Source organism: Dermochelys coriacea, chromosome 9, assembly GCF_009764565.3.
Source record: "Dermochelys coriacea isolate rDerCor1 chromosome 9, rDerCor1.pri.v4, whole genome shotgun sequence".
In the NCBI taxonomy this organism is placed as follows: domain Eukaryota; kingdom Metazoa; phylum Chordata; order Testudines; family Dermochelyidae; genus Dermochelys; species Dermochelys coriacea.
In genome coordinates, this window is record NC_050076.1 from 19,389,947 (window position 1) to 19,450,894 (window position 60,948).

Below are 60,948 nucleotides of genomic sequence, written 5' to 3' on the forward strand. Positions count from 1 at the left end.
ATAAGTGTCTGATGTCAGTGGTTCAGAACATGAATGTAATTTTTCCCTATTGTAGAAACGGGACAAAGAACAAATCAGCTCAGAGTAATCTCGTTTTTACAAAATGAAATCAATTTAATAAAATTTGGTGGAGGACAAGAGCTAAATCAGTTTGAATGATAAGAACTAAATAAAAAGAGACTATGGATTGAAGAACAGTTTTTAGTTTTGTCCTAGTGCAGACAGTGTTCAAGAAACCTGTACTTGATGCTAACAATTAAATGTCATTGTGGCCTCCTATCTCTTGAGCAAGTTTACTGAGGAAATAGCAGAACTAAGATGCTGTTGAAGATAGCTAGTCACTAAGACCTTTTCTTGTTCAAGCTTCTGACTTGGTTGTACCAATAAGATGGTATCGGTTGATCTGATAATAGACCTCATGACTAGGAACAAACATCTGAACTAATGTTATTAGTAGTTTTCAGCATCATCACAAGGTAATGCTGCCCTGTTCACTGGACCTTACAGGAGTGGACTAAGTTGGATTGAACTGGTGTTACTTATTCCTCGAGAGAGATCCCAGAGGATCTTGATTCTATTCTGCAAGCATTTAAATTTCAATTATTTTGAAAAATTTACTCTTATCACCCTTCTTTCTAAAAGCCTGTGTCCAACCTTTGGGGGAGATGGGAAGACGCTATAAAAATGCAATGTCATTTATTCTGAGGTCATCTAGCTGCACATCTCTTTCCAACCAGATCTGAAAATTGCTGTTTCTCCACTGTTCCAGTGTCAGAATGTGGATAAAATATTGGATTCAACTGATTCAAGGTAGATAGAGGTGACTTATTTACATAGTGCTTTATATTTCAAAGTGCTGTACAAAAATTTACTACTTCAATCTTACAACAATCCTATGAAATAGGTCATTAAAAATTGTTAGATCTCTTTTACTGTAAGAGAAACTGAAATATGGAGAGGTTAGTTGAAAAATTGGCTAAAACCACACAGAAAGAAGCAGAATTAGGTCTCAGGATTTCCTGGCTTCCAGCCCCATGCTCACCCTACTAGATCCAAATATACTCACTTGTCTGTATCCCTGTCAGGGTCTTACCATTGACCACAGAGTCTGTTCAAGAGTCTCTGTTTGCTTGTAGTACTTACAAATTGTCAGAAAATTGAAAGAATTTGGGACATCAATTATTTTCACAAGTGATCTTTGAACAAACACCTGGATCTACTTTTGTGCCAAGTCAGAAAAGCTTGGATACCTACCCAGTGGAGTGGTTGCTACCTGTTAGACACAAATCTATTTCCCAGATGGACAAAAATCTAACTAGTAGAAGTGGAAAACAGCACAGCTATAACATCTATGCAAAGACTGAATCTCTTGCAGAATGCACAGGAACCTAGACTATAATTTAATTAGCCCAAACACATTAACATAACATTTCAACTATGTGCTGACACTTAATTTTGCCTGTTTTCTTATAAGCCAAAGACAGGAAATGTAAAAGTGCTTTGCAAGCCATTTTGTGTATATATTAATCTTTTTTAAAATTCTGTTTATTGAAACAGTCCCCATAAAAAGACAGAAAAGGTTAGATTATTGAATGATGCCATCGGGAACTAAGACTAAATAAACATACAAAATGAATAAAAATAATAAATGTATCTTACAATTAGCAATATTTTTTTCATTTACACTGATTTCCCCAGAATTTTTGTAAAAAAGCCACTGATAATTGTACTAACAAGGAGAAAATTATAGCAGCCTATAATTAGAGTAATAGGAAGAAAATTGTAGCACTATATAATTGTACCAATAATGAGAACAAAGAATGCAATGTTTTTTATAAAGTGCAGTGACATCCATTTTCAAGATATTCACCATAGATATCTTTTCTAATATTAGCCAATTTCTCCAAGGATAATGTGGTTCCATGTGACTTTTTAAACCATTTATTAATGGAAATATTATTGGGAAATTTCTATTTAGCAGCTCTCACTGATTAATAGCTAATAATAAATAATGTAGACAGGGCAAGAAGGATCAGTATTAAGATTGTTGTCACATTCCGAAAGTGCTAGACATGTTGTTAGGTTGATTTGAGATTCAAAAATATCTGAATAGTTCAATGGTATTTGTCTCTGGAAAATTTTCATTATGTGGTGGACACAGCCATGTGATCAATGTCACCAATACACACCACATCCTCTTCAGTATAAGGCCTCAGTTCCACATCACACTGAGAGATTTTCTGCATTCTCACCAAGCTTCACTGAAATCCATTTATAGAAATAATTCTGTAGAGAACATTTTGAGCTGTAGGTTTTGAATCCTAGATTTACAATTCAGTAAGTTACTATGGTGAGTGTCACTTTTGTGAGTGTGTTGGCTAGTCCATCTATTTTCACACTGCTGGCTGCCCTCTTACATTTCATCATTCTTGGAATTACCACCATCAAAGGAATAGCTTTGGAATTGGACTAGGAGAGCTTTGGAATAGGACAAAGGAATGAGAAAAATTATCACAGTGTTGGTCCAACCACTGGCCACCAATCACCTTTATAGCCTTAAACTCTATTCAAGGAAAACTGTATCTGCAGTGACATTGGTTTACATTCACTGCAATGTGGAAGACTTAAATTAAACATATAAGTCCTTAAATGCAATACAACATGCTGAGAATTCCAAAAAATGTATGACAGAAGAGGCAATAGAAAGGCTAGAGAATTTAAACAAGATGTTCACTTCTTCAGACCCAGGGCAACAATTCATACAAATCAGTCATAATTTACTGTGCATTTTTGTTCCTCACTGATGAAGAAAGATGAAGAGAGAGAATATAGGTTTTCTACTTTTTAACTACAGTATACATTTCTCCATAAATAAGGCACTTATTAAAATAACACTTTCTATATGTTTCAGAGTAGCAGCCGTGTTAGTCTGTATTCGCAAAAAGAAAAGGAGTACTTGTGGCACCTTAGAGACTAACAAATTTATTAGAGCATAAGCTTTCATGAGCTACAGCTCACTTCATCGGATGCATTTGGTGGAAAAAACAGAGGGGAGATTTATATACACACACAGAGAACATGAAACAATGGGTTTATCATACACACTGTAAGGAGAGTGATAACTTAAGATAAGCCATCACCAGCAGCAGGGGGGAAAGGAGGAAAACCCACCATCAACCTCAGCCTGGACCAGTCCACACAAGAGATCCACTTCCTGGACACTACGGTGCTAATAAGCGATGGTCACATAAACACCACCCTATATCGGAAACCTACTGACCGCTATTCCTACCTACATGCCTCTAGCTTTCATCCAGATCATACCACTCGATCCATTGTCTACAGCCAAGCTCTACGATATAACCGCATTTGCTCCAACCCCTCAGACAGAGACAAACACCTACAAGATCTCTATCATGCATTCCTACAACTACAATACCCACCTGCTGAAGTGAAGAAACAGATTGACAGAGCCAGAAGAGTACCCAGAAGTCACCTACTACAGGACAGGCCCAACAAAGAAAATAACAGAACGCCACTAACCGTCACCTTCAGCCCCCAACTAAAACCTCTCCAACGCATCATCAAGGATCTACAACCTATCCTGAAGGACGACCCATCACTCTCACAGATCTTGGGAGACAGGCCAGTCCTTGCTTACAGACAGCCCCCCAATCTGAAGCAAATACTCACCAGCAACCACACACCACACAACAGAACCACTAACCCAGGAACCTATCCTTGCAACAAAGCCCGTTGCCAACTCTGTCCACATATCTATTCAGGGGATACTATCATAGGGCCTAATCACATCAGCCACACTATCAGAGGCTCGTTCACCTGCACATCTACCAATGTGATATATGCCATCATGTGCCAGCAATGCCCCTCTGCCATGTACATTGGCCAAACTGGACAGTCTCTACGTAAAAGAATGAATGGACACAAATCAGACGTCAAGAATTATAACATTCAAAACCCAGTTGGAGAACACTTCAATCTCTCTGGTCACTCGATTACAGACCTTAGAGTGGCTATCCTTCAATAAAAAAGCTTCAAAAACAGACTCCAACGAGAGACTGCTGAATTGGAATTAATTTGCAAACTGGCTACAATTAACTTAGGCTTGAATAGAGACTGGGAATGGATGAGTCATTACACAAAGTAAAACTATTTCCCCATGTTATTCCTCCCCCCCACCCCACCCCCCACTGTTCCTCAGATATTCTTGTTAACTGCTGGAATTAGCCTACCTTGCTTGTCACCATGAAAGGTTTTCCTCCTACTTTCTATATGGTTCTTTAAGAGTTCTTTTGAAGGGCCTTATCAAAAGCCTTTTGAAAAAATTAAGTAAATGTTTCCACCCTGTTACCTTTATCATGTAATTTTCCACAGAGCTGCAAAAGGTTGAAGTTGAACAATTTTTGCTTAAAGCTGTGCTTTTTACACCCTATGAGGTAAGGAAATATCCTGACATGGAGGCATGTAAGTCAGATAAAATGTGTTTCCTCCTCTCTTCCACCCCCAAACACTCTCTGTGTGATATTTCCATTGATGATGCTGGTGGCTATGAGTGCAACTTGAAATAATATGACCCACATTGTTCTATAGATCAGAGCAGTCAAAAAACAGGACTGAGTCAGGGATGGGATGGGATGAAAGGAGGAGGGTGTTTAAGTCAGAGAGTATCCTTAAAGTTCAGAGCAACACCTAGTGAGTGAAATAACTTCCACTAGCATATTGGCCGTTCTGGGCTACTTCCTAATTCATCCAGGTATTCAAGCCTATGTATAATTTAAGGCTACTCACATGCTAAAAATTATACATATGCTTAGGTAATTTGCTGATCTGGGGCCTCAGTTACATATTATTTCATAATATTTTGCACTCCTGTAATATCTTCCTTTGAGGATCTCCAAGTCCTTGGAATACTTCAAGTAGTTCCTCTGAGTATTTTGGTATTTACATTAGAGATTGTCTAGATACAGAGGTAAGATCACTCAAACAACCTTAATTCTGCCCTAATAGTGCCTGAGGTAACTTACCAACACACAAGACAGGTCTTAAAATAATCTCCTTATTAGGAAGGAAACTGCACAGAAATCAGGTAAAAAACCCTTCCTAATGTTCCTAACTTCCTAATGATCTCAAGCAGCAGCCTGTGCTGTGCTCCTTCTTTATTTCTATTACTCAGCAAACAGCGCCTCACCAAAAAAACAAATCACAGCATCTAGAGTCTACAGTAGGTGTGACATCTCTACGCTTCCTGGAGGACTTACTCATAGCACCCACAGTTACTCCTACTAAGAGAGTCTGAGATAACTTGATCTGTCAGTCACACAGGGTTTACAAAGACCGTATACCTTGAGTTTAATAAATCTCTGTGTTGGACAGAATTGATAATTGTTTTCAAGCGTGGTCGCATTGGGGCACCTTAAGGGTGTTTGATTTGACCTTAGTGTTATATACTTTATTTGTAAAGTGTAAATGTTACTGTTTTTCTGTGTCAGAGCCAGTGATAGGGCAGATCCAGGGGACAGATGTTTACGGGATGGTGGTGACCCATCTTGCTGGGCCTCAGAGCTATCCATTACAAAGCAGCTGAATGTGAAGTAATGCATAAATCCATCTTCTTGTTATTTCAGCATGTTCAAAATAAAAGTCTACAATCCGCTCTCCATTACTCCAGTGTAAATCTATTGCTATATTTGGGATTTATACTTGTGTAACTGAGCTCAGAATCTAGGTTGAGAAGCTTTAATCCAAAATGAGTGTGCATCTTTGACACTTTCACACTAAAGTTCCTGGGATGTACAACAGAGATTTGGGTTCAGATTGATGATACGTTATCACAAGGGCATATCCCAAGAATATGCCTAACAGACATGTGAACCTGAACGATACGTGGTAAATCCTCACTATGAAAAATCCCATTTATCATTTTTTCTAGAATTTTCTCTGTCTTCACATTAAAGAGTATAAGCTTAATATTTTAACTTTTTATTTGTGCTTTCTATCTGTTCTGTAATTGCCAATATTGTATTTTTTTTCTAATCAAAATAGAACTCTAGTTTGATCATTTTATCCAGGGAAATGTATTGCCTTGAGCTCTGAAAGGCAACAAAGTTCTGTGCTGTCCAGGATGAAGCTGGCTGTCTTTGTAGTAGTTGACGGCATGTAAAAGTCTGAGGTTTTCCTTCAGAGCAGTGCCAGAGAAAGTTGGGTGAGATAGTAAAATGGACACAGAGCTTAAGGACGGTATTGTGGTTAAGGCACTTGAGCGGTACTCAGGAGATCTGGCTTTAATTTTTGGCCCTGCCATAGGTTTACTGTGTGACCTTAGGTAAATCCCTTAATCGCTGTGTGCCTCTGTTTCCCATCTCTAAAATGGGGTTAATAAATGTATAATCCTTCCTTCTCCCCACCCCATGTCTGTCTTATTTATTTAGACTGAGATAGGGACTGCCTCTTATTCTGTGTCTGTACAGTGCCTAGCACAAAAGGATCCTGAAACTCCTGATCTCAGTTGATGTTTCTAGGTGCTACCCATAATATAAATAATAATAAATATAAAAGTGACAAACAAGCAAACGACAGATGGCCCCACCGTAAATACCTCCCAGTCCTGTTTAATGTCTTATTTCTCCAGTTGAAACAGTGATACTGTGTAGAATAAGGCCAGGCAAGTATACATTTTTTTAAAACTAAAATTAGAATTAGAAGATACCTTATTGTACAATGGGCATTTGACAGCAGTCAATCAAAACTTAGAACTTCCATTTCACAGGAAATTCCCGCATTTCAGAATTTGCTTGTATTCCAAATCAGAATGAAACAAGTTTGTCTAATTCTATTTTTGTCAAAATAAACACAATTTTGTGAAATATTTTGGTTTTGATTAAACTGCATTTTCTGATGGAAAACTGTTTTTTGTAGAAAATGTTATGACTATCTATTAGATAATCAAATTCAGTTAATACAATTGATTGCTGTTGCTTGCTGTATATCTGTATAAAATGTTCTCATTTTCTCTCCTTCCACTATTTGTAGTTGGAAATAGCCAATTGACCTGGGCTGGAAAGATCTTTTAAATATTTTACCAGATCTCTATAGAAATCTTGAACTCTTGCAAAAGAGAAAAAAATACAAGTAGGAATAGTTCTTCACGAAAGAAAAACAAAAAAGAAGCAAGATTTATACTTCTGCTGCTGTGTTTTGTAGTCCGATTTGTTATAAAGTTTAGCCTTGTACTAAGGATAATTTTATTTTTCCCTTTCCAATACAATCTAATGCTTGATTTAATCAAAACTGGAATAATTCTGAAGCATTTCTACAACCATACCATTACCCTTTCAACAGATGTCAGATACTAAAGCACAGCTGCCTACAGATCGAGTTGCTATTGCCAACTCTCGCGAGCTTTCTGACAGAAACAGTTGATTAAGCAATTTACAGGCTTAAAGTAGCAGCCGCAAACTGCTTTTCACTGAAGTGTACAAAGATCTTGACTCTCTTAAAAACTTTGTAGTCTTTGTAATACAAACTGGGGTAAGTGATTCTCTATTTACATGTTTCTATGCCAGTTAAACTCAATTTGTATGTGGATTGTGATCTTTTAAAATGTTATGCTCTGACCATTTGTTGCTCTGTTGGAGATACTCACTTTGCTCTGCAAATGGAACTGATGGAACAAGTAAGCAGGCATGTGTATCAGACCTTGGTATTATTCAAGGGATTCTGGGCTAAGTAAATTGAACTAAGCAATAAATCTTTTATTAATTCAACCATGTTTTCTATTTAAATAGAGATTACGTAGCTTTGTGCATAGATTTCTTGGTTGGGTAAAGATTTGCAAGGAGAGAAAATAATCTTTGAAATCAATTATATTCCCTCACTGAATAAGAATACAAAAGTATATTCTTTTTAATTTTTATTGGCTAAAACAAATACAGAAGCAACTTTTTAAAATATGCAAATATAGTAAATGATACATCTCTACTTGGTTAAGGTTGGCGGGCTAAAGCAATCTTCTGACCTCTTTTATTCGTGTAGTAATAATCAAGTCATATTTATTTAGCTCAGTGTGTTTTATGTTGCTGACTTTGTTTTAATGCAGCATTAAAATTATTACAAAATGTAATATTTCACCATCAAGTGCAGTAGCATACCTTTCAATTGCTAGTTTTGTCACTATTAGCAGGAAACATTACTTGAAACTACCATGCTTTCATTTAGCAGTGTAGAAGTTTTGTACTTTTCCCAAAGTTTGACCTATTTCATTTGCTCATTAAAATGATCAGATTGTTCACTGGAGAGCTAATTATAACATGTACAGTGTTGAATTTTTTACTTTAACTGTTTCTTTAACATTTGCATTAATAGCTAAAACACTTTAGGATTGTGGATCAAAAGTTCAGGGTCTGTTTTATATTTGTGGATTTTTACTTTTGTCTCTATTAGTTTGTGTGTGTGTGTGTGTGTGTGTGTGTGTGTGTGTGTGGAGAGAGAGAGAGAGAGTCTAAAGGTTCTGCATGAACCCCATACTCCTGATGTTCACATCTCCCCCTTATGATTTATTATTATAATTTCACTTTTCTTATGCCTATAATATTACCATTGATTATTTCAATCTTTTACAGTTCCATATAGCACTTTAAATGCTACATTAAATGCTTGCTTTCAGTGTGACATATTGGATTGTTTTAAAAATTACCCTCCTTATCCAGTTTACTGTATATTGGATAATTGTTGACCTCCTATGCTGCTAGGTCCTTAGCCCAATACCGATGCAATCTCCTGATCACTTAATTCATGAATTAACTTAAAAGTAATACAACCAGGATTTGACTCATGCATAATCCTTAACCCTATAGAACATTTTTCATTTGTAGCTCTTTGAAGTGCTTTACAAAGATAGGAGCTCTCACTGTAACCTTTGAATGGGTGAGTAAACTGATGTACAAAGCAATAAGTGATTTTATTTTGCCTAAGGACTGCAGCTTGGTACACTAAATCCCTGATTCTGCAAACACTTGAAGTAATTCTGTTGGTCTGAGGCTGCTCACACCAGTAAAGTTGAGCATGGGTTTGTTTGCAGGATTCTAGGTAAGTAAATCTTAAGGTTTGGTTATTGTTGGATAAAGCACTTTAGCCCTTTATCTTTATGAATCACACTGAGAAACTTCTACATAAAAGATTCTATTGCTTTACATCTTTTTCCACAATAGATCATCTGTGTACTATAGATTTTTGTTTGCTCATGCATTTAACACAAGTGTGAAATATTATCTGTGATAATTTATTTCTCTGAGTTGCTTTGATTCTATCTCATATTTAGGAATTAGTTTAACCAGAAACTTCCCCATTTTTTCTATTCGCCCTCAACTTTCCAACAATAAACATACAAATTAAATGTTCTTAGATCAGGCATACAGCTGTACTTTCCACAGAAATTAGCCTCACTCCTTGTAAGGAGAGAAGTGCTACTCATTAACAAAGAATGAACTATTTAAAGTGGCAGTGCTGAATATGCTACTTACAACAGGACAGAAGCGGGGGGAGGAGGTAGGAAGAACAAAAGAGAAGACAAGCTTTGTTGAATATTTTCACTGAAACAGACTATAGGATTGGGCCAAATGAGGGTTTTTTTTCTTTTTTCACATTTGACTTTTGAGAGGAAGAGAGTGTTTTTATAACAGAGTTAATAAGTCCAACTTTAAAAGACTAAGATCAATGGGGCTACTCACATGCATAAGCACATGATTAAGTACTTTACCTAATCAGGTAATTAACTAGAATTAACTAACTAGAATTATCAGTACCTAAAGGCCCCAATCAAGGACTGTACCAAGCACTGCAAAAAATAAAGAAAAAATATAGTCCTTGCCCAAATAAATATACAATCTCAGCAATAACAGTAATGTTAATTGTTATGGCGAACAATGTCTAAAAAACATTTATTTGTTCATGATTTTGGCATAACTATATATGTGATTACATACAAGAACTGAAGTTATAGAGTATTACAGACATACAAATCAATTGAAGTACAGACTTATGAAAAACACCTCCAATTCCCAGGCAGTACTGTTCAGTTTATAGCAAAGTTATTTTGATGTTTTGCTATTGCATTTCAACCCACTTGGGTTCTGTATCACAAATACATGGTTCAATATCTACAGTTTCACATGATCCCTGAAACAAAAATAGAGATCTGAACACCCCCACAAGTGGGGAAAATTCTGATTCAAATGAGAGAAGCTGCTTTTTCGGGGTTAATAATGTGTCTGTTTATTTGTGAAGGAATTGGTACATGGGCTGAATTTGGTCTCATAGTTCTAGTAGAAGTTTCCTCCATATCCTTAAGATGGTGCACATTGTTACTAGCTCTCTCTATTTACGGATAGTGTGAATTAGAAAAGTAACCACTGCCAGAATAATTTCTAATCATGCATTATGTTTTGCATGATGATCTTCTCATGTATTAGCACCAATTTACAAAGGTAAATATTATGAAAAGGCCTGAAGGGCATATTTTTGTGTGCTAAACCAGATGAAATAATGTTTTTTCAGTGATTGTGTGTGGGACGAAAACAGATACTCCTTAGCAAAGCAACCTATGTATGGCTTCTTCTGGTGACTTTTACTGTGATGCCATACAAGGCACCTGCTGCATTGGGCATATGACTAATGGTTCATATAGTCACAAACTCACTGGCAATATACTTTTCTCTCTTTGGCCCACCCCTACCTAGCCCTCAACCTCCCACCTCCTTCCATGCTGTGGTGGACAGAACTGTTGTGGAGCACTTAAGGGCAGCAAAGTCCTTGTGGATCCTCTCCATGTCTGTCCCCTCTGTATATAGGGACATCTATGCCAATGTGAGGAGAGAAAACAGGATTATGATCCAAAAGCATTGCCTGACTCTAGACTATAAAATTTACCCATTGCTGGAAAACCATGTCAGAATGAGGTGAAGTGAGATTGTTACTGAATATGATTCAGCAGCAAGTGTAGCCAAGGACAAGCCATGGCTAAAATCTGCTCTGTTGCTCTGTGCAGCAGAACCACCCCAGTTTCAGTGCCTTTGGGGCCTTCCACATTCCTTTTGCAAGGAGCAAGGTTTGGCCCTTGTACTGATGCATTAAAATGCTGCTCCTAAACTTCATTTTTATTTTATTTTAGGAATGATGACATGCAGCAATGGGACAAGTGTCTGCACAAGATTTCTGATGTGGTTTCTTCTACTGTATATGTTTGTCAGGAAGGTGCTACCTGAAGACGACATTATAGTTACTACTAAGAAAGGAAAAGTAAGAGGGATTCACTTGCCTGTACTTGGGGGAACTGTGACAGCCTTTCTGGGAATTCCTTATGGAGAGCCACCACTTGGTAAACTACGATTCAAAAAACCAGAGCCCCGCAACAAGTGGACAGAGATTTGGGATGCCACAAAACATGCAAACTCTTGTTATCAGAATATAGATAAAACTTTTCCTGGATTCCCCGGGTCAGAGATGTGGAATCCGAACACTAACCTTAGTGAAGACTGCTTATATCTTAATGTATGGGTTCCTTCTCCAAAACCCAAAAATGCAACTGTCATGGTATGGATTTATGGGGGTGGATTTCAATCAGGGACATCCTCTTTACCTGTCTATGATGGCAAATTTCTGGCACGTGTTGAAAGAGTCATTGTAGTTTCAGTGAACTATAGAACAGGGGCACTAGGATTCTTGGCTTTACCAGGAAACCAGGAAGCTCCAGGAAATGCAGGTTTATTTGATCAAAGGTTAGCACTTCAGTGGGTCCAGGAGAACATAGCCGTCTTTGGTGGCAATTCTAGAAGTGTGACTTTATTTGGAGAGAGTGCCGGGGCTGCTTCCATTAGCTACCATATCCTTTCTTCTGAAAGCCATCCACTTTTCACAAGAGCCATCATGCAAAGTGGCTCTGCTAATGCCCCCTGGGCCACAATAACACATTCTGAGGCAAGGAAGAGAACTTTGACTTTAGCTAAATTACTCAGCTGCTCTAGTAGCAATGAGACAGATATAATTCTCTGTCTCCAAAACAAGGATCCCCATGATATCCTTGAGAATGAAGTTTCTGTTTTAACACACAACTCTCTTTTAAAAATGTATTTCTGTCCCATAGTTGATGGTGACTTTCTCACTGAAATGCCACAAACATTGATCCAGCATGGGCTCTTTAAACAAACCCAACTCTTAGTGGGAGTTAACAAAAATGAAGGGACAGCTTTTCTAGTGTATGGGGCACCTGGTTTCAGCAAAGATAATGATAGCCTGATCAATAAAACAGAATTTCAAGTAGGTTTAAGTCTGTCCTTTCCAGAAGCAAGTGAACTTGGGGTGGAATCAATCATTTTTCACTACACAGACTGGGAAGATGAGCAAAACCCTGACAATTATCGTGATGCTATGGATGACATTATTGGGGATTACAATATCATATGTCCTGTAATGGAGTTCACAAATTTTTTTGCTCAACTAGGAAATAATGTATTCTTCTACTTCTTTGAACATCGGTCCTCAAAACTTGCTTGGCCAGAATGGATGGGAGTAATGCATGGTTATGAGATTGAGTTTGTATTTGGATTACCTCTAGAGAGAAGAGTTAATTATACCAAAGCTGAACAAATCTTGAGTAGATCCATATTGAGATACTGGGCAAGTTTTGCGAAAACTGGGTAAGTTTAAGTTTTGCTGGTTGATTTTTATGTCAGATGCACAAACTAGAAATAATGATTCTGTTGATTGTGTTCTGGAAGCTAGTGAGGACTATGAGGAAGGATTAATTGTCCAGCTAGCTGGGACTTCTTTTATTATTGATAAAAAATAGCATCTCAGTCAAATAAACTGTTGAAATGCAGTTGACAATATCATATGAGTTTAATATCGTGTACCCTTCAAAATTGTTAATCATCTGCTGCACACTTATGGCTGCAGCTGTTGCAAATGAAGGCAAGCATTTCAGGCTTCAAAAACATAATATATACACCTCATACACACTATGGGTGACATCCTGACCTTATTGAAGTCAATGGCAAAACTCAGGTTGACTTAAGTGTGACTCACCTTAAGATTGAAATTTACCACAAAACCCAAACAACAAAATTTTATGTGCGGCACTAAGTGGGACTTGCGGGGAGGGAATCCAAAACCCTCAAGCTGCGTACCCAGCTTCTGTTCCGGCATATAGACTGGAAAAGGGGCTATAACACCTATTGTCCCCATATGGTGGGGGAAGGTATCTGTATTAGTGGATCTATGTAAGGCTTCTATAGTCGCCGTAGAAATATCCTTTAGGTTTGAAGACATTTACACTAAAGATAGCGATTAGTAGATCCATACAGAGTTAATCTTAATGTTATAACTCTAGTGCAGTGGTTTTCAAAGTTGGATATGTATACCCGTAGGGGTATTTGAGCTCTCATCAGGGGTATGCGAGAAAAATTCTGTAATGGCAGACAATGGATCACGTCATGCCTTACATACCTTTCTTTTTTTCCACCAAATGCATCCGATGAAGTGAGCTGTAGCTCACGAAAGCTTATGCTCAAATAAATTTGTTAGTCACTAAGGTGCCACAATTACTCCTTTTTCTTTTTGCGAATACAGATTAACACGGCTGCTACTCTGAAACCTTTCTTTTTTTCTGTTTTCATAGGTATATTATGACCCTATCGCAGATGGGTATATATGGTAACTACATTATTTGAAAGGGGTATGCAGCCTAAAAAGTTTGAAAACCATTGCTTTAGTGGTATGTTGAGAATTGACCCTGCCTTTATCCTTATCTACTAAGGAAAAAAAATCCATATTGTAAATAGAAAACTGTATCCATGGCAATGCACACTTCAGTATTTAACTTATCCTCACAGTAAAAAGAAATCAGTTTATCCGTATTTTTTTTATCCTCACAGTAACTGGCTTCTGAGATGCCTATTTCCTTAAACTCATTTATGCCCCGATACAAAACACGCTGAAGTCAATAAAAAGATTCCCATTGACTTCAACTTTGGATCATGCCCTAACCATTTTTCATTCATAGATTCATAGCTTACAAGCCAGAGTGGACCATTGTTGTCATCTAGTCTGATCTCATATATAACAGATGCCATAGTACTTCCATGAATTAATTTCACTTTGAACTATACCATATCATTTAGAAAAATTATCCAATCTTGTTTTAAAATTGTCAGTGATAGAGAACCCATCATAACCCTTGGTAAATTGTTCCATTGGTAAATTTAGTCTCACTTCTAAAAATGTCTGCCTTATTTTTAGTCTGAATTTGTCTAGTTTCAATTTCCAGCTATTGGGTCTTGTTTTTATCTTTTTACTATCTATTTTCTGTTCTCCATTTAAATACCTATAGACTGTAATCCCCTTAACCCCTTAACCTTCTCTTTGTTAAACTAAACAGACGGTGCTCCTGGAGTCTTTCACAATATAGCATATTTTCCCAATCCTTTAATCATGCTCATGACCCTTCTCTGACCTCTCTCCTACTTAGCAACATCCTTTGTGAATTGTTTATATACTCAAGAATTACATTAGCCCTTTTGGCCATAACATCACACTGGGAGCTCATGTTTAGTTGATTATTCACCATGACCCCGTGTCCTTTTCAGAGTCACTGCTTCCAGGCCTGCATTCTTTGTTCCAAGATGTATGTATGACTTTACATTGAATCTAGGACCTGTCTTCTTCATTATTTACCACTTCCCCAATCTTTGTCCTCTGCAAACTGTTAGGACCTTTCCTTTGGTCAAATTGCTTACTTGGAAACAAATTCATGTTCAGAAACTGCCTCACATTTCTCACCCAAATTATTCTTTTGAGTTGATTATGCTTTTATAAGGTATTTAAGAGGGAAGTATTATTTCATGAATGATAAGAATGGTAAAAATTGATTTGGTGAGGTATATTTAATAAGCCTACTTTTGTATTCATTTTACATTACACGTTGAAGGGAACTAACAGTCTGTTTAAATGCATCATTCCTTTAACAGATTTTCCGTTTAAGAGGTGTAATTATTTGGCTTCATGGATGGAAAAAATAATTCATTTAGCCAGGCTATTCCTTTAGCAGGCTTGAATAGGGGCTTTCTTGGCTGTACTTGATGAGCATTATAAAAGGAATTAAGATACTACATATTAGCCATCTCTCTGAATTCTAGCATACACCGCAGATAAATAAACCCTTCAAATGAATAGTATTTTAATCTAAGTTTTATATTACTGAAAAATTATTTTAATCTAAGAACTCTTTTCATTAGCATTGAGGCAGAACGCTACATGCATTTTAGGCAACAAAATGTGCTAGCATTGAGTACTTTTTTAACATTGGGATGCATTTTAGAAAAGGAATGCATTCAATGCTTTACTGTCATTTATGCATTATTTTTTTGCAATAAATTGCTGCTATGGAGCCTATACAGTGAGGTCAGCTAAAACTTGGTAATCCTTTCTGCTTAAGGGTTAAGGATGGATCCAATATCCATAGCACTCTGAAACCAGTGGAGATCAGACCTTTCAACAGGAATTAAGACAATGCACTGAATTAGGGATCTCCACTATATTCTACAGCTTTTACAAACCTATCCTGCAGGAAATTGCAGATAATGACAATGCTGTAGCCACCACAACTATATTTAAAAGTGTAGAAGTTTCCATTTAAATTGAAACATTATTTGTTTTAAAAATGAGCTTCTCTTTTCATAGAATTTTGCAGAGCGATATTTAGATGTGTGCTTTTGGTATTAGCATAGTTTCAGAGGTGTAATACATAGTTTCCTAAAAAGAAAAGGAGTACTTGTGGCACCTTAGAGACTAACAAATTTATTAGAGCATAAGCTTTCATGAGCTACAGCTCACTTCATCGGATGCACGAAAGCTTATGCTCTAATAAATTTGTTAGTCTCTAAGGTGCCACAAGTACTCCTTTTCTTTTTGCGAATACAGACTAACACGGCTGCTACTATGAAACCTGACATAGTTTCCTGTTTCTCAATATCTACTTGGTAAGATGAAGTTACAGAGATAAGGGCACAGTGCAAGCTAAAATTAGGCAACTTAAGGTGTGTGTGTGTGTGTGTGTGTGTGTGCAAGTTTAAATTTGTGAAAGACTGTCAGCCAATAGTCTTGTCATCTAGTCTGATTATCATTTGGACTATAATTAGATTAGCTGGTAGATAGTATTTCAAGTGGTTTCCACAGCAAACAGAAAATACTCAGTATCTGCTTCTACCACAGGTATTGAAAACATGACTATTTATGGTAGATAATACATCTATGCAATTCTAATCCCCAGCAAAACAATCACATTGGTATGTTTTCTACTGAGTTAACCTGTTAGATGCCACTCACTTCATAAACGAAGACATGGCTCTAACCAATGTACACTGCCCATAGTTTAGAATAAGTGGATCAAATTGATTCTAAAAATTATCCGGAGTAGAATATGCCTCCCCTCTTCCTGACGCATCTGAACACACACTACATATTCATAAAAATACAAATACTCCTTGCATTTGACATATTGTGCATAATAAATTCTAGTGCAATAAAAGGGTAAGTATATAGGGGGCAAAAGTGTCTTTGCCATTGAGTACCAGAGGAGAAAACTGGGCCAAAAAGATGAAAATCAGAACGATTATACAGCACAGTTATTACTGCGGGCGTTTGACCTAATATTCTAATGTGCACTAATACCAAAGCATGAGTAAGAAAACAGAAGCCTGCATATGAAAAGACATATTAAAAACTCAGCAAAAGCTGAAAGATTTTTTTTTTTTTGGTCTCAATGACTTTACACTTGGAGGTAATTTCGAGGTGGCTCAACTTACCTCAGAAAGGACAGAGTGCTTCTTTTAGCCTTTGGTGCTGTGGCTTGTAACTGCATGTTCCTCATGGGTTCTCTTTGAGCTTGCACTCTGGCCCTATATTTTTCATCCAGACATGAGTGCTGGGATTAAGGATGTTCATTATGAAACAGGCAGGTTCAATGACCCTAAAGGAGCCGTCTTCTATTCTCAAGAAATACCTGATGTCATGTAAAACCAGGGAAAAAAAGTTATTAAAAAAAAGACAAATGATTCCTTCAAAATGTACCCTAATGATATATAAATCCTTGATTCTTTTGTTTGCTAAATAAAATATGGCTGTCAACTAGCCTGAAGTTTTCCAAGACCAATGAATGTTTTACACAAGACAGTTGCTTCAGTTTTCCAAGTCTGTAGGCACTTTTATCTGGCAACCTCACTAAAAATAAAGGTGTCAATCATGACTGGCCACTTTGCTAGGAGACACTCTCAGGGATTAGGATTTTCTGGGTTTTTTTTAATCAGGATGCAAAAACAGTACTCTTGTCTATGGTAAGACATTAAGAGCCAGAAACAAACCGGTTAGATAATTTTGGCCAAAATATTCAAAGTTGGATGTCTAAAGTTACACACCAAAATTCCTATTTAGGACCCTAAGGAAATGGCCTGATTTTAGGATGCAAATTATAGGTTGAGGTACTGATCTTTAGGCACCCAGTTTTGCCTTTCATGCTTTTGAGTGGTGCAGGATTGATTGCCCGGGAGACTGAACCTCCCGTATTTATCCACAGATGCAATATGAGCAACTGTAGTGCAGACTTCTCCACACTGTATGCCAGTGTACCTCAACCTCAATCTGAAAGGACATCTCTAAGGGTGAGAAAGTAGTTCAGTCCATGGTCTCTCTTATGAGTCTGCCAAGAAGAGCAATAATTGGTGTCCAATAGGGTGAGCTCTTTGTGAACTCTCCTCCATTGAAAATTGCATCAAGACCATACATTTCCATAATTTTCAATAATTACCCAGGGATCTGTATTTTCCAGTGCTGCTTGACTCAAGGGAATAGAAATCTCATGCTATCAGCTGATTTACTTAGATTTCTTCCATTTTGGGACAAAATCTCCAGGGTATCTTGCAAGACTTCCAGGCCTGCAAATGCAATCCAAACCTACACTCTGATTTGGCCTTCAGCCTGGTACTCAAATCCTAGCCTGAGCCTAATCCAGATCTAATCCAAATGCCTCCTCTTTAGCCCTATTTTGCTAAAAATAAGAGTTATTTTAAAAATATGTATTTGCTATCTTGCTAAAAATTCAAAATAAATCCATCTTTGAATAGATTCCATGTAATCTGAGTACATTTCTGAATTATCTCACATGGTAATGAAAAAAGATTTCTCACAACTTCTGATGTCTTCACTATGGTAGTTCAAACAGAAGCCACCATTCTTTACCAAAAAGAGTTAAGTCCAAAGTCTAGCTTATAACAAAATGGCCTCTTTGCTCTTGTGTTGGTAGATTAGCTATCATTTTATATTTTCTTTTTCCTACTACTCAGCCACATCAATGATGATTGTGTGAATAGTTCGAGAGCAGGATACAGTTTGAGATTAACCCTCTCATACTAGGATAAAGAAAAGGAGTACTTGTGGCACCTTAGAGACTAACAAATTTATTTGAGCATAAGCTTATATAGCTACAGCTCTCTTCATCGGATATCGGATCCTTTTCTTTTTGCGAATACAGACTAACACGGCTGCTACTCTGAAACCTGTCATACTAGAATGCTACTGAATTTTACTGATGAAAATAATCTTTTCACAGCTGGATTTTTTTTTAATAGAACAATAGCTCTCTGTCATTTTGTTGATGCAAATATTGTTCTGTTGTTATGACCATTTCCGTAGAAATCTTTCCTAAGTGCTTTGCATGAAGATTAAGGGCAAAATTATGATTGCTCTTGTTCAGTATGCTAGGAGTAGGATGAGGATTTAAAAGGTCTTTTCCTCCAACTGGAGAATACAGGCAGTATACAATTCTGAGCAATAAGCTCATGGAGCAGGCTAGTATGCAGCACAGAGACCCCACCATCCTGGGATGTGGCCAGTTGCATTAGCAACATGGACAAGATACCAACCAATTGCATACCTACTAACATCTGATCTCTGAGAGGAGAGTGCATGATACTTATGGGGGGGAAAAACAGGGATAAGGAATGCTATTTTGTACAATCTATTCCCTCAATACTCCCTGAATTATTCTACCTGCTTCTGGTCTGTGCAAGCACATGACATCAGAGCACCTTTATCTGGCTGCTATGGCTCTCCAACCCATTGAGACCTCCAAAGCAAGAAAAGACCAGATAAATATCCTTGGAAAACATTGACTAGGGTATGAATTGGGCAAGGGTCCACAAGGAAATGTTGGTGATGAATAAAGATAACGATCTGATATATATTCTGTCTACAAGAGCCACATTCTAATATTCAGCATTTTTGTTTCCTTGGAAAACCCAGAGAGTTTTTAGGCTTTATGGTGTGACATGAGTGCTTTTATCTTTCAATAACTATGTGCCTTTTATTGTATCTCCGATGTTTTTTCATCTGAAGTTTATTGACAGGTGAACAGTTGTATTTTCCATCAACCTTTTTGCTTTCAAACTGAATTCTTTTTATTGAAGCAGAAAGTGCAGATACTTAGGAGTGGCCTCTGTTGAACAATATGTCATCAGCACCAGGCTCACAACTAATGCTCTTTAAAGGGCAGAGAAAGGTAAATATTACTAAACTGTCAATAAGATTCCAGTGAATGGAAGTCAAAGCCCTACCTATTTTCCACTTGCATTCACTGTCACCTGCAGCTTTTTGCTATTGCATTAGTCATTTCAGCTTTTAGTAGGCTGAACTGGAGCATTGGGTCAGATTCTTCCACGTTTTTCAAATGCTGTAGTTCACTCAGAGCATTTCTAGTTTCATAAACTTAATTTTAGGGAATATCTTTCTCCACAACTTTGAGCAAGGAGGAGACAACATTGTTTTTTGGTTTCCCTAAAAAAAAAAAAACCCACTCTCCTGGCTGGAGTAGAGAAAGAGGTTTTGTTTCTTCTTTGTAAAGAAATAAAGCATAAGAAAAGAACTGGATAGGGGGAAGATGGTAGCTGCAGAACAAAATCATAATTAATGTATTTTTGTTTTAAATAGTCTTTCACTTATCCGGACTCAGTTGCTATTGTTACTTGGGACCATTTGCAGCTGGACCTAGTTTAGAACAGCCCTAAGACCAGGGTCTGAACCAGGCCTCAGCCAGCCTGAGACTTGAATGACTACCCCTTTCAGGCCTGCACCTAGCAGAGCTCAGCAGAATGGATTCAGCCAGGTTGTGCTTGATGAAGATCCAATCAAGCCACCAGTGGAATAAGACTCCTTGAAAAAGGTGGGAGCTGGATATTAGGCTCTGTATATCTATCTATGTTCAGACATGAAGACATAGTCAATATGGATTGAGGTTTTTGGTGGGCTTTATCTGGGAGTTTTCCCTGTATGTTTTATTTTAAGTGAGGTCCATGATAACAGACACATTTGTTCTCATTTTTCTTTGCCACTTTTGCTGCTCTTCAGAAAGCTTTTGGAAGCAAATGAGTGACACTAACTAGTACTATTAATCATAGTCAGCACAATGTTCTGCTGCCTTCTAGTAATATGAGGCTTTATTTATCATGGAAAAAAATATATGACATCCCAAATCAGTTGTTGCTAGGTTATGTCTTTTGCATTCTTTTATTCATTATGTTTATTCAGTGTATTTTTCTAGACACGAGTGAAGGAAAATTGACAAGGAGACAGTCAAATTAGATGAGACAAAAACTTAAGAAAGTAGTAGAACATATAAATATAATATTTTAAGGCTTTGTGAAAAATGTCTCCTATAAAAAGAAACTTATAAAATTTTGTCTCACTGTTTTCACAATTGGTTAAACAAATCTTTTGAAGCTTTTTAAAAACAAAATAAAAAACCCAAGCCTTTGAAATATTCATCCCTATGTTTTAGGGGAACCTGCGTGGCTTTGATTGTTAAAGCTCTGAAGGATCTTACATGGTTATTATAGTCTTCCCCTGATGTTCCTGTGGTGGACATATGACAAATGTCAATGCTTTTCTTACCAATTTATCACACTATACTTAGAGGGAGTAGTTTTCATAACAGTGAGAACAAAAACAGAAGCCTCATCTTGAGTCTAGACAGCAGACTGAACTAAATAGCCAAGACTTAGTTGTGTAGAAAGGAACATATATCGTAGAAAACAGAAAATTTAGAAACTCAGTTTTTACCTTCCCAACACCTTGGATAAAGAGTAGGAAACTAGCTTGTGAAAACAAACTAAACATGGGCCATAGATACTACTGCAATGAGGGCTACATACATTCATAGAAAGAGATATGTGTGAATGGGCCCAAGCCACAAAACTCTGATTCAGGTATGGATTTGCACAAAATTCAGGGGTGCATGGGCCCAGGATTCAAAGCATATTTAAACGTAGCCCAGAGATTGTTGGACTGGAGCTTATGGTTTCAGCCCTTTTCAAAGAAGAAACCCACGCCTTGTCATGAAACCTTCACCTTCTGATCTAGAGCCAAATGGCATGGTCCATATTGGCTCATCGAGCCCTCATATAGCCTTTTTTTCTGCCATACAGATGACAGAAAAATGTAGGTTAGATCAAGGAGTTTGAACCAAATGCAAAATATGGTAGGAAGACAATGGAGTAATTCACATGTGTTTAGGGATGTATGGGAAGACGCATTGTTGGAGCCACGGAAGAGAAAGATGCCTTTAGCAGGTGAGTAGGGAAGCTTCTTCTGGTGTATGGCTTTTGATGGTACAAAGAATTAATTAGATATTGGGTAAGTGATGCAGCCCCTCCATCACAGCAGCAGCACCCAGAGACATAAATCACATCCATCCACCATCAAAATGATAAAGAGAGCAGTCCGTAACCAAATGGCATTCTGTTTGTTCTTGAGCTCCATAGAGGCAGAATGGGGAGATGAAGAAGCTGCAATGGTAAAGATGCAAGTTAAACCACCCATGACCAGAATGGATCCTGTTTTAATGAAGAAGGATCTTTTGGTTCATATGATTGCTCTGAAGCAGTCCCAAATGGCATGCCAAAAGTTCCATCTCTTCCATTTCTTTAATTTGGCCACTGCTATCACCATTAAAGAGGGACATTGCTGAGAGTGTGGGAGGTTAACACATGTATGCTGAGAGATGGAAAATGGAGTGTCGACAGTGGTGAAAACAAGATCTGGCAATAACTCAGTACCCCAACGGGATGACTGAAAGTATAAGACTGCTTGAGGTCATAAAGGCAGAATGGATTGGCAGCACTTGTCCAATCAAGAAGTGTTTTGCCACCAGGAGAGTCAGTGGCATGATCAACATTTATGTGAGAAGGACTGAACTCTCCTCACACTACTGCAGGAAGGGAAGCAAGGAGGCTGGAAAGGACGCAGTCACAATAATTAAGACAAAAGATGACTAAGGTATGGGCAAGACTTTTAGCAATGGGTAGAATTGTTCAAAACTAGGAAATTTCCTTTCCTCAATTTCCTCAAGAAAGTCTAATATTTCAAAATTAAGTTTTCATTCCAAATTGGAAAGAAAACCAAAAAATTCAAAATTTCCCATGAAATGAAATTTCCAAACTAATTTTGCTTCAGGTCTGTAGAAATGTTCTGAGTTTGACTATTTTATATTATTATTTATAATATAATATAAAGTAACTTCTGAAATTAGCATTTTGAAATGAAAAAATTGAAATGTTTTATTTCAATGTGTTTTAAAAGGAAATTTCATTAAAATTGACACATTTCCTTGGAAATTTTCAGTTTCAACTAAAAGAATTTTCTATCAGAAAAACATTCCATTATGAAAAAATTTCACCTGGTCTGGTAATGGGAAGAGAGACAAAAAGATAGACTGTGACAAGATTATACAAGAAGAAATATTAGATACATATCTATATCTATATATCAATTGTGGGAGCAGAAGGAGAGTGAGAGTTAAAAAGATGAGACTCTATAAGTTTGGGAGATGCAGAGCTGTCCATTTGGGTTGAGAAAAGAGGAAATGAAGAAGAGTTAGAAGGAAAGACAAGGACATATAGAAGGAGCTGTCTGACAGACTGCAGGTGTGAGATTGAACAGAAATGGAGAACAGTATTTCAACCATCTTCATAATATGGTTGAAACTCTTGGTGTCAATGAGATGATCTAAAGAGAAATTGTTCAGCAAGGAGGAGACAGAAGAAAGAACCCTTTGGGATACCAAGAGACAGAGAGGATGAAAAGACGCATTAAGTCATCAAGGAAGGATAAGTACTAGGATAGCACAATCTCACCAAAGTGTAAGGGAAAAGGAGCTGGAAGAGGAGAGTGATCAGTGGTGTTGCAAGCAGCAGACAGATTAAAGATAATAAGGACACAGAATCACCCCTATCTTTTAGCTAGTGGAAGACACTAGTCACCTTAGTCAGGTGGCTTTGGTCAAGTCAAGAGGGCAGAAGCCAGATTGGAAGAGAACATTATTTAAGGGAGAGGAATCCCTGGCAATGTGAGGCATACGGAGCCATTTTATAATTCCAGAAAGAGAATGGGAGGAGCAAGCCCTTATAAATATGTTTATTAGGTACTGAAGCACAAAGAGGAAAATCTAATTTATTCCTATCCTCTCCTCCCCATATCCTAGACCAGATGACCCAAATTTATAGGGATAGTCCCAATTTTGGGGTCTTTTTCTTATATAGGCTTCTATCACCCCCCACCCCCATCCTGATTTTTCACATTTGCTGTCTGATCACCCTACCACATCCTTGCTATGGAATATCCATAATACTGTCTCTTTTTCCCTGTGACTCATTTTAGAGCCATGAACAAATCTGTGGAAATCATGCTTTCTTCACAGATAGTTCATAAACAAAATTATGGACTACGCCTAACAAATACATTGTTTATTATAAACAGTTGGTTCCACTTTATTCAGGAGTCTTTAAAATGACTCGGCATCATTCAGCATCAGTGCTGATGTCCACACATATTGTTATATTAAAAAGCAGTAATAGGAACCACTGTTTACCTATTTGGTACATTCGAATCTAGTACATCATGCATGAAGCCAATAACTGGAGACACATATTTGGCAGTCATCTGAGGTTCTGGCTTGCAAACTGATAAGCTGTCATAGAATTTCAAAACTGGAAACAGGAATATTTGGTTTAGACATTTTATTTCAAATGGGGCAGGGTTACAAAATGTTTAGACTAGCTTAATATCATCGCTAACATAAATAAAAAATACACATATTTCCCCATATGTACAGAAAATCAGACTCAGAAAATAGAAGTTTTGTTCTTGACAAGAGATGGGTCAAATCACTGCTGAAAAAGTTTGCGCACTTCCAAATGGCAAATCAGAGCTTCATTTAAAAACTGTGTAAACATCATATGAACAATCAAATGAAGTAACAGACTAACAACTAAAAATACAATATAACGATTTGTCTTGAATTGTGCCACTCAGTGCTGTATATATGATGGTCTCATCTAACAAAATGTAAAACCCACTGCAGTAAGTAAAGAGTCTCTCCCTAATGAAGACAGTCCAAAGATGGTCTTGTGATTTAAAGCATTGCACTGAGACTCAGGAGATGTGGGTTCCATTCTTGATTATGCTGTGGGATCTTTGTGTGACTTTGTGCAAATTACTTTGTCTTTCTGTGCCTCTGTTCCCCATCTCTAAGATTATAAAAAATAGTGTTTTGTCAGGTGTTCAGATACCAAAATAAGGGGAGCTATATAAAACTTACAGGTAGATAGTAGATAGTAAATATGCTGAACCACTTTGGAAGACATCAGGATTCATCACAATTAATCTTGCCCATGTGGAAAAAGTATAGATCCATGAAAAGTCAAAGGGGGAATCAAGTTGGTGGGAGTGACTGCCCCACTTGCCCCAAAGTAAAGGACGCCCCAGGAGCAGAGGGACACGCTTTTTCACATGATTGACTTCTCCTTGCATTTGTGAAGGATGGGAATTGCATAAATACGTATTTATGTGCATGTGCAAATTGTGACCACATTAAGATCTGTGCATGTCTAAGATGGTGCACACTTAAGTTTTTCACATACACTTTTGGAGATGTATCAGGGAGTGGAAAGCATGGGTCCAACATTAGTACTTAGTTTCACTAGACCATAACTTTCTACAACAGCATTTTTAGAGAAGAACTAAATTGTGTTGCTATTTAGTGTGAACATCTACTTGTAATCAGTGTTAATCAAGGGTAAAATCCTAATTTTATAGACACTGGTCTTCTGCCATAGGCACAGCTTAAGTTCAAAAATGTTCTGCTTTCCCTTTTTGTATGACTGGACAATGCCATGTGAGTTTAGCTCATAAGAGACTGAAACTGCCAGGGGAAATTTTTTTGCAAACCATTATTTTTCTAGATAATCCGAGCATTTTTAACTGAAATCCTCATGAGAAACATGAGGAACAGAAACCTGCACATTTCAATTCACTCACAAACACAAGAGAATGGTTTCCATGGAGAGTGATCTGTGTCAGAGAAGTGGCAATGAAGAATGATAGAGAGATAGCTATGAATCTAAGGCCAAATTGTCACAGGGGCCTCAATCTGGCGTCTAATTCTGTGCCTGCAGTTTTGTTCCCATCAGCCACAGGTGCAGTCAATTAAGAGTGAAAATGGTAGCAGTTAGCAATCTAGCTGCATGATTTGTGGGAGCAGTTGTTTTTTGGGCTCACAAATCTAGAAGTTTGATGTCTAAATTCAGTCATTTCATGCTCATAGTTGATTGAACTCACAAAACTGTATTTTAGTATAGGCATAAAATTAGAAGCTGTTAGTCTTCTCTCCCAGATGCTTCACCCTCATGTTTGTTCAGCATTTGCCCCTAGGACAAAGCCTGAACCATTTAAAGACTGTCTATGGTTACACCACAGCAGTTCAAAATTCCAAGATCTGTTGTCTCCAGTTTACAACAAAGAGATCCTTTTGGGGCTGAGGCTGCTATTCAAATACTCTGATCATTGTCTTGATTACCAGAGCCTAATGAATCTGCCTGTGATGGATCTGATTTGGTAAGGTGGCAGCCTAAGGATGAACTTCCTGGAATTCCAGTACTTCAAAGGTTATTGTGGATACAACATGATATTTCTACTAAGCCAAAACATGATAAAAAACATTAGAACATTACATGGATTTTACAGAAATTAATAGATTCATAGCATATCATTTCTGCTGTCATTACAAAAGAAAGCTAAAGATGTATACAGATGATAACAACCCATTCTTCTCTAAGCTCTCATAGCATCTGGACTGTGGAAAAAGGAGACCATCACTTCATATCACATTCCCTCTGTTAGTCCTCACAAACTTGCCCCTCCCCCCTTGCTTTTTCTGGTAAGATTTCCCTTCAGCTTTTCAAATCTAAAGTATTTTATGGTGCCAAGATGTAATTTAAATTCCTAAGGGGATGTTTGTATTCTGCCTTCTTGTGGACATCTTACTTCATTGCTCCACAATGGGTTTAGCCTTGAGATCATGAAAGACTTAGATATCACTTTACTCCAGTTGAAGTGGCTTGTTCCAGCATTTTACTCAGCTTTGCTTTCCTGGGTTATGAGTACACAAGCATTTTTTCTTGAAATTTCCCATTGTTGCATTACCATCAGTGCAACTCCATATGTGGGAGTAAAGGTAGAAGCTCCAGGGTAAACCTGCCACTGGTCATCCTGCATATCTAACCCTGCTCAGAGTAGGTCTAGATTACACAGCATTTAGACACTGGTGGGCCACGCTTGCACTCCCACTATTCCTACCACTGGTGGAACTTCAAAAGTGGTAAATGTCAAGAAAAATGCTAGTGTAGACAAGGCCACAGGGGACCAACAAATTTCAACCATTTTACTCAGTTGTGAGTCTCCAGGCGAGGAAGAAATAATAACTAGGGTATTAGTATAAAACCAAATTTCAGATATCACATCCTGCCATATTTGCTGCACAGAGGCTGTTTTTTGAAAGTTTGGTCCTTGGAGATCAGGAAAGCACTGAAACCATTTATCTGACAGTTTGTGAGTGACTGGGAATGTACTCCACTAATGGTGGAGAAGCAGATAGCCAGATACAGTAATTATGTGCATATGAGTACCGTATTACTCTTCTCTCACAACCAATGGCACCAACACATTTTACCAAAGCCATTGGGGATTTGAAAGACTTTTAGTACTTCTACAGTAAACACTTTTTTCTCCCTCTTTGACCGCTATAAAGTAATCCTGATTTATAGTTTAATCTTATTTCTAATGGCAACTAAGAGTGTGAAGAGTAAGTTTGAAAGGTAGTCCTTGAAAGCTTTAATTGGCACCACATGAAAGGGCTTTCAGGTCTACAAACCACAAAGGCTCATTGATGGCCGCACATTTCATAACTAGACTAGAGTTAGACTAGAGTTTATGCACACAGCATGTGGAGACTAGACCCACAAAGAAGTTGTTTTGCCAGTACTGTAAATTCTATCTACAAGTGAAGAAGAGAGCTTTCTATACAGCTCTATACATTTATGCATTAAGGGCCTGCTCCAAAACGCAATGAAGTCAAGGGCAGTCTGATTGAGATCAGCTTCTAAGATACTCCTTGACTTCATCGGGAATTGGATCAGGCCTCAAATGCCATGTCAAACAACAGTATCAGCTCCATTTAGATTAAGACGGAGGAAGACGATACAGGATGAAAAATTGTCTGCTTCTTTATTTGCAGATACTCACAAGTATAGTCTGAGACACACATGTGATTATTCTTATATGTATTAGACAGCCTGTGTTAATTGTCCTTTATATTGGAGCACCTCAGCATAACTGTGGATTAATAACAGTGTCTGTTAAAAGAGCGGTGAGCGAACCTCAAAATGTTTGGAAATTCAATTTGCATAAATACCCCAAAGTTCAGATGTTTACTTAAAGCTGACCTAAACTGAAATTGTCTCTCCCCAAATCATCAAATGTCCCATCTATTTTTTTTAATTATTATTATTTCATTCGTTCATGTCAATCTTGATTTTCCTTACTCTTCCACAGTGCTAGGTCTTTCTTATCCAAGATACTTCAAAGTGACCCTGAGTTAGGGGCCTGTGGTAAGGGGTTGCACAGAGGGATTGGGAGGTATGAGAATGTGTTAGGAGGTCATGAAGAGAAAGATTCTGCCAGCTGGGAAATAAGAGGGCCTGGAGCATATTGGGAGGAAGGACTCTTTTTCATAGGGTGACCAGACAGCAAGTGTGAAAAATTGGGACAGGGATTGGAGGGTAATAAGAGCCTATATAAGACAAAGCCCTAAATATCGTAACTGTCCCTATAAAATCAGGACATCTGGTCACCCTACTTTTTCTAAACCAGTACAAACCTAAAAAAAAAAGCAGAGTTTGGTTTAATTCAAAATAACCCCTGAGATTCAAGCTGTTTTAAGTGATTAGTTGTCCATTAAGGGGGGTTTTCACTTGGCAGCACATGCTGACTTCCCTATACTTTATTTATTTGTTTTAGTCCCAATATTTTGAAGACCAGTCTTGAGGACATTTAATGTGTGAGAAAACTTGACAAATGAGGCCCAAGCAATTCACCCACAAGAACCATCTCAACTTTTGTGGCTTGTTGCACTTTTTAAGTCTTTTCTAGAGTAGAACAGAATCAGACAAAAACAGAAGCAGCAGAATGTTACTTCTGTGGAATGCTGCATACCACAATAATTTATGGCTTCAGACATTTATACACACCACTGTTGTCATCAAGTAAGAATCTGGAAGGAATATCCTGAGCCTTATTTAGCATGTATAAGTGATAGAAAGCCTAGCTGTCAGATCCTTCTCCAGTTTCTGGGAGTTAAAATGAGAGCCAGTTGGATCACACAGATTTCTCCAGAGATCAGCGGAAGAAATAATGTTTGCTTTTGATATTCCTCTTTCAGTTATACTGCAGTTTTCTTACAACAGGGCAATGGAGCCACTTCCTGGTCATTAGATTACAAACTCTATTTTGTTTGGGGATGAGGGGGAGGGGGAAGACTGAGTACAGTAATAAAAACCAAAATTTTCATAAATACCTTTTTAATATAGAAAGTAACCGAGGGCCTCATTCTGCAACCCGTACTCAAGTTAAATAAAAACACATTTTTTCTACTCAGTTCAATGTGAATACTCATCTATGTCAGACTCAATGTAAAGGTTGCAGAATCAAGACTTAAGAGGGCTGGTGTTTTTGTGTCATCTTCCACTTAAGGAACAATGCAGAATTTCAGAAATCCCTTCTTACAAAGATCAAATTAAATTAGATTAAACAAGTACATTAATACCTTTAAAAACTGCCTGTATTATACATGTACCTAGTGCTATAAGAACCGGGGGTCAGATTGTGGCTTGTTGTTTGAAAGGTGCCTGAGGTGGGAAAGAGTGCAAGGGAACTGGATTTTTAAGAATAATATTACTGCATCTTTTCCCATCCACATTAAATATTCCACATGGTGATAATGCCATCAATGGAGTTACCACTTTTCAAACTGGTATTTACTGTAGTCTCACTATTCTAAATGGCACCACACATAATCTTTGGATAAGAGACAGAATAGTGAAATACTTCTGTTATCAGAGTAGCAGCCATGTTAGTCTGTATTTGCAAAAAGAAAAGGAGTATTTGTGGCATCTTAGAGACTAACAAATTTATTTGAGCATAAGCTTTTGTGAGCTACAGCTCACTTCATCGTGTATTTTATTTTAGCCTTGTGAGAATCAAAGCCCCAAAGAGACCGTTTTTGAATAAAATTTGATGCATTTTCACAGGGAGTCCATCAGATTATTTGGTTATCTGATGTGGGGGAATATTCTGAAGAAGTGTGTTAATTCTAAAAATCTGGAGAATACACTCATTATGCCAACTCACATACTGGTAGCCCCAGTTGGTAATGATATTGACATTAAAGGTAGTCTATGTATATGTGAAGTGATAGTGTGTCACATTACCATTTTATTTATTCAGGAGTGGTGCTTCCCACAGTCTTGTTATTCTAAATGGCACATTCACAAACTTTGCATAAACCGAGTAGTAAAATGCTTCTGTCATCTTGTCTTTTCTCTCGGAGTTACTGAAATAACAGAGAGATGGAAGAGGGCATTTTAGTATAAAATATTTTGGCACAGTAGAAAGTATTTACCCAGTGAGCCCATCAGATCATTTTATTAGAAGGTAAATGATTAGTTGACTTGGGAAAATGTGCTGAATAGCTGTCTGAATTTAAAAAAAATCTAGAGAGTCAACTCATTATACTGAATCACACATAGGTGGCCCCAATTGATAGTGATATTTGCATCAAATGTAATCTATTTATTCATGCAGTGAAAGCTTTTCACATTTCTGCAGACCCCTCTTCTTGAATGAAAAGTTTACACAATAATTAGAGCTTCTGGGATATTTTTATGTTTATTTTTCCAAGCATTTGAAGTATTCTTCAGCATCTGTCTATGCTGCCATAAAGCAGAGTTTCCAGAACTATTTTTTTCTGACACGGAATAGTATTGCTCCTCAAGCTGAGAGGGTTTGAGCTGTCAAATTTGTGGCACTCTTCAGTGCCTCCTTGACAAGGAATAGTGTGAACTTGATATCTGGGTTTGAGGAAAACAGAAGGTAGGCCAAATTGTTTCAGCAGGGTTTGGGGAGATTGAACCAAGGTTTAACACCAAATCTGCAACTCCTTTCAATAAGATCCAGCAGGTAAATATCCATTTAGCTCCCAGTGTCATCCTCCAGTCTAAGACAAAACCCTTGAAGGTGTTATACCATATGCATGAGGCAAATGTGAACTGTCACAGGATTGTAGTCTCTCTGGGAATCAAACCACAGCCCTGAATTGTTATTAGCCTAGCAGTTGTTATGTTGTGACTAGAAAGTGAAAATAGGTATAAATATCATGCATCATGGCCTTTAGAAATTACGTGAGACATCTGGATACATGTGCCTGACTAATGCAACAAACATTTCCTGCCACTCTCTGAAATGATCTAGTGCCCCACACAGCTAGTTACATTTTGAAGGGCTGGAACACCATAGACATGCCTGGTGCTGCTCTTCAGCTAATTAAGAGTGCCCTTCTGTCCAAATGGAAGAGAGAGAGAACAGCAAAACCATCTCTTCCAGACCATAAAATGTACTGTTCATCCATCTTGCCCAAAAGCCTAGTCAAGATATTAAAGATATTTTATTTGGCTAGTTTGCCCAACTCTCAGCATGATTAACTCTCAGCAATGCAACTTAATAATTAGGGTACAACTGAGTGTTAAGAGGTATTGCTGGGGGTCCCAATCCCATGGTCCTTAATTCCTTCCTCAAACTGCAGGACTCTCATCAAATAGTCTCTGACTACACTGAAATTAATAAAAGAAAAGGAGTACTTGTGGCACCTTAGAGACTAACAAATTTATTAGAGCATAAGCTTTCGTGAGCTACAGCTCACTTCATCGGATGCATTTGGTGGAAAAAACAGAGGAGAGATTTATATACACACACACAGAGAACATGAAACAATGGGTTTATCATACACACTGTAAGGAGAGTGATCACTTAAGATAAGCCATCACCAACAGCAGGGGGGGGAAGGAGGAAAACCTTTCATGGTGACAAGCAGGTAGGCTAATTCCAGCAGTTAACAAGAATATCAGAGGAACAGTGGGGGGTGGGGTGGGAGGGAGAAATACCATGGGGAAATAGTTTTACTTTCTGTAATGACTCATTCATTCCCAGTCTCTATTCAAGCCTAAGTTAATTGTATCCAGTTTGCAAATTAATTCCAATTCAGCAGTCTCTCGTTGGAGTCTGTTTTTGAAGCTTTTTTGTTGAAGTATAGCCACTCTTAGGTCTGTGATCGAGTGACCAGAGAGATTGAAGTGTTCTTCAACTGGTTTTTGAATGTTATAATTCTTGACGTCTGATTTGTGTCCATTCATTCTTTTACGTAGAGACTGTCCAGTTTGGCCAATGTACATGGCAGAGGGGCATAAGCCGTCAGGAACAGTATCCCCGATACTGTCACGGCTAACCTGGTGGCAGAACTTTGTGACTTTGTCCTGACCCATAACTATTTCACATTTGGTGACAATGTATACCTTCAAATCAGCGGCACTGCGATGGGTACCCGCATGGCCCCACAGTATGCCAACATTTTTATGGCTGACTTAGAACAACGCTTCCTCAGCTCTCGTTCCCTAATGCCCCTACTCTACTTGCGCTACATTGATGACATCTTCATCATCTGGACCCATGGAAAAGAAGCTCTTGAGGAATTCCACCATGATTTCAACAATTTCCATCCCACCATCAACCTCAGCCTGGACCAGTCGACACAAGAGATCCACTTCCTGGACACTACGGTGCTAATAAGCGATGGTCACATAAACACCACCCTATATCGGAAACCTACTGACCGCTATTCCTACCTACATGCCTCTAGCTTTCATCCAGATCATACCACTCGATCCATTGTCTACAGCCAAGCGCTACGATATAACCGCATTTGCTCCAACCCCTCAGACAGAGACAAACACCTACAAGATCTCTATCATGCATTCCTACAACTACAGTACCCACCTGCTGAAGTGAAGAAACAGATTGACAGAGCCAGAAGAGTACCCAGAAGTCACCTACTACAGGACAGGCCCAACAAAGAAAACAACAGAACGCCACTAGCCATCACCTTCAGCCCCCAACTAAAACCCCTCCAACGCATCATCAAGGATCTACAACCTATCCTGAAGGACGAGCCATCGCTCTCTCAGATCTTGGGAGACAGACCAATCCTTGCTTACAGACAGCCCCCCAATCTGAAGCAAATACTCACCAGCAACCACACACCACACAACAGAACCACTAACCCAGGAACCTATCCTTGCAACAAAGCCCGTTGCCAACTCTGTCCACATATCTATTCAGGGGATACCATCATAGGGCCTAATCACATCAGCCACACTATCAGAGGCTCGTTCACCTGCGCATCTACCAATGTGATATATGCCATCATGTGCCAGCAATGCCCCTCTGCCATGTACATTGGCCAAACTGGACAGTCTCTACGTAAAAGAATGAATGGACACAAATCAGACGTCAAGAATTATAACATTCAAAAACCAGTTGGAGAACACTTCAATCTCTCTGGTCACTCGATCACAGACCTAAGAGTGGCTATACTTCAACAAAAAAGCTTCAAAAACAGACTCCAACGAGAGACTGCTGAATTGGAATTAATTTGCAAACTGGATACAATTAACTTAGGCTTGAATAGAGACTGGGAATGGATGAGTCATTACACAAAGTAAAACTATTTCCCCATGGTATTTCTCCCTCCCACCCCACCCCCCACTGTTCCTCTGATATTCTTGTTAACTGCTGGAATTAGCCTACCTGCTTGTCACCATGAAAGGTTTTCCTCCTTCCCCCCCCCTGCTGTTGGTGATGGCTTATCTTAAGTGATCACTCTCCTTACAGTGTGTATGATAAACCCATTGTTTCATGTTCTCTGTGTGTGTGTATATAAATCTCTCCTCTGTTTTTTCCACCAAATGCATCCGATGAAGTGAGCTGTAGCTCACGAAAGCTTATGCTCTAATAAATTTGTTAGTCTCTAAGGTGCCACAAGTACTCCTTTTCTTTTTGCGAATACAGACTAACACGGCTGCTACTCTGAAACTGAAATTAATGGAACTACTCCCCCAGAGTGACTGGTTGTTAAAGTCTGGCTCTTTGTGTCTGTTTATTTCTAAAGAGCCAGAGTCTGCTGTCCTTACTCTCACTAAGTAGTTCACTATTCTGTTAATATTCCCACTGAAATCAGTAGGCTAGATTGGACCCTTGTTCTTGACTGAGCAGGGGTGAAAGATTCCCTCATCCTTTTGCTCATCCTACCTGGATCTTGTCAGAAGGGCAGTCCCTCTTTCTGAAACGGTGGGATGGAAGAGAGTGGGACCTTACTTGAGATGGGAAATAAGCTATATTAATTCAAGAGCCACACAATCATTTTTGTGACACTGAGTCAGTTTCTTCCCACAACTTGCCCCTGGGGTGAAGTATTTATCAACCCTTATTCACTGCTGAACCTAAACAGAGCAAACCTTACTCTAGCTCCTAGCCACTTTCATAGTTCTTACAGCCTTTGTAAAATCAACTATAGGGAATGTAAGAGAGACAGAAGTCATTCTTGCTTCCCATTGTCATGATACCATACAGCAGAATAGGACCCACTGAACAACAGCCTAGTGTTGAGTAAATCATGAAAACTAGACATAAAATAGAAATTCACACTCACCTTCTCTTCCCTTAAACTGTTTAAAGATTGGGGTCAAATTGGAACCTAGTGCTAGCGTGGTCACTGTTATTATTATTATAGCACCATAGAAGCCTTGAACAATTACCCACCCAGTTTCATAGAATGATAAGAAATGTGACAGTGATTGATTCAGGGAATAGATGAAGAGATAAGGAATTGGGCAGTGTTTCAGCATATGAGCCTATTAAAAGAGGAATACTTGTATATTCTGCCCAGGTTCAACATATGAAGGGAAAAGTTTCTCCTTACTGTTTTATTCCATACACATGTAAACACATGCACAAATCCAAATAGCTGTGTGTATAAGCTATGAAAATGTATTTTACTATGTGCTACTACCAGTGCTGAAAGCATTTGAGTAAAAAGCTTCCATATGAGGAGAGATTAATAAGAATGGGACTTACCAGCTTCGGAAAGAGATGACTAAGGGGAGGATATGATATAGGTCTATAAAATCATGACTGGTGTGGAGAAAAGTAAATAATGAAGTGTTATGTACTCCTTCTCATAACACAAGAACTAGGGGTCACCAAATGAAATTAATAAGCATTGTGTTTAAAACAAACAAAAGGAAGTATTTATTCATGCAATACACAGTTAACCTGTGGAACTTTCTGCAAGAGGATGTTGTGAAGGCCAAGACAGCAACAGGGTTCAAAAAAGAATTAGATAAGTTCATGGAGGATAAGTCCATCAATGGCTATTAGCCAGGATTGGCAGGGATGCAAAACCATGCTCTGAAGAGTCTCGAGCCTCTGTTTGCCAGAAGCTGGCAATGAGCCATAGGGGTTGATCACTTGATGATTACCTGTTCTGTTCATTCCCTCTGAGGCACCTGACATTGGTCACTGTCAGAAGATACAGGATACTGGGCTAGATGGACCATTGATCTGACCCAGTATGGCTATTCTTATGTTCTTAAGTTAAAGGATAGCTAAACACTTATAAGCCATTTTCAGCTGTATCTTCCCCTGAGAAATTTGTAAAATTGAGCATAGAAAACTTTCTTCTGGAGTATTTCAGCATCCAACATAACATTTGTGTTGGAGATTGGTAAAGGGGCAAAGCAGAAAGCCAACTGAAGCTCTTTCACTGAAATTAAGTGCACTCATTTAGAGGTCTTGGAGAATTCATTTCTTGAATGCTAGTAAAAAAATGTAATGAGTTGTTGCAAAATGATGACCAAACCCTATTCATCACATCTTAGATTAAGCTGTATCTAATTGTGTGTGCGATTGATAAATCATGCATAAAAGTAATGCTGAAGAGATACGAATAAAAATGTAGTGAATGCTTATATTATGTTCTCAAATAGTATCAATCATATTATTGAGAAAAATAAGGTAATGGAACTATATTTATTATGATTAATAAAGCTCTGTGTACAAGGATGTCACAATTTCCATATTAACTAAGTTAATTTTGTTCTACTAAAGAAGTTGTTAATATTAAAACTGGTTGGGAATTTTTGCCAAAACTTTTTTTTTAATGCTGATTCATCAAAACCGAAACTTTTTGCAGAAACATGGATGTTTTGGTGAAACTTTTATTGGGAAGGTTTCTCAAGTCCAGGATGGAATATCTGATCAAAATCACAGAGAGAGCGTGGCTAGAGCTCTCCCTTGAGATGTGGGAGATTTAGGTTCAAGTCCCTGCCCTGAATCAAGAAGACCAGGAACTTAAACCTTCACCTCCCACATCCCAAGCATTGGCCTAACCGTGGGGTATTGGCTATTCTGGGGTATAGTTCTTCCTCTCCAAAAATTCTGAAAGGTGTCCTGTTTGGTTCCAAGTAGAATGAAAACTGAAACCTCAAAATTTGTTGCAAAAAGGAATTCTTTGGCTAGGACTACTATATATGAGCATGGAATATACAGAAATTATCAATGAACAACCCCTGTTAAAATTGTATAGATTTCTAAAAGTTCCCTCTGTAAGCCAAATCTGCCATGTTTTATGATGCATGAACCCTGAGGGGCAAATTTTGCTGCCAGTTAATGGATATATAATGTCCAAAGGGTCAGATTCTGATCTCAGTTACACTGATGTAATTCTAGTCTAGCACCTGTGACTTCAATGAAACTATTCTGCTATTACTCCAGTGAGACTGAGATTAAAATCAAGCCCACAGACTTCAGTGGGAGCATGTATATGTTCAAAGATCAAATAGAGCTTGCATTTGTACCCTGTATATGAAGTATGAGAATGTGACTTTAATACAATCTAGCTTTGCCCTGTTGTTCACATACATTGTGTGAGGTGGATACAACATGTTGATGAGATTTTGGCTCTATTTTTGTCTGAAACTGATCCTACTAAAAGTTGGATGAGATACCTGAATTACTTGGCTCCAGTCATGCAACTCAAGATGCAGATCAAATCAGAGGAACAGTTTCCCTTTCATCAATGTAATGTTGTGGAGACCAGGAAATAAGTTTGGCTGCCTCATGTTTTTTAAGGACTTATCATCATGAAACATATGAGTGTCCATGAATGACAGGATGCTGTGCCACAGTCAGAACCCAGAGAAGCTCTGCATGGTTTCAGGGCATTTTCTTAGACAAAAAGTTGTAATGGAAAATAGAATATCAGGGTTGGAACCATCTTGTCCAACCCCCTGCTCAAAGTAGGACCAAGCCCCAGCTTTTGCCCCAGATTCCTAAATGGCCCCTTCAAGGATTGAACTCATAACCCTGGATTTAGCAGGCTAATGCTCAAACCACTGAGCTATCCCTCCCCCAAATCATAGAAATATAGGGCTGGAAGGGATCTCAAGAAGACATTTAGTCAGCCCTCTGTGCTAAGGTAGGACCAAGTACACCTAGACCGGTGTACAAAGTACAATACAATTCTGGGCATGGAAGGGGCAGGCCTGGGGGGCTAGCCTCCCTGAGCCAGTCGTTCACCTGCCACCCATGAGCATAGGAGTGGTTTCTCCCTTCCTTTGCTCTTTAGTATGTGGGCAAACTGTGGAGTTTCCTGGGGAAGAGGCATCAGAAATTGGGGTTGACTAGGGAGTGGGAGTTTTGGGGAGATGGTGAAGAGGAGACTTTGGAGATAGGCAGCCATTGAAACTGGAGTCAGGTTTCCATGGATCATGATGAACCCTACACAGAAAATTTTCAGCAGGACCAGGCTCCCACCAATTACATGGAACTCTGCTTCCACAAGGGGGCAGTGTTCAGGCTGTGCATACAATCTCATCTTTGTCATTGCTTGGCACTTGATTTCTTGCCCATGCAATCATAACATTATCTTAATACAGTTAATTTGTATGGAATTTTCCAGATTATATTGGGAATTAGAATGATCATGGCAACATTATTAACAAGAAGGAATTAAAAATAGGTGTGATGTGTGCAGATAGATTACAACCCTAAACAATTGTTTCAAATTGAAAATGGTCTTTTTGTAATGTTGAATCTGGGAACTGTTTTTTAATCTTTGGAAGTTTTCAGTAAGAAGGAGGTTACAGTACATTTCTTGTTACGGTGGTAAGTGCTCTAGCAATGTAGAGAGAATGTTATAATCAGCATGTTCTTGTATGGCAATATACTGTATTAATCTGATCATGTTTTCAATCATTTTTAGTAAAATATATCTGCATTCATAGGCATAAACCTCCTTATTATCTGTAAATTACAATTTGGAATGTCATGATTTAATTTTATAGCATAAAGCTATTAAATGAATACTGACAGCACTATTAGTTCTCTGATTTTGAACTGAAGTACAAGTCAACTCTGTTTAAGTCACTGTTTTCAGAAGCCACAAATAAATGTGCAGTTAAAAGGGTTCCATAAATTAATAAGAGCAGAATTAGTAAAGAAGTGAGCAAGTTAGGAACATAGAAATTGTCATGCCAGATCAGATTAAGGGATCTTTTAGTCTAATATCCTGTCTCCACCAGTGGCCGGTACCCGATGCTTGAAAATAAAGCAAAACACTAGAGATGAGCCAATAACTAGATTCATTCAGAATACAGAGAATAGGCCTAGTGTTCTATCAATATTTAGATAACTGAATAGGAATATTACTTATCCTCCAACCCGCATCACTGGAAAGTAGAACCCATCTGAATTCCATACCCTTTGGGGTTCTCTTCTTATTTTTGTCCTCTGAATAAGGTCACTTATGGCCTGAACTATGTACTCCTCTTATTTACTTTTCCATGTTGAATGCCACTCCTCTTCCTCAACAGCTATTCAGGAAGCTACATGTGGTTGGAATTGCCCTCATACCATGAAAAAGACTTCTGATGTGGTGGCAGGGGACTGTCCTGTGTACATAATGCATCAGCCAGGCAGGAAAGCTACTGTCCAGTGCTTCACCATTGTACTGACTATCTGAGGTGAAGACACTCCAGACTCCTAGGCAGCAGTTTCCAGCAAGGAAAGCAAAAGTGTTTTCCTACTTTAAGCACTGAAGTAGGATGTTTAATTAGCCTTTTTTCCACTCTGTCTTAGGGCCTGGCTACATTTGCAGATGTAGAGCGCTTTGAGTTAAATCCACCTTCGGAGAGCGCAGTAGGGAAAGCGCTGCAGTCTTTCCACACGGACAGAAACGAGCGCACTGGCGTGGCCACATTTGTGGCACTTGCAGCAGTATTGGGAGCGGTGCATTATGGGCAGCTATCCCACAGAGCACCTCTTCTCATTCCGGCGCTGTGGCTTGTGGGAATGGAGCGGGGAGTGCGGGGCATTCTGGGTCCTGTCCTAACGCCCCATGATGCATCGGTTCGCATCCCAGTAATCCCTGTGTTTCCGTCCACATTTGGCGCCATCTTTTAACATTTTTTGTATTGCGCGCTCTGTCTTCCCTTTTGATCCGCGGGGATGGAGCCCAAACTGCTGAGGAGTATGCGGACGAGTCTCGCCAGCATGTCATGTTTGGCAGTCGAGTTATTCCTTGTGATCCAAAGTGACAGTGAGGGCTCTGACAATATTGACTCGAGTAACACATATGACACGAGTTTGCTTGTGGCATTCACGGACATGCTCACCACCACAGAACACCGCTTTTGGGCTCGGGAAACAAGAACTGAGTGGAGGGATCACATAGTCATGCAAGTCTGGAATGACAAGCAGTGGTTGCAGAACTTTCGGATGAGAAAAGCCATTTTCATGGGACTGTATGAGGAGCTCGCCCCCACCCTGCGGTGCAAGGACACGAGATTGAGAGCTGCCCGATGGTGGAGAAGCATGTGGCTATTGCAATCTGGAAGCTGGCAACTCCAGACAGCTACCAATTGGTCACTAACCAGTTTGGAATGGGGACGTTGACCATTGGAATCGTGTTGATACAAGTTGGCAGGGCCATTAATCGCATCCTGCTCAGAAGAACTGTGACTCCTGGTAACATGTATTACATTGTGGACGGCTTTGCACAAATGAGTTTCCCTAACTGTTGAGGGGTGATAGATGGCACACATATTCCAATTCTGGCACCAGCCCACCTAGCCTTCAGGATGGCTATACTGCATGGTGATGGGGCTTGAGTGCAGAGGGTAAAGGTCATAGTTTTCAGGGCTGGGTGGTGAAGCTACAGGTGTTGAAGGCAGCTGGTGGAGGTAAGAACCCAGATGTTGGGGCAAGTGGGTTGGAGGTGACATGGGGGCACAAGGGAAAGAGTTTTGGGACCAGGGCTGCAGGGGGGGTCAGGCACATTAGTGTTCTGCCTGCATGGCTACGAGCGCCTGGATCAACTCTTGGCGCTCCATTATGCTTATCAGCTGATCCGTGCTTTGCTGCCGGAGCACGACGCTTTTCATAGATTCATAGATACTAAGGTCAGAAGGGACCATTCTGATCATCTAATCTGACCTCCTGCATGATGCAGGCCACAGAATCTCACCCACCCACTCCTACGAAAAACCTGACCTATGTCTGAGTTATTGAAGTTCTCAAATCGTGGTTTAAAGACTTCAAGGCGCAGAGAATCCTCCCTCAAGTGACCCGTGCCCCATGCTACAGAGGAAGGCGAAAAACCTCCAGGGCCTCTTCCAATCTGCCCTGGAGGAAAATTCCTTCCCGACCCCAAATATGGCAATCAGCTAAACCCTGAGCATATGGGCAAGATTCACCAGCCAGATACTACAGAAAATTCTTTCCTGGGTAACTCAGATCCCACCCATCTATTATCCCATCTCAGGGGACTAGGCCTATTTGCCATGAATATTTAAAGATCAATTAATTACCAAAATCCCATTATCCCATCATACCATCTCCTCCATAACTTATCGAGTTTAATCTTAAAGCCAGATAGATCTTTTGCCCCCACTGCTTCCCTTGGAAGGCTATTCCAAAACTTCACTCCTCTGATGGTTAGAAACCTTCATCTAATTTCAAGTCTAAACTTCCTGGTGGCCAGTTTATACCCATTTGTTCTTGTGTCCACATTGGTACTGAGCTTAAATAATTCCTCTCCCTCTCCGGTATTTATCCCTCTGATATATTTATAGAGAGCAATCATATCTCCCCTCAATCTTCTTTTAGTTAGGCTAAACAAGCCAAGCTCCTTGAGTCTCCTTTCATAAGACAAGTTTTCCATTTCTCGCATCATCCTAGTAGTCCTTCTCTGTACCTGTTCCAGTTTGAATTCATCCTTTTTAATCATGGGAGACTAGAACTGCACACAGTATTCCAGGTGAGGTCTGACTAGTGCTGGCGCTCCTCATTCTACTGGCGGATCCTCCTTTCACTATCCCACCACTCCTGTAGTTTTTAATTTTCATTACTTGAATGCTGCATTACTTTATGCAACGTGTTTTCCTTGCTTCTACGTGGCCCGTTTCTGATTCTTTGGAGTCTTTTGGCTGGTGATAATACAGACGGCTGAGATCTCAAGGTTGCATCTGTAAAGGCAAAATGCAACACTTAACAGAGGCAGCATATTTCACACCAGACAGAGCAATGATTCCTCCATACTTAAGGGCAAACACAGTCTACACAATAGCATAATTTGCCCGTCCCAAAGCGAGCACACATAACCCACGGGATTCCCAAAATGGTGAGTAAGCACAGGGTCAAGCATGACTGACTGTTTCACGGCTGTACTGTCCTCTGGGTTTCTGTGCCTTGGGGAGAACCAACAGTGGCAGGGGGCCCCTACACTGAACACTGTCCCCACATTTTCTACAGGGGTTCATCATGGAAACTATCTCACTGCTGAGGGTTACCTGGGAAGCAAGGGAGGGTCTTCCACTGCACTCTGGATTCCACCCTGGCCCATATGCAGCTTGCCTGTGTGCAGCAATGGTCCCGCTGCCCCTCATGGCACAGTGGCATGGACAAGTTGTTCCTACTGGAACAAAGACCACAGTGGCTCTCCTGAGAAACCTGTGCAAGCGCATTGCCCATGTTCTGGATGAGACCTTTGAAGAGATCACTGAGGCTGATTAACACGATGTGAGAGAGCAAATCAACGCCCTATTACGCATCTAGGCATGCATGCAGCCCTAATCCTCCTCACCCCAAGAGCCCTCACCAAATAACTTCCTTCCCAAAATAAATCCGCTTACCGGGAACCTCCTCTGGTGTTTGTCCTTCCCCAATTACCGGCCACCGCGACTGGCTACCTTCCTCCGGGCTTGAGAACAGCTCCTGGTTGCACGCATCTAGGGATTCCAGGGTGTCTTCCTCCACCTCAGCACCCTCGCTTCCATTTTGTTCCTCCTCCTCCCACCTTGTTGCACTGGCCTCCGAGATGTCCATGGTGGTACTCAGAGTGGAGGTGGGGTCGACTCCAAGTATTACGTCTAGCTCTTTGTAGAAATGGCAGATCTCAGGGGCAGCACCGTAATGGCTGCTTGCCTCGCAGGCTTTGTGGTAGGCATTCTGCAGCTCCTTCACTTTAATCCTGCACTTCCATATGTCCCAGTCATGGCCCCTTTCCATCATGTCCCTTGATATCCGCCAGAAGGTATCATAATTCCTACAGCTGGAGCGCAGTTGGGACTGGACAGCTTCCTCCCCCCAAACATTGATGAGGTCCAGCACTTTGCCATTGCTCTGTACTGGGGATTGTCTGGCACGTGGAGGCATGGTCACCTGGAAAGATTCGCTGCAAGCACTCCATGTCTGGCTGAGCAAACAGGAAGGGGATTTTCAGAATTCCCAGCGAATTTAAAGGGCGAGTCTGACCGTTGGTCACCTGAGGGCAAGGCAGTAGAGTTCAAAGTGATGACCAGAGTGGCTAGCACTGGCATTGTGGGACACTTCTGGAGGCCAATCAGAGAGCACTATAGGACCAGGGCATCCACACTGGTGCCATTGCGCTCCAGCGGGGGCGCAGCAAATATTATTCCACTCGCCAAAGTGGAGTACCAGCAGCGCTGTAGCCACGGAGTCAGAGCGCTTTACATGCCTCGCCAGTGTGAACGGGTAGTGAGCTAGTGCGCCTGGGGCTCCTTTAATGCATTCTAACTCACAAGTGTAGCCAAGCCTTAAGCTGCCATAGCCTTGCCTTTTAATAGTCACAAATCATCCATCTTTATATAAATCATACTCTATCTCAAAGGCCTCCTGCATCAATAAATGATTTTAAGACTTCCTCTCTTCTGCAACTTAAACCAACTTTTTTTTCATCAAGTCCTATCTGTTCCTACGCAATAAAACTCACCCCTCTCTGGAAAAAAGATTAATAAAAATCTTTATGGCCTTAAACCACATCCCCATCTTAAATTCAGTTTATCCCTTAGGCCTATTATAATATTTACCATCACTACAACTAATAATAATCATGGCCCTGTTCTGGTTGGAAATAATCACATTCTATTAGATCAGAGATGGGCAAACTATGGCCCGTGGGCCACATCCAGCCCACGGGACTCGCCTGCCCGGCCCCCGAGATCTTGGCTTGGGAGGCTAGACCCTGGCCCTTCCCCTGCTGTTCCCCCTCCCCTGCAGCCTCAGCTCATTGTGCCGCCAGCACAATGTTCTGGGTGGCAGAGCTATGAGCTCCTGCTGGGCAGCGCAGTGACAGAGCCGCCGCCTGACCCGGTGCTCTGTGCTGCATGGTGGCATGGCTGGCTCCAGCTGCGTGGCACAGCTGCCTGTCCTGGTGCTACGGGCGACATGGCTGTAGCGCCGCCAGCCACTGGTGCTCCAGGCAGCATGGAAGGGGGCAGGGAGCAGGGGGTCTTAGATAAAGGACAAGGGAGTTCGGGGTGGTGGTCAGGGGGCAGTGGTGTGGATAGGGGTTGGGGCGGTCAGAGGGCAGGGAACAGGGGGGTTTAATGGGGGCAGGGATCCCAGGGGGGCAGCCAGGAAGGGGGGGGTTGGATGGGGTGGCAGGGGGCAGTCGGGGCAGGGATTCCGGGGGCAGTTAGGGGACGGGGGGCGAGGGTGGATTGAGCAGGGGTCCCGGGGAGGGGGGCAGCCAGGAATGACAGGAGGGGTTGGATCGGGTGGCGGAGGGCAGTCAGGGGATGGAGGGGGTGGATGGGGCAGGGGTGCCGGGGGGGCATTAGGAGACAGGGAACAGATGGGGTTGAATGGGGCAGGAGTCCCGAGGGGGCCATCGGGGGCGAGAAGCGGGAGGGGGGGGTCAGATAGGGATCGGGGGCCGGGCCATGCCTGGCTGTTTGGGGAGGCAAGGTCTCCCCTAATTGGCCATCCATACAATTTCGGAAACCCAATGTGGCCCTCGGGTCAAAAAGTTTGCTCGCCCCTGTACTAGATGCTGAGCACCTTTGAATTCTCATTGCTTTCAGAATGAGTTGTGATTCAGTGTGCTCAGTAACACAGTGCGGGTATTTAGCACATTGTAGTTAAGGGCCTTTTCTTCTAATACAAAAGACATCATCTTCCTCTTTTGGACCTTGCTTTAACCAAGGTGGACTCCAGTCACTTCATTTACACAGATGCAAACGTTTCATATCTATCTGAACAATGCAATCCAATGGACTCATTAGAATTAGACGTTAGCATTTAAATTAAAATGTATGTAATGCAAGCTCCTAAATTTACTGTTTTGGGGTCACCTGTAACAGATTGTATCTTCTGTCAGACCTTCTGGGTTCAACATATGCAATTTATGTAGGTTGGTTTTATTAACTTCATTTTTCCATTAGGATAAGAAAAAAACAAAAAATAATCTGAATATATTTAGTTTTACTTTGTTAATTAACCTTAGTGATATGTAAAATTTAAAGTTTTACTGTTTTGGGTAGTGGCTTTATTTCTATCATGTACAAAAGGTGCTCCAGTAATTCCAAACTAACATACTGATGTCTGAAATAAAATAACTTGTCAATAGTATAATTTTATTCTATTGATGTGCACAGGTAATTTCCCATGAGAAATGAAATATTTCTCTTTAATCATTTAGAACTCCAAATGGGACTCAGATTAATGGAACCAGATGGCCAATCTTCACTACCATTGAACAAAAATACTTAACATTAAACACTGATGCTTCAAAGATATATACAAAATTACGTGCCCAGCAGTGTCGATTCTGGAATGAATTTTTTCCCAAAGTCCTGGAGATAACAGGTAAACTTTTGGTAAATATGCATACATAGGGTATGCTGCTCAATACAAGCTCACTTTCCTGATAGTAGCACTGTATTTCAATTTGAATCTCCAAGCTTATATTTGAAAAGGTTATTTCAATGGAATCAAATCCTGATGTCTTTTCTCAAGCAAACTCTCATTCACTTCAGCAGGAGTTTGCCTTGTTACTCTTCAGTGTGTTATGCAAATCCAAATGTGTCTGATAGAGAACAGGTATGTCTGCTTCCAGCTGAGGGGCTTTTGGTGAAGCTATAGTCCAGCAGGCTGTTAATGCTGGAGGTACCAAGTTCAGTCCCCAATGATGACCATGATGGCCAAAAATGGGAGCTTGTCTGGGATTTGAACTGCCAAGGGCTGCAGATGCTTAGGCTGGGTTTTCTCTACCCTTTGTACCTAATCCACAGAGGATGTGAGTTTGCTGCTGCTGCTGCCAGCTGGGGGATTTGGTTCTTTAGGACCAAGCTGTAGAAGCTTGTGATTTATTTCTGGAGTTCCAGGGCTCAATCTCTGCTGACAACCATGCAGTAGTTATATAAAAAGACTGTGTAAAAAGAATGGAGAGAGCTCAGGGTTTAGCCAATGCAAAATACCACTGGATTTTAATTAAGATTGTCTGCATAGCGCTTTAGGAGTGTTTTCTAAATCACTTTTCATAATTTTTTATTAGTGATGAATAATTGTCACCAGGTTTGGAGTTATAGTTTCAGGGAGGTTTGGAGTATGGGTTTAGTTATGAAGACTGAAAACTTTGGAAACTTTGCTTTGTGATCCAAATCCATTCAGACTTCTATAACTGGCTAGATATCTCTTGAAAACTGATTTTCCTGTCAGGGTTCTGGTAGCTTGCATTTTAATGAGCCAATGGTACAGATCAGGGTTGTGAGCCTCTGGATGATCTTCAGGAACAGTCTTTATAAAAAAAAAATGTTGGAGTTCCAAACCTCATCTAAGCCTAGAAGGAAAGAAGTGTATGAAAAGAAAATCGGTTTTTGAAAGGTTAAATCATAATTTCACATCCTTCCATAAGGTTCAGTTTAAGGTTGGCTCTAGAAGTGGGTAAGTATCCATGGCGGCAATAGTTTTGTTGTTTTTGTTCTGTTTTTCTGAACTGGCTAATTCAGTCCCATTTTATGCCCTTTGGTCTATTACAGTTCTGATCGTGCTCCTACTGAAGTCATTATTACTTTTCTCATTTACTTCAAAGGGAGTGGGATGAGAGCAGTATTTTTATACTCAATTGAGATCATATCATGGCATTTTACTGGACTTGAAATCACAGAATCTAAAGGGATAGGACTGGATCATGGGAATGGTCTCAAATTGTCTATTGAAACCATTTGCTTTAATCTATTCTGATCTATTTAGGTTCTTATACTATGCCACATTATCTAAGAGCAATATTCCCATTCACTTCAATAGAAGTAGTTTGGGCTCATCAGTATGTTGTAGGTGATACTCAATAGCTCTCAGAATCAGACCTCATTTTATTAAATAAAAAAGGGAAAGGAAGCAGCATTTGTAACCAATTCAAAGTATTATTTGCTGTTTGGGTGATGCTTTGCTGTGTCTCTTATCATGACACCCTGCCATTTGGCGACTACGTGGGAGATTTTACAAAATAGCAAGTATATTTTTGTGTGTGCGAATTTGGGTCATTTTCAGGCGAGACATGAGTATTTCAGATCTACACAAAGTTGGTTTAATCTGCGTTTTGATCATCAGGCATTACTCATAAAAATGATAATTGTATACTCCATCTGTTTGGATGATGTTATTGATATACGAATGTACAGTGTATACCAAATGTTCTGTGACACGATTTATATCAACACACATGCTTCAGCATCTCTTGGCAGGCCAGCAGAGTTGCCTTGCATGGCCTTGGGCTGGGAAGGATTACAAACCACCTCTCACAATCTGCCTAGAAAAATGAAAGTATGTTTCTTGATCTACCATAAATCATTTCTTTGAACCCCTAATTTAATATGCATGCTTAAAATATTTTTTGAAAGATTCCATAACATACTCTGGATAAAAGTAAAGGAAGGAGACTGAACGTTGCTAGTGGGTGGTGGTGTTTTGGCATTGCCAGTCTTTAGAACAGAAACATTAGACCTTTGTATATTTATGTTTCCTACACACAACCTCTTCCAGCTGTGAGAAAAAAATCATTTTAGTTTCCACTGATAAACTTCCTAGGCTGCACTTTCATTGCAAAGGTTCCTTTCAATGAAACACTGAGTACAAAATAATATTTTTGAAATCTCTTTAGTTCCCAAAGGACTCAAAGCATTTTACATACCATAGACAGAGATACATCCGCAGATCACTTTACCCAACATTGAAACACAGCCACCTCTTAGGTGGAAAGTCACAACTGCTTTAATGTACAGCAACACTGCACAACATTAGGACAGAAGTGAAGAAAAATATGATATCCAGTTGAAAGTGCAGCTTGAATTTAGGTAGACAGGAGTGTAATGATTCCAGCTGGAATCTGAAGAGGACACCCAAACTGACATGTCTACTCTTGCAAAAAGTGCAGTTGAATATTTTAATTACCTCAAGTGGTCAGAGCCTCAGTTTTATGTCTTATCTGAAAAATGGCACTTCCAGCTATACAGTGTCCTCTGTCACCATGCTGGGGAATCAGTTTGGTACTGAGCCACCCACTAACTCATGTTCCTTTGTTATTCTGTTTATTACTTTGAGGTCTCCTATCTACATAATGACCAGCACCAATGTAAGCAAAGCTGGCTCTACCACACTCTAGGCAAGACAGACAGTTGGCTAAAGTCATAAAATATAAGAGACAGCAAAATGTTTAGTGACTCCAGGCTGCAAGGGTGGATCTTTTCCAGTTTCCTAGAGAAGTAAAATGCCCAGAGCTGGCAAAGCTTATAGTATGGCTGCAGATTTAGAAAATTAATAAGAGAAAAACAAATCTCACATATCCAGATAGCAGGAAGAGACACAAATGGAAATGCCAGTCTCTGAATTTTTCTAAAGTATTTACTGTTGGTACAGTTTTATGGGTTTTCTAGTGTCTTTACCTTGGGGTGGATTACCACACGATCAGTGAGGACCTTAGTTGCAATATATATATTTTTGTTCTGACAATACAAGTAGCCTGGTAAATTGGGTCCTGGACTTGTCGGGTGTGTGCTCTTGATTCTGAAGAAGACAGAACTCTTGCTGCCTCAGGTTGCAGTCCTGCAGGGAGCTGACATGTCCAGCAGGGGACTGAGAACTCTCAACTCTCACTGGCCTTAAGAAAAACTTGGGGCGCTCCACACCATGGGAGGAAAAGACTTAAATATTCATCATGCTCAAAGGCAAAAAGATTAGTCTGCGGGTACTAGCACTGGCACAATTCACAGTAGTCCTCCTGATGACAGATTCTAAAAGGGTTATCAGGTTTAAGAGCCAAAAGACACTCGTCCTTAACTGTAAGGAATAGGAACTAGAATCATGGATTAATTTTCTCAAAAGAAGTTTGTTAACTCTTTAGCCGCCTCCAGTTCTAAAAGATCTTAATGATCAAAATATTATGTATCCAAATGAATGTTCCTTCCAATACTCCACCTGTAATGCATCCAGAGCCCTAACTACCACAGTGTCTGTTTCCCCTTGAGCTGGCTATAGGCAGAACAACTTTCAGTTTCCATTCCATTACTTCCTCTGGTCTTTTTAAAAATATATTTTTTAATTTATAGTGAGATTGTGTCATTATATATTACCTATGAAGTAACAAAACAAAGATATAATGTCAGAATTGTCCTATCAGTGGATTTTGTGAATGCGCTAAGAAAAATATCCTAAGAAAACTAAGAATTAAGCTTGAACATCTTACATGTACAAAAATAGTATCCAAAAGCATTATACATTAGACAAATAGTCAGCTGTATGTAGATCATTAAAATGCCTTCTAACAACACAAGAACTAGGGGTCACAAAACAAAATTAATAGGCATCAAGTTTAAAACAAACAAAAGGAAGACGTTCTTATGTTCTTATGCCACAAGTCTGAAAGTTCAATATCAGAACCAGTTTCCAGATTACTTTGGGTTAGATTCAGCAACCATAACTCATGTTGAATAGTCCCATTGATGCCAGTGGGACTAGTCTCAGAGTAAGGCAATACGTAATATAAGGGTGCAGGATATGGCCCCTAAAGTCCTCTGTCCATTCATTTAATTTGTCTAGCCCCACCCTCCGGCAACCTAGTTAGTAAGGGAGGTAAAACTTATTACAATATTGTATCATCTGAACATTTCTACTGACTGTTAGAAGAAAATAAAAATCTGGTGATTTCCTTAAAAACAAACAAGCAAACAAAAAAATCTGCTTTGTTGGTTAAAGCTGCACAGATCTCCTGAAATTGTATGGATGACTAAAGAATATCCAGGAGAGATTTCAAAATACACCTAATCCTGCAGACCCTTGCACCTGGACAGTTCTTAATATTTATCAGAGCTAAGAGTCAGGAAGATATTTGCAGGTACAGTACCTAATAGCAACTGGATAGGAAGGAAATATTACTCCTGCCTTTTGTTTCCTAGTAAATTATACTATATCATAACTGTTATGTGACCTCTGTCCAGCTCCTAGTGTGCTAACACAAAAAAACATTCACAGCTGGTGCCCTTTTGGCAGATTTAACAGAGGGGCAAATAAGGGCATGGAGCCAAATTTATCTCTGATGTAATTCCACTGAAATTAGGGTACTGTGACATCACCAAAACAATGTGGGAAAGGAGGTGCTGCCAACTGTTTGATCTGTGGGTAACTTGAATGCTTTATTTTCTTGCTTTGTCAAACCAGCCCCTTTCATGAGCATTAAAGGCCTGATCCAAAAAAGATTCTCTTTCACATTAATTATTATGTATCTATTGTTCGTTATTTTTTTATAATTTATCATTTTTATTTATAATCATGTCCTGAAAATCTTTTTGGATAATCAACTACAAAACTTTTCGAGATTTGCAAATATAAGGAGATTTGGCCATATAAAACTGCATATATGCTGTTGCATCTGTTAAAATGTATTAATTATTTCATTGGTTGGCTTTTGTTATATGGTAGTGAATTCAAGTAACCTCATGCTCTGAATTGTAATTATTGGTCAAGATGAATTCTCTAATCTCTTTTTGCCTTCTTTCTGTCAGCCTATCTAAGTCACAGGTGGTTGCTTCAAAGAGATTGATGACGTTGGTGATAATGGGATGCATTGACTTGTGACTTCAATTTTGATCTTATCACTGAAAAAGAGCAAATAAATGGGAACCCAGGTTTTTATTTCAGGGCTTTAGTGTCTCTCTTTCCTTTTTAGATTCATAATGGTGGCTAGCTTGAATTTCTCATTGTCCATTTTCTATAGCTCACTCACTTTTTATTAATATCCGTTAGGTAGCACTGAAGTGTCTCATAATTTATGATCCAGATAAATTATTTCTGATTAGAGATGTATGGACAGGAGATGTATTCAACTTTATAAAAAATTTGGGCATGAATACTTTCCAGTCGTTAAGACTTCAGAAATATCTGAGCCTCTGTACCTGAAATATTCAAGAAGAAAATGTAACAGTTGCCTGAATCAATAATTGGGCAACATTGCATGGATAAATGAGACTGGATAATCATAATCAAGCCTAAGAAAAGCAATAAGATCCAGGTGTTTTTCTCAAAATAGTACTAGTAATGGTCCAAAGCTAAATTACCCATCCATTTGACATAGTTGCAAATAATCTGGCTTTATCTAAGAATCTGATTTCTTATTTAAAGTAAAATATATATATATATATATATGCAGAGTATATATTTATGGTCAGAAAAGTGACTGTAAAAGTAGAACATTTAGTATTATGTATATCTGCTCCTTATAGGTCTTATGAGTCATATTTACATAATTTATTGACCAAAAAAAGTTTTTAATGTTATCAATATTGGGAAAAGCACAAGCTTTGGGGGATTTGATAATGAGAAAACTGTCCAGAAGAAAATAAGAAACTACCTGAACTTTTCCAAAAACTCAAATCTAGTGAAGCCCTAACTATTTTGGAGCTTTGAAAACAAAAAGTTTGGTTCATCTATTTTTTTTATTTTTTGCACATCTTCATTTTTCTTGCCTTCACTATGCTCTGGAAGCAAAGGTACTGAATTACTTCTGCTATAACTGAAACTAGGAAGGAATTAAAATCTTATTTAAAAGTCTCTTATCATTAAATTACCAACCTGATTTCCAGACCAAACAGGTTTGGAAAAATTCAGCTGACCTGCAAATAAAGAAACTTTATCCCTTCTGACATAAGAATGGCCATACTGGGCTAGACCATTGGTCCATCTAGTCCAGTAACCTGTCTTCTGACAATAACAAGTGCCAGACACTTAAAAGAGAATGAACACAGCAGAGCAATTATCAAATGATCCCTTTGCTGTCATCCACTCCCAGCTGCTAGCAGTCAAAGCATGAGGTTGTATTCCTGACCATCTTGGCTAATAGCCATTAATGGACCAATCCTCCATGAACTTATCTAATTTTTTTTCAACACAGTTATACTTTTGGCCTTCATAACATCCCTTTACAAAGTGTTCCACAGGTTGACTGTGAAGTACTTCCTTATGTTTGTTTTAAACCTGTTAATTATTAATTTCATTGAGTAACTTCTGGTTCTTGTGTGAAGGGGTAAATAACTCCTCCCTATTCACTTTCTCCACCCCATTCATGATTTTATAGATCTCTATCATATCCCTACTTAGTCATCTCATTTCTAAGATGAACCCTCCCAGTCTTTTTAATCTGCCTTTTATGGAAGCTGTTCCATGCCCCTAATCATTTTCGTTTCCCTTGTTTGTACCTCTCGCATTCTAATATATCTTTTTTTTTTAGTGGAGAGGCCAGAACTGCACTCAGTATTCAACCTATGGGCATACCATGTAGTAGCATTATGATATTTTCAGTCTTATTATGTATCCCTATCCTAATAGTTGCTAACATTCTGTACATTAATGAAAACATTAAGCAGATATTTTCAGAGAACTATCGACAATGACTCCAAGATCTTTCTTGAGTGGTAGCAGCTAATTTAGACCCTATCATTTGGTATGCATATTGGGATTATGTTTTCCAATGTATATCACTTTGCACTTCTCAACATTAAATTTCATCTGCCATTTTTTTGCCCAGTCACCCACTTTTGTGCGATCCCTCTGTAACTCTTCACAGTCAGCTTTGGATTTATCTTAAGTAATTTATTATTGCCTGAAAACTTTCTAGATAATTTATGAATATGTTGAACAGCACAGATCCCAGCATAGGTCTTTGGGGGACTCCACTATTTACCCCTCTCCACTGTGAAAACTGACCAGTTGTTCCTATCCTTTGTTTCCTAACTTTTAACTAGTTACAGATCCATGAGAGGACCTTTCCTCTTATCCCAGGACTGGTTACTTTGATTAAGGTGCTTTGGTATGGAACCATGTCAAAGGCTTTCTGAAAGTTCAAATACACTATATCAATTTGCAAGAATCATTCTTGTCCACATGCTTGTTGACACCTTCAGATAATTCTAATAGATTGATGAGGCATGATTTCCATTTACAAAAGCCATGTTGACTCTTCCCTATCATGATCATCTCTGGGTCTGGTAATTCTGTTCTCTAGTATAGCTTCAATCAATTTCCCTGGTACTGAAAGGTTTCAGAGTAGCAGCCGTGTTAGTCTGTATTCGCAAAAAGAAAAGGAGTAGTACTCCTTTTCTACCTGGTACTGAAGTTAGGCTTACCACCCTACATTAGGCTTACATTGCAGTGGGGGAGGTTTAGGCTGGATATTAGGAAGCTTTTTCACTAGCGGGTGATGAAGCACTGGAATGGGTTACCTAGGGAGGTGGTAGAATCTCCTTCCTTAGATGTTTTTAAGGTCAGGCTTGACAAATCTCTGTCTGGGATGCTTTAGTTGGGGATTGGTCCTGCTTTGAGCAGGAGGTTGTACTAGATGACCTCCTGAGGTCCCTTCCAACCCTGATATTCTATGATTCTATGTAATTACTATCACCTTTGGAGCCTTTTTTAGAAATTGGTGTTATATTAACTATCCTCCAGTCATCTGGTACAGAGTCTGATTTAAGTGATAGGTAATATACCACAATTAGTAGTTCTTCAATTTAATATTTGAGTTCATTCAGAACCTTTGGATGAATATCATCCAGTCCTGGAGAATTGTTACTGTTTAATTTATCAATTTGTTCCAAAACTTCCTCTACTGACACCTCAATCTGGGACAGTTCCTTTGATACGTTACTTAAAAAGAATGGCTTAGGTGCAAATATTTCATTTAGCTTCTCTGCCACAGCCTTAACTTGAATGGAACCGTGATTACACCACATATCTCTATAAGTTTTTGTACAGCACTGCCATAAATCTGTCGGTGGTAGAGTGCCCCTTGTAGGAGCTATGTGGGGAATGCAGACATGAGTTAAATTGCCCCTACCCCAACAGGTGCTGCAAGGTGTATCTTTCTAGCAGGCCACAGCTCATCTCTTTGACCAAGGCCTCTTGGTTGTTTCATCCCCTCTCAGGGTCTCAGGTGAATCAACAAAACAGCCCTCAGACAGCAAATGAGGTTAAACAAAAGAAAGGAAACGAAAAATCTGTCAGCAGTTCCATCCAGGACATGGCTGTTGTTACTTCAGAGGACCCTGGGAGAATTACTGTCCACTTCAGAGCTCCCTGGTCTCCAGTGCAAGTCTCAGTCCCCCCTCCCTTTTAGCTCAGGCGATCTGCACCCTCTTTCTGAAGGCTGTCACCTCTCCTGGGGCTGGAGAAATTCAACAGTCTGTTTCCTTCCCATGGTGTTACCCCATCCCTCCCTTAACAACTCCTCCTGTCTTGGAATGATTTGCAGGTGAGGAGGGCAGTGCCACTCCAGCCAAAGCAGCTCCTTAACCCCTTCCATAGGGTTTATATACTCCATCACAAGCACCTAGCACAGTGGAGATATGATCCTTATCTTCTGGGGCTTCTGGGCTGTACTCTAAACTATGTATTAAATAATTCTATTTTGATGAAAATAAACAGAGGTTGCTTTTAAAAGCTGAGATAAACAATACACGTTTATTTGATAAACATATATACAATGTAAAGAGAACAAATTCATCTTCATAAATATATAACTCCTAAGATTTTGCCAGAATGATAGTTCTTCATTTTAACTCACTACTGTCTGATGCAGTGCTAAAATATTAGCCACTGATTTCCAATAGTTAGAGATGAGAGAGAGGGAGGAGAAATTGTTGTACCAGTTAGAGAAAATGGCACAGGTAATCAACATTATATTTCAATTAATGGAAAAAAAGATTCAAATTTAGATTAATACAACCCATTATGTGTTTTACAGGAAATATTGATGAAGCAGAACGAGAATGGAAAGCAGGATTCCATCGCTGGAACAATTACATGATGGACTGGAAAAATCAATTTAATGATTACACTAGCAAGAAGGAAAGCTGTGCAGGTCTTTAATTAATAGGTTTACCCTTTTGAGAATGTCCATATTACCATTGATCTAGGCAAACATACAAGGAGCTATCTAACATGTTTAGCAATAAAGCATATTTTGTAAATTAAATAAAATGTCATTAATATAATATTGATTCCCCAGATCTTTTAGTTTATATTCTATCTTGTATCTCAATAAACAATATAAGGCATTAATACCCTTCAGAGTATGTCAAATAGGACTATAGAGATTAAAGTATGAAGATTAATGATGTACATGTTATAAACACTAGTGGCTTAAAGTCTCACTTCAAGGAAACATTGTAATCTGTTACAGAAAGTGTAATTTTTTTAAAATAGAAATATCAGTATTTTATAATATTGTCTGGAAAGCACAGCTGATGTAGATCTTTAGCAGCAATGTCACAACATTATGAACCTTGCTTCAGTTGTAATTTAGTTGACATAAACAGACGATAACTTTTCTGGACACAACAAATGTTAACCGCTTGTTAAATCAAAGGGGTTTTTAAGAGTGTTATTAAACCTTGAATAATTGTTTCTTTAAGGCCCAGTCCCTGGGAATCACCATACAGCTCATGTATTCACACATTAATATTCCCTACTAGGAGCCAAGGATAAAAAGAATCCTTCCCCTATGTTATAGAACCACTGTGGAGCCAGTCTGTGTAGCACTTCTGCTGCTTGTGATCCGACTTATCAGGCAGCAATGGCTCAAAGTAATGGATCCACAGCCAGAGCCAGCCTTTCCCTGCTCATCTCTTCCTCTTTACCCTGTGCAAGAGGTGGAAGCTGGATAGGCGATGCAAATGCCCACTGAGCACCCCAACCCTTGAATAATTCTGTCCTTCTTCACCCAATTGAACCAGCCCTGATTCATTGTAGCGAGGAGCTCTCTGCACATTGAAGGATGGATTCAGATTTACTCCTAAGTGACTAGATTTGACATAGTGTCAGTTGAATCAGTTTCCCAAAGACCAGAAATATAACTTCAGTTTTCCTGATTAGGTAGAAAAATTACAATCTGTAGATCATGGGCCCTATCCTGTAGTGTGTAGACATTATTCTGGCAAGTCCCTCAGGGAAGTTATTGGGAGATGAAGGAGAACACTATTTCGCAGAGGTGGGCCCTTAGGTTTGTAGGACTGAGCCCCAGGTTTGGTTCATATAAAATCCCCCCTAATGTTTTCCACAAACTCTAAAGGAATCTTTTTTGTGGCTTCAAAACAAAAATGTGGATAACTATTTCCCCATTAATCTGTACTGCTTGGTTCTGGCTTGAATGTGAAGCAAAATGCCACAAAATACAGTAAGATTCTCTCCTTGGTCCAATCTAGAAGGAAGTATTATCAGAATTTTCCTGATAGGCTTTGGTGAAATTTATAGTCCATTTTGGCAGACTGAAGAGATCTGGATAACACTGAGATGATGGAGAAGCAGATGAAAATAAAGATGTAAACGCCAAGAGAAAGGTCTGACAACTTCCTTTGCAACAAGCACTTTAGCTGATAAAATATGTTCACCCTTTGGAAAAGGGAATATAAATTTCTTATACAAATTCTTGGAAGTCAGTATCAGAACTTTTATCACAATTTCTTGGAAGACCAGTTTCCTGGATTACAACCTGCACAATCAAAAGGCCATCAGTTTTTTGGCCAGGCAATTACCATACATAGAGTTAGAAATGCAAATATTTAACTAGGACCTGATCTACACTAAAAAGTTAGGTCAACCCAGCTATTGCACTCAAGGTTTTAAAATATCCACTCCCTTGAGCTGTGTAATTAACCCGAGCTAATTGCTGATGTAGACAGTGCTAGGTCTACTGGAGAATTCTTCCGTCAACCTAACTATTACATCTCGGGAAGGTGGCTTACCTACACCAATGGGAGAACCCCTCGCATCAGTGTAAGAATATAAGAATGGTCAGACCAATGGTCCATCTAGCCCAGTATCCTGTCTTACCACAGTGACTGGTGCCAGATTCTTCAGAAGCAGTGAGCAAAAGAGGACAATTTATCAAGTGAGCCATTGCCTGTCATCCAGTCCCAGCTTCTAGCAGCCAGAAGTTGGGGTTGCTTCCCTGACCATTTTAACTAATAGAGTAGGTAGTGTCTACATTGAAGAGCTACAGAGGTGCAGCTGTAGACAAGCCCTAGATTTTGCAAAAACCCTGTGTATAGTGTATCATGTTTATAGTATATATACATTTATGGCACTATATAAATTACTATTGTTATTGATGTTAATATTATAACATGCAGGATTGTGGTGATGTACAGAGTATTGAATGTTTAGCACCTGCTATCTGCTTATCCCGTTATTCAGACCATTGGAAAAATTTTCTGAAAGATTATGAGTCTCTGTGCGTCACCCAGCTGGTTCTTTTGGTTCAGAAGGCAGTCCTTTTTTATTGACTTAATTGGTATGATTTTCAAAAGGGCTCAGTGTCGGCTTAACACTGTCAAAAGTGTCAATAGTGAATCTCAAAGGAAGCAAAGTAAGGTCAACCCTGAGTACTTCTGAAAAATCACACCCAAATTCTTGGTGTCATCATTTCAAACCTTTTCAGTTTGTTTCTGAAAATGAGACAAGCAACAACACTTTTTTTAAAAAAAATTTAGGGCTAACAAGCATAATTTTTTTTAAAAAAACTAAGCATTTAAAAGATATGTAGTATTTTTCATCTGTTTGTACAGCGTGGGGCTGGATGAGTGTATCTGAAGAATAAAACTCTTTTTACAATTTGTAGCTGGACATTGTAACATGAAACCCTAACAGAGGTTGGAGAAAGGGAGGGGAAGAAAAACTGAATAAAATGAAACTTAAACCCATTCATTTGTTGACTTGCTGACTTTGTTGGTGTGAATATATTGTATGCTTTCATTTTTCTTGCCCTGGGAAAGGATTTTGTAAAATACCATAACTACATCATTCCTATGCTGTGCTGATTTCATTTAGTCATATGTCTCTATCCTACACTTATGCAAATACAATAAAACTTGTCAAAAGTGACTAATGAAGGGAACAGCAAAAAATCAGTCACCCACTGTAGGTGGTTTTATAGCTAAATGTTGAACAAAATTGTACTAGAAATTGCATAAGGATATTTTAAAGTAGTTGCTTAAGACAGTCATTGCGTATTGACAGATACCTTAACATAGATCTCACTGTGTATGTATTATGGTTAATGATATTTTTATTGGCTCAAAAGGGGCTTGCAACCAGGAGTTGATGGGGAAGATGTGCTGCTACTCTACTCACACACCCTCTCAGGATCCAAAGACTACCATACCTGAGTGGTTTTTAGTTTCTGAAAACATGGTTAGCCCTGCAATTAACAATGATAACATTTAAATTAATGTCATTAGACATTTAAATTAATGCGATTATGAGTTAACATCACACTGACTTGAGTGGGGTCAGCTGACACCTAGCTCAGAGAAATTGGGTAAACTTCATCATGGTGTTGCCACAGGCCTAGGTACCAAAGTGATTGTTGCTCTGTAAACACATAAACGGATATTATTTGGGTCATTGTTTCTATCTATCAACAGACAGTAAAACAACACTAAAACGGCTACCCCTCTGATACTTAAAACAACACTGTCAATTCATATTTGGAAAATGAAATTTAAATGTAAACTATGGAGAAATTGATGGAGTAACCAAAACATTGCCTTTACATTGTACACTGTACAGACTCAATATGAATTCCATACGTTTAGGCCTCTGTATCATTCCTATTATATAGAATGCAGTAGACATATTATCTTTTAAACTATATCAGAATGTTGTAATTTTTAATTGATCAAACATTCTGGGGTCTGAACTCCACTGTGTAACTTAATATCAAAGCAATCTAGCCCATTGCTACAGACAGATAACATACAGCTTAGTCTGAAAAATAATATTAAAAGTGGAAATATTTATATCAGATAGTTGCCTTGATCTCAGCCATTGTTATGGGTCACACTTCCACTGGCTCTACACAGGTTCTATGACATCAGAAATAGCTGATTCAGATGGACATAATAACCATCATAGTACTGCTTTTACACCTGCAATATGTCCAACTATTAAAAAACAGCATGTGTCATCAGTATCAGCCACCACACTGAAAACCTCACTGCCCCCTTGCTCTTCCTGCTCCTCCAGTGAATTAACTGTTAAAAACTCAAGACATGTTCCAGGGTTAGCAAGAATTAGAGGACGTAGAGGAGCTTGCTTATGTGGATACACTAAGCATTATGGTATCTCTGTTCTGCTAATTTCAGCTATAACTTTGTTCCACGGAGTTAAAGAAATAGGTTAGGAATCTGACAGTAATTCAAAATATGGGTGAGGAATGAGAGGAGCAGCTCTGGCCCAAGTGTGCAGACTACGGGAAAGATGTGTTATTGCCAGCTGACTACTTTCTCGCTTGTCTTTCTCTCTCACTCTCTGTGCAGCTATGGAGATTTTCCAACAAATCTGTCTGCTCTTGGCTAACTAGAAATTACAAAACCAACTACCTGTGTAACAGATATGTGCAGCTGTATATGTTTACCATTGCTGATCCATCTGTAGTACATGCCACATGCCAGTTGATTCACTCTGGGTGAATTGGGAGCAAGAATCCATTAGAGAAAATCTCTTAACAAGCATTTTTCTCTCTCCTCAGTAATCTACATTTCTAGGTGGTTTTCTGGTTCTATGTAATTGTTGCTAAATACTGATCAGGAAACATTTAATCTAGCCTTTTGGCAACAAGATTTTCACCATTTGAATATCACATCCCAATGGTCTATAGACACTATTTGAAAGCAGCTAACATGTAAGGCTAGCAAAGCATGGGGGGGAGAATTTATCATAGCCTTTGACTCTAATAACATAGGTCTTTCAACCTGGTGCACTAAGACAGCCACTGCACTGACTCAGCCTGTAGAGATAACAGATGTTAACTTTAGAGGTTCTGAGTCCATCCAATAGATTTATACCCTCTTTTTTATCTTAAAATTTCTTTTAGGGCCTTCATTCTTCCCCTAGTAAATGATAGAAGCTCTCACATGCTTTTCTAGTCTATTTCTAGGAGCATCACTCCCCTTACTTGTTTCTTATGCAGTTTGAATGTCCTGAATTTTTGAAATTACCCCAATTTCTGTTCTGTACCTATTTCAGTTGTTCTGTGCCAACTTCTTTTAGTTGCTTTTAAATTCAACTATGTTTATTCCCTAGAGCTTTCCATTTTATATATAAAAACAATGGAAAGCTCTAGAGAATATATATATTCTCTCTCTTTCTCTCTCTCTATCCCTCAATCACTTTATCCCTCAATCTCTTTCCATTTTAGTACATTGCATTTTACTTTTCCATTTAATCATTTCTTCTATTTCTTTTTTTAAGGCTGATGCAGTTTTAAAAAAATATCATTCACAGTCCAATCCAGTTTCTCTTAGACACTGTAGAGAGTGTTCCTTTAGAAGAGCTCATAACAGCCAATAGGATAGCTGGATTTTTTGAAAGAGCGGGTAATTTTCTGAGCAACAAAACATTTTGCAGTTGTGCATAATAAGGTAGGAGTAATCAAAACCCAAGGTGATTACTGCAAGAATTGGAAGGAATTTCTCAGTATATTCATCACTGCAAAATTGGCAGGGTACGTTACAGGGTTTTTCTTTTTCCTCAGGGCCACTGCCACAGACAAAATACTGGGCTTGATTAGGCAATGGCTAAGTTCCTAAACTGCTGTGTCTTGTTCATATGCACAATCCTTATGAATAAGCTCCTTAGTACATTCTATCCCACAAATATATTTTAACCTTTGTAAGAAATATTGATTTGTCTGATGAAAACTTACTTTTAAAAATGTGATGTATAAAACACATATGTACCATCTATTACTCATATCTCCAAATCCTATTGGTTTAAATATGGTCCCAGAACTTTCTGATATAATGCACAAAGCAGGTAAATTACTCGTTCAACCAGTTAAAAGTCCAAAAGCATTTACACAGACTTCAGTTGATTTAGGACTAAATCTTATGCCCTAAAGTAATTAACTAATTTAGTAATGCTCATAAGGAGAGATAATTCCTTCCGGATCCCTGCTGAAATTTTGAAGCATGAATATTGATTACCCCTGTCTTTGTATGCAAGCCTACACATGTTTCTGATAGACTAGATTAGATGTACAATACTCAGAAAACCTTTGATGCATAGACTTAATGACTATAATGCAGTGATGTGATGCTAAAGTCAATGCAGGTGTGCACTTTAACAGGGTTTTAATTGGGTTGCAGGTGATCATAAATAAGGCTCACAAACATTATGAAAGGGGAAAAAATGGGTGATGGTAGATTAGGGCAGGAGAGGGGAGTACTTCACTTCACTTCACTTCACTTCACTTCACTTCACTTTGTTTCTTCAGGAGCCCAAAATATAGTCTAATTATAATACAGTAGTTGCCATGTCAATGAAGGGAGAAAGGTTGTTTGATATTTGTTCTGCTCCCTAGCAGCATCACAAAATATATGACTAACCCCGTGGCTTCACTGTAGCAATACATACCTCTGGAGGTCAGTCATACTTTTCCAGTCAAATCCTTGTGCTGAACATATTACCTTTTCCTTAACAATACTGAAAGTC

At 39.1% G+C, this 60,948-nt stretch overlaps 1 protein-coding gene across 2 annotated transcripts; it reads left to right on the forward strand.

Moving 5' to 3' along the window:
* The first annotated feature begins 7,428 nt into the window (after nt 1-7,428).
* On the forward strand, nt 7,429-57,155 carry BCHE (butyrylcholinesterase). 2 transcript variants are annotated; one of them, XM_038416361.2, is made up of 4 exons: nt 7,429-7,548; nt 11,186-12,710; nt 44,615-44,781; nt 54,200-57,155. In XM_038416361.2, the coding sequence occupies exons 2-4, from the start codon at nt 11,188-11,190 to the stop codon at nt 54,322-54,324; spliced, it is 1,815 nt and encodes a 604-aa protein (XP_038272289.1). In that variant the 5' UTR covers nt 7,429-7,548; nt 11,186-11,187; the 3' UTR covers nt 54,325-57,155. The 2 variants fall into 2 exon arrangements, with proteins under 2 accessions (XP_038272289.1, XP_043348421.1); XM_043492486.1 differs by lacking the exon at nt 44,615-44,781 and having other exon boundaries at nt 7,445-7,548.
* The last annotated feature ends 3,793 nt before the right edge of the window (nt 57,156-60,948 follow it).

Bases quoted from the DNA above. Each gene is read 5' to 3' on its own strand.
- BCHE (XM_038416361.2), top strand. From the start codon at position 11,188: ATGATGACATGCAGCAATGGGACAAGTGTCTGCACAAGATTTCTGATG. The intron at 12,711-44,614 runs GTAAGTTTAAGT...TTAATCATTTAG, and splicing joins GCAAGTTTTGCGAAAACTGG to AACTCCAAATGGGACTCAGA. The intron at 44,782-54,199 runs GTAAACTTTTGG...TGTGTTTTACAG, and splicing joins CAAAGTCCTGGAGATAACAG to GAAATATTGATGAAGCAGAA.